The following is a 69,064-nucleotide window of genomic DNA, read 5'->3' on the forward strand; positions in this document are numbered from 1 at the left end:
TTTTTATTTAATATGAAAAAGGTCTCCTTAAATTTATTTTTATTTGTGGACGCTAATAGGAAATGTGTTAAGAATTGTGTACTAAATCTTCGGAAATTTTGCATTTTTTAATTCTTAAGGCTATATTTTTATGCAATTATTTTATATCTTTTACGAAATATTGTCAAATGCTATAATTTTCTATAAAATAAATCAATATTTTTAAAAATGGTATCAAAGTTCTTTATAAATATATTGGAATGAGTTTTAGAAAATACATTTCATTAAAACCGGTTAACGGTCTTACAAAAACCACTCATGGTGAAGGGTATAAAAAGTACTTATTTCCCAAAAACTAGGGAAATTTTTAAATTCAAATGCATATTACTTTGGAGTCAGTCACAATTTTCAACAATGATTTCTTTCTTTGACATATTCATTTGTGTTAGTCCAATATGGGAAAATTTAGAAAATTGGGAAATTGTTGGACCTGTTATCAAAAAACTGGAGTAGGATGGGTAAAAATTTTAAAATGCGAAGTTATAAGAGTGGTAGCCACTTACGCTTAAAGTCGGAAATGTCCTGGGATGCCTTTCCAATACTTTTCCACAGACCGAAGTTCTGGACAGTTGGGTGGATTTGCCTCCCGTGGTACAAAATTGACATTATTGTTTGAATACCGCTCAAGGGCCTTTTTTCAATGGTGCCGAATTGGCACCATGCCACTATTTTATGAAAGGTAGAATCTTTGTTTGTAGACATTCCGTGTTTATAGTGCCTGATGACACAAATGATTGACTTCTTTTGCCACAACTGCAAATGGATTGCCGCAGAAGAAACTTCTTGGGGAATTTTGTTTGTTTTTTTTTGTCCGGTTATCTAGTTCATCAGCCACATAAAAATCTTGACTTGGATGTTGTGAAAAGTCTGCCAATTTGACTTTAAAAAATTCGACATAAATTTTTTCGCTCTTTCTTTTGCTTTTAATTTCATTAACGCATTGCGATCTGGAACTTTCTGAACTTTATACGACTTCAACTCAGCATTAGCTTTGGCTCTGCGCATAAAAAAATCAGAGCTTTTAACTTTACGAGTTGCTTTTCTGATAGAAGTGTTCGGTGCTTTTCAGAAGAGCTTTTCGACTTCTTTTAGCTTACTAATATCTGCTAAACCTTTTTTTTCTTCCTGATCCAGGTTTTATTTTAATGTTCAAGTCGTCCTTATACTGCTTAATGGCTTTGGAAACAGTGTGACGATGAACTCTCAGATCTTTAGCTATTTTTTTGAAAGTCCATTGGATTTTTTTGAAAAGTTTTAATTATTTTTTCACGTATTTTTTTTTCGCTGACCATTTTGGCACTGAAATAACATAGAAAATTAATGACATAACATGACATAACATAACATGTTTAAAAAAAATAATAATTTGTTGGGCCAAGGATAAGTTTTGGGTGGAATAGTGTGTATAAGTTTTTTCTGACTCAATCTTTAGAACCACGGTTAATGTAAAATCCACGAAGCTGGCAAAACATTTCGAGAGGATTGAAGGATGAATAACTTTCAAAACTCCAATTTAAATTTATTACAAATTTCGTTTAACAAACTCTAAAAATATTAAGATTAATCTTTTGGATCTGATTAAGAGCTAGTTTCTGGGATAAATATAATCTACATTCTTCATTTAAACCTAAATTAAACTAAAAATTGCGTTTCTCACTTATTGTTTATTTACTATATAATCTCGGTTTAACTGAGCATCATTGGTGAGTTAAACCTAAGTATAAAATGCCAAAGCACAAACAGATGAAAAATAAAATAAACAATTCAGCACAGCAGCTCTTTGTTTTGATTTGCTTTATTAGCATCAATATAATTTTTAATATACATTTTATATACTTTAATGTTACTTTTTCTTTTACAAAGTTAAAATTTACAAAAAAAAGTTATGTACGCGGTTGCTTTGTATGAAAAATTTTGAAGAATGCACATGTGACTTGACTGAAAAATATGACAATGCTTACAAAATTAATCCATTAGTGAGAAACACAATCATTGGTTAAATCCCGGCAAAATATGTTTCAGGTTTAATATAACAGCGTGTTAAGCTGAGTTTAACTGACAATTATTTTAGCTCAATTCTCAATTTCGTTAAAATCGGACAACTGAATCGAAGATCAGGCATGGAATGGGTTAAGTAGGAAAAAATGCATATATGTATGTATTTAAGTACCCCATTCCTTCAATGGAAAATCAGTTTGTATCCAGAACCATGGATTTACTGAATAACCAATCAACAAACGCAACAAGTACGTCTGGGTAATTTCTTTAGAATTGCACACGTTTAGACAAACTTAACGTATATGCCCTCGAGTATTGGTGGAGGGTATTAGAAAATAAATTAATGAAAACGATTTAACAGTTGTATACGTCGTATTATAAAATTAAAGATAGCAGCGCCACCAGTTAAAGGTATGAATTGTAAGTATGTACTTCAAAAACCTAAAGCACCACCAACACCAGAAACACTTGTTAATCAGTTTTTTTATACAATCAACCTGTATTCACACACACACACTCATAGCCAGACAGGTATACAGAATATAGAATAAAAACACAAGGTAAAAACCAAAAATAATTTAGTTAAATTTTAGAATTTGGCCTAAACAGAAACAAGTAACTACAACTAACTATCTTATAAACGTATGATTTACAGAACTTTTTGAAAATCGGTTTAGAAATTTTCGAAAACAAAAAAATATGTCGAAATCCAAAAATATAGAGTCCAATAAATCACTGGACTGCTGTAGTGATAACTTAGAAAGACGTGAGTGTTTTTAAAAAAAATAACAAAAATATATGTATATAAAATTGAAAAAAGGTTTTGAAAAAAAAGATGTGCTATAAATTCCAATCAACGAGTATATGATATATAAATGTGTCTGTGTTATATTATTTTCGGTTTCATTCAAGATCGATTCATTGAGAGAGGTCTAATTTTGTTGTTGCAGCTGATGTTATTGTAAATTAAAATAGAAATAACGAGTTATCAAATACAAGATTCTATCTATATATTTGTACAATATACATAAATATATAAATGAAATATATTTATTATTACAAAATTTAAGCTGCTAACAATGCAAAATATGTAATAAAAAAAGTATGATTAATAATACATTATCACAATTTGTGTAGATGAACAAAAAAAAAATTATAAAAGAATAAAAACTGTTGGGGCATCTATAAAATATTTTAAATACTCTACAAAGACAAAACAAAAAAATGTGAAATATCGTATTTTATTTTAATTTAACGGTTATTTGTTCCACTCTCGAGCTCTATTAATCGAAAAGTTTCCAGAAATAATTTTTAATTAAAATGACTTGAAAATTTTAAACCAAATCCTTACAAATTTACTGCTTCATTTCTTGCTTCCAAAACTCGGAGAGCTTACTGTGTAACTAAGGTTAAAAATTGAGAGTAACCTCCCAGATTATTGAAAAAAACAAATTGAGAACATAATTGTTTTATTATTCTTATTTTAAACCTTAACCCTCTAACCCGCAAGAGTTCCTCAAGGCACGCATTACAAAACACCAATTATCTGAAAGATTTGTTAACATTTCCTTCGAAGTCAAAATGCATTCTGACTTTTAGTTTTTGTTCTGTCAATTTTAGCACGTGAAATTTTGTGTGTGATTTTTTTTTTAAATCAAAGTTTTACTAACTTTTAGTCGCCCAATCTATTCGAAATATTTTTTTTTAAAAGGTAAGATATTCTTCTCTCAATCTATGAATTTAAACAATTAACAAAAAGTGTGTTGAGAATGCAAAAACTAAGGGGTGCCTCAGGGCACTGATGCGGGTTGACGCTAAATTTATCGGCGTATTATATTGTATATAGAGTATCCAAAACCGAAAACCGGTCAATCGGTTTTTTCATCTTTGTAAACTCCACTGGTTTCGGTTTATTTTAAGTTTTCGGTTTTTTCATAATCCGGTTTTTGTAAGACGGTTAATGGGTTTTAATGAAATATATTTTCTAAAGCTCATTCAAACATATTTATGAAAAACTTTGATATCATTTTTAAAAAAATTGATTTATTTTATAGAAAATTAATAATTGCATAAAAATAGAGCCTTAAGAATTCAAAAATGCAAAATTTCAGTAGAAATTTCAGCGTCCAAAAATAAAGTCAAAAGTAGTTTTGACTTACCTGCCTTTCACTTAAGAGCATTTTGCATATAAGTGCACAAAACTTGTGTTTTGTATATTTATTTATCAAACTCCATACAAATTCGTTAATTTATGTGCATTGTTCATACCTGCACATTTAAGATAAGTGCATAATACTTTTGGAAGCTTTAACTGGTTTTCATGAAAATTTCATTTAGCTGCTTAATATAAAATTAAATCAAAACAAAATAAGAAAAATACGATTTTGAATAAAAAATTGTGTTGTAAACTTCTTAATAATTTTAAAAGTAGCTAAAATACCAAATTTGTCGTTATTTTTAAAGGGAAACATCACAAAACTTCATGTAAATTATTTGCCGTTAACTGCTTTTTTGAGCAGTAAACTGAAATGCACTTACCAGCATCAATGAGCAGGTAAGCTAACTGATGTTAACTGCACTTTTAACTTACCTGCACAAAATATCGTGCAAAGTTGGTTGTGCAGGTAAGTCAAAATGACTGTATACCTTTTTTTATATTAAATAAAAATTTATTATAAACCGTTAACCATTTTTTTGAAGACAAAACCCGAAACAGGTTCACCGATTTTTTTAAAAGTCAATAATAAAAACCGGTTTTTTCAAAAACACACTTTTTCGGATAAACCGGTTTCTTAAATTTTTCGGTTTTTTGGACACACTAATTGTATAGTTTTTTAATTTTTTGTTATATAAAACAAAAATGATTGGAATGGCAGATAGAGACCGCAGGCGGATTAAATTATCCGCCTTGACTCATGATCAGTTGGTACTCCACAAGAAGATCCACAGCCAGGAATTTCAAAAGTTGGCGAAAAAAGCAAAACATCCAGTTAATGACGTCCGTTATGACAATATCGATCACTTTCCAATCTGGTTAGGCAAAAAAGATGGTGCAAACTATGCAAAAAGTCGCAAACACAGTGTGTTTGCTCAAAATTTGATCTTCATTTATGCTTCTCAAATGCCAAAAATTGTTTTTATGAGTATCATCGTAGAAAATAATACATATTTTCTTACTCTTTGTATATTTTTCATTAGTTTTTCAATAAAATCGTATCATAATTAATGTTTCATCTTATTGTTTTTTACACCTAAACCGGCAACAATGCCCTGAGACACTCTTCACCTTTTTGCACCTGGTTCCTAAACTTAATTTGAAAATTAGTTTCTGATGACTGTATTGAGTTTATTGGGACATAATTACCCTAAAAAAAGTTATTCGACAACTGTTATTTTTTGCGGGTTAGAGGGTTAAACAAATTATTTTAGTTTTAAATTGGCTTCAAAGATTTATTAACAACCACTCAAATACCAATACATATTGATCATTTATTTCAAGACAAAAAACTGGTAATTATGCAGATTTATGCATTATATCGTGCTTTATATTGTGCAAACAAATATTCCTAAAGACTTAGAATGATTCGCTGTTCGATAAATATCGCGGTCAATATATATTGAACGTGTAGCAGGTCCCTAAGTATTGGTTTTGATTAACACGACATGAACGGACATGGTTACTTACATACAGACAGCCGGTACATAAGTTTCATCATCGATCACACAACAGGTGTATTTTCTTTATAAAATTTTACCTCAATTTTTTCGCTCGTTCTTTTGCTTTTGAATTCTTTACCGCATTGCGATCTGGTACTTTCTGAACTTTATACGACTTCAACCAGGTATGAGCTTTGGGTCTGCGTACAAAATAATTAGATCATTTAAATTTACGAGCTGCTTTTCTGATAGAAGTGTTCTGAACATATTAGATATACATATTATATATATATCAACTAGTAGATTCAAGATAGTAGAAAATTTGGCATCATTTTTAATTTTTGATATACCCGAGGTGCCCCACTTTTGGGCATTGTGACTCGCACCCCCCCCCCCCCTTGGTGTTATAAGCCCAAATTCAAAACTTAAACTTATCAACACCTCCTCTATAGCCAAGGGAAATTTTATTAAAATCGGGCAATTCGTTTAGAAGTTACAGATTTATTTCCACTTTTTTTCGGATCCCCCAGTGTGCATTGGCTTTGGCTCTGCGCACAAAAGAATCAGATCATTTAACTTTACTAGCTGCTTATCTGATAGAAGTGTTCGGTGGTTTTCGAAAGAGTTGTTAGACTTTTTTGCCTTACCAATATCAGTTAGACCTTTTTTTCTTCCTTATTCAGATTTCCGTTCAATGTGCAAGTTTTCCTTATACTGTTTAATAGCTTTTGAAACAGTGTGACGACAAACCTTCAGATCTTTTGCTATTTTTTTTAAAGTCTATATTGAATTTTTTTTTGAAAAGTTTTAATTATTTTTTCATGTACTTTTTTCGGTTTTTCATCGTTTTAAAGTTAAACAAAAAAAACATTTATAAAATGTGGTTCTATTTCATAACTTTGGCAAAACCATCCAAATATTGTTATCGCCAAAATACCGTTACAGACCTCGGCCATGAATCCAAAGTTTACCCATTTCGGTTTTAATTAAATTTAAAATACCGTTATCTTCTAAATGTTGTGAATACTTAGTTTGTCAAACTTAATTTACATAAAGTCAATGTTAAAAACACACCAAAATGCGGAACTAATACAAAGTAACGAGCACGAAAAAAATATTGTAATGCATGTATCTTCTAAGCTAATTATCCAATTATTCGAAAATTAAAGACAACGATCTAAACTTAAAAAAAATCAAACTTTGTATTATAATACAGAGTGTGCTTTTAATTTCGGATCTAGTTTAAACGTTGTAGTATTTAAATTCACAACGCCATAAAATTTCACATTTTGTTATCAAAACAATGGAAAATTACACTCTGATTTTTTTACACTTTTAAAAAACAAAAACAAGAGAAAAAAGTTGTGTTTTTTTGTGGAATATTGTTCAAGTTTATGTTCTGTAAAAGTGTAAAAAAATCAGAGTGTAATTTTCCATTTTTTTTAAAAAATTAATAACCTTAATGAGTTTATGAATAACAAGAAGAAAATTGGCAGTGTGTGGAATTCGAATTGGAATAAATTCCTAAAACTCTAATTAAAATAAAAAATCTATACAAATAAAATGTTTTCAATATTGCCCGCTTAAACAAGTAAATAAAAAATCCAAAAACAACATTATTAGATTAAACATAATTTTATCTACAATCTTCATATCAAAAGTATTTTAAATATTTTTTAGGATGTAAATTAAATATATTATTCAGTCAAACGTAACTTAAACTTAGAATTTTTGAATTAGAGTCATAAAATCTAAATATCTGCTATATAATAGGTTCTTTTAATACTGTCAAACCAAGAAACATGTTATATTTTAACAATAATAAGAAGAAATATAAATTAAATGTATTATTTAATTCTTATTATAAATGAAATCAGAAAATAGAAAACAAATTAAATAGTATTTATTGTTATGATATTGAGAAAACAATGAAAACTTTGGTTTAATTTTTACAAAAATTGTCTGGCCTGAGTATATTGTTGGATAATCCTTGATTTTATTATTGTTTCACAGTGACCTTGTATTGAACCAATTATATACTAAATCGTTGAAATATTTTGTCATTCTCATGTAACCGCATCTGAAAAAACTTCCTTCGCGGAATTATTTTGAGTCCGTATTTTGCAATCTAAAATTTCCCAAGCGCTTTCTATGGGATCGAGATCTGGAGAGTGGTTACAGTCCAATGAGGTACACATATTTACAATGTGTTTGGGGCCAATGCCGTACTGGAATCTTCAAACTAGGAGCATATTTTCCTCAGCCTATGGATACAAAATGTCGTTTAAAATGATTCTGTATCCGATTTCGGTCATAATATCTTTTATGCCTTGAAAAATAATCGCACACCATAATATTGGCACCGCCAAAATTGACTGTTTTATTATTGTACTTGTGCACTCTTTCCTTTCTGACGACTTACATATGTTTTCCCATCACTGTGTCTTAAATTGTATTTCAATTCATTCAAAATTAGAACAGCATTCCACTTCTGTCTTTATCAGTTCAAATTTTCTTTGGCAAATTGTACAGGTTTTTTTTAGAAATAAGAGGGCGATAGCAACCAAGACCAACCTCATTAGCCTTGCGGCTAAGAGTTCGAGAATTAATTTCCAATTTCAGATTATAGTAAGCTCCCGGGGATTAATTTTAGGAAATTACTTAAATTCTCTTGCTATTAAATTTTCCTGTCTTCGAGTAGTTTTACGAGCTCTTCCTCGCAAATGTTGAGTCTCACGGAATTTGTTTATACATTTTGAAACTGCTGATTTATTAATTGAATGTTTATATATCATGGGAATTGTTTATTATGTAGTTTTTTTTTTCATTTTCGAAAATCTTATTGTAGGATAAAGAAGTATGATACTTTTGTTACATATTCTTTTTGTTTTAGTTTTCTTTCTTGTAGGAATTTAAAAGTTTCCATTGTTTTTTCAATGCTAACAAATATAACCACATTCTATAAATGTATTTTTGTTAAACTTAAGAGCATAAAATCACTGAAATTATCTAAATTTTAATAGAAAACCTACCTATTAAATTTGAATTTACATTAAAAATATGCAGAAATTTAAAAGTTTTCATTGTTTGCCAAGAAGTATAACCACATTTTATAAATGTATTTTTTAAACTTTAGTACTTAAAAAGCATAAAACAAAACCTGATAAACTTGAATTTATCTTAGAAATATGAATTCATATTTATATAAGTTTGTCATTCCGTTTGTAATTTCCACAATATAATTTTCCGACCCTATAAAGTATATATATTCTGGATCCTTATAGATAGCGGAGTGGATTAAGCCATGTCAGCCTGTCTGTCTGTTGAAATCAAGTTTCTGAAGATCCCAGATATCTTTGGGATCCAAATCTTCAATAATACTGTCAGACATGCTTTCGAGAAGTTTCCTATTTAAAATCAGCAAAATCGGTCCACAAATGGCTGAGATATGAACCTCGATTTTTGTCCTATATCTGGATTACTAAGTCATTAATATAGACAATATGGATTTAATGATATATATTTCAAAGACCTTTGCAACGACGTATATAAGAACATAGTAAGTTGCACCTACAATGGGTCAAAATCGGCAAAAAAAAATATTTTTTTTTAAATTTAAAAAAAAAATGTTAAAAAAAAATTTTTCCAAAAAAACTGGAAAAAAATAAATTTTTTTTACCTAAAAATATTTAAAATTTGTATTTTGAAGTATAATTTGGAGAAGGGTATATAAGATTCGGCATATAGCTCTCTTACTTATTGAAAACTGAAATTACAAAATATAGTTTCCATTGCATTTCTACAATAGTAATTTTCGACTCTATAAAATTTATTTATTCTGGATTCTTATTGATAAATGATAATGCGATGTCCGTGTTGAAAAACGACTAATACTCAAGTCAGCTTGTGTTGAATTAATCATTCAAATCGTTCGTATCGCATTCAATGGCAAATGGCCGAGATATATGTAAGCAAAAATCAGTATTTAAAAATTTTTCGGTTTCAGTATTTTGTTCGTATCGCTTCTAATAAAAAATATATTTCTGAGTGTAAATTGGCTTTAAATATCCAAATACATATCATACATATTTCAAGGGACATTTGGATAGACATTAATATTAGACACTTGGATTTCACATAAAATTGGGATCACAAAAAAGCCGATGATTGATATACATCAGAGCTTTAAATACTTGGATACGGGCGAGTGCAAGTTATACAGAACACTAATAAAACCCAGCATATTTCAAAGTTAGAAGGAATTCAATCCAGACGAGGACAGTATAGTCCTGGGAACCTTATAAAAAGTACCTAGTAGATATCTTTAAATCAGAGGAGGACAGTATATTCCTGAAAAAATACCTAGTAGATATCTTTACCTCAGAGGTAAATTGCTCTTAATTTAAAATTAATATTTACAGGTTTAAATTACTAAATAGTTTTAGAGCATAAGCAACTTTGCATTGACAGATAACTATTCGCTGAAATTACGCTCGTTATTATGCTACCCAGTGTAGGGTGTATGAAATACATTAACATGCAGTCTGCTTGCAAGAACCTTGAATACTTTACAAATAAAACTTGTGCAAATAATCGACAACAATTTCAGAACGCCTCAAAGTTTTCAGATGAACTCACCGTTTTAGAATAGATGTGGTGATTAAATATAAACGTACATAGAAACAAATAAGTAATAAATAAAAAGTAGTTTAATTGTTACTAAAACAATATAGTTTAATTATAAAAAAGATCACTCGTACAAATGGTTAATTATATTGCATATTTAATCACCGAAAGAACGCCACTTTTATATAGAAATCACTCGTATAAAGTGGTGGTGTCGGAGTCACAAGACAAACAGGATTCTCAATTATATTGTAAACAATTTAAGGATATTATTCTATAATTCATGGTAATATAAAATAATTAAATACATAAATATTTATTTTAAATCATTACAGCAAATACATTTGGAGTACGTCATGTGCAAGCCATATTATTATTCTTTGGCATGTGTATTGGTTATTTTCTGCGCGTTAATATATCAGCCGCCATAGTGCCCATGTCACAGGCCTCATCTGGAGATACCTACCACGATTGGGACTCAGGGACAAAAAGTTTAATACTCAGCAGTTTCTTTTGGGGATATGTTGCCGCTCAAATGCCCGCCAGTATGTTGGCGAAACGTTTTGGTGGCAAAATAGTGTTGGGCGTCGCTACAGCCATAGCCTCACTTATCACCATTTTCCATCCATTGGCTGCTAATAATGCTGACTGGGAATTGATTTGTGCTCTAAGAGTCCTGGTGGGTTTTACACAGGGTGTTGTATATCCCTGCATACATACACTGCTGGCCAAATGGGCACCATTTCCGGAAAGAGGTTTCCTAGCCACTTCTGTTTACTCGGGCGCTCAGTTTGGTACTGCTCTTTTGTTGGCGGTTAGTGGTAGCATTTTTGATTCGAGCATGGGCTGGCCTGGTATATTCTATATCACTGGAGGTATTGGCTTATTGTGGTCCGCAATATTTTTGATTTTTGGTGCTGATACGCCAAGAGACTCGAAAATTATTTCCAAAGAGGAACGTGAATACATAGAGGCTCTGACTGGTAGTGATCAAGAAAGTGGGGTAAGTTGAAAAATGGTTGCAGTTATGCATAAATATGTATTTAAAAATATTAAACAAAGTAATAATGAGGATTTAAGCCTTCGAATAAAACAAAATATTTATGTTTATTTACTTTCAGAAAATGGCAGTACCTTGGAAATCTATTTTCACTTCTTTGCCTTTCTATGGCTTGATTGCTGCCCACTGTGGTTTCACCTGGGGCTTCTACACTCTGCTAACCGAAATGCCCACCTACATGAGTAGCGTTCTACATCTGGACGTTAAATCCAATGCCCTGCTCTCCGCCCTGCCCTACTTCGTAATGTGGCTGTTGTGCTTGACTGTCAGTCCCATATCCGATATGCTTATCAATCGTAAAATCATTTCGGTGACAGTCTCAAGAAAACTTTTCAATTCGATTGGCCAATGGGTGCCAATGGCTTGTCTAATTGCTTTGGGTTATATGACAGAAGATGAGAAAACATTAGCCATTGTTCTGCTAACCATTGGTGTGGGTTTCAATGCCGGCTCTTTCTGTGGTTATTTAGTCAATCACATGGATTTATCACCCAATTTCGCTGGACCCATGATGGGCATTACCAATTGCATATCGAATTTGTGTTCGATCTGTGCCCCATTAGTGGTAGGTGCTATTGTTAGCAACGAAGAGGATCCTGATGAATGGCGCATTGTGTTCTTTATAACGGCTGGTGTTTATTTGGTTTGCAATTTACTATTTGTGGTGTTTGGCAAGGGTACTGTACAACCATGGAACGATCAAGTTGTATCGAATTCGACCACAACATTGCCCAACAATGCGGCCCAAGCGGCTATAACTGCTGGACCTTTGTACAATCGCAGCGAAAAGAAAAATTAATGCCAATGCTAAATGTCAACTGCAATACTAATGGTCTTGTGAATGATATAGTGATATAATCGATAAGTATATAGAATTTAACGAGATTTGTTTTCAATCTATAAAAACACTTTTCCAGCCTCTCTGTAATACGAATCAAGAAACATATTACATGCATTTCCAATCATGTGCACACTATTTTTTTACTCCACTTGAAAATATATTATTTTCTATGGTGTTTTTTTTTAATTTACTTAGCTAAATATCAATATAAATACTATTCTTGTTAGGTAATATTTTAAGTTTTGTATATTATTAATATTAAGTACTGATAGTCTGTAAGTGCGAAAACAAAGTAAACAATTAAAAAATAATCTGTATAAACATTTTTTTTATTTATCATACACATATTTAAACGTTTCGTAATTTCTGTTATTTCACACCGGAATCGTGTGAATCTTATCTGTTTGATTTGATCATTTATTTGGATTATACCATTCAACATGAGTGATAGATAAGTATGCATTATTTTGTACATATCAGAATTTCTGTAAAATTCTTAGAGTGAGGGTATATAAAGAGTGAGTCAGCCAAAACTTATCCTTGGTCCAACAAATTATTACTTTTTTAATCACGTTAGCTTTTAAAAATATGTCAGATATTAGTTGTGTTTGCGTACTTCATAATTTGTAATAATTTGTACTAATTATCACTGGAAGTTACGGAATTCCGTTCGTTTACTTTAAAAATTTGTAACGAGACAGTAAGAGAGTGTTAAAAGTGACAGTTCGTAGATAGAGAACAAAGTATGTTTACAAAATATTGTTGCAAATGTATACAAAACAAAAAAGTTTAAAATTAACACAATTTACAAGTCCTGCAAAAAATAACACAAAACAAACGTTTTAAATTGATTTATAATAAAATACAACCTATTTTTACAAATTGTTGTTAGCGTACTTTTTGGATATTTTTTTAGATTGAGAGTAAATTTATTTTTACGCTCTAAATTAAAGTTACTGGAAAGTACACGAACACACTTATTATCTTTTCTAAATCTTTAATTTATAACTGTTATTTCGTTCAAAATGATCACCGAAAAAAAATACGTGATCAAATAATTAAAACTTTTCAAAAAAATCCAATATGGATTTTAAAAAAAATAGCAAAAGATGTAAAGGTTCATTGTAACACTGTTTCAAAAGCCATTAAACAGTATAAGATAGACTTGAACTGAATCAGGAAGCAAAAAAGGTCTAACAGTTATTGGTAAGCCAAAAGAAGTCGAATAACTCTTTCAAAGAGCACCGAACACTTCTATCAGAAAAACAGCTTGTAAAGAACACTTCTTTTGTGCGCAGAGTCAAAGCTAATGCTGGGCTGAAGTCGTATAAAGTTCAGAAAGTTCCAAATCGCAATGCGGTATAGAACTTAGAAGCCAAAAACGAAAATTTTATACAAAAAATACACCTGTTGTGTGATTTTTATGTGGCTGATGGACGAGGTAATTAATGTCCAAGAACAATACCGGACTAAAAAACAAATTAAAATCCCCAAGAAGTTTCTTGTGTGGCAAGCCATTTACAGTTATGTAACATCAGGTACGATACAAAAACGGCTTTTACCTTTCTTAAAACAGCACAGAGTACCTTATATATCAGGCCCGATTTGTCATCATGTCCGTGGTAAATTTTATACCAAGGAAGGCAAATCCAATTGGTCCATAGACCATTGTACTCATATAATTCCGAAAATCACTTAAATCCGCATAAATCTCTTATAAACTTGGTAATCAAGATAAAATTCAAGTGAACCAACTTTTGAAATCGATGTCTTCCTTCTTCGGGATGAAATTTCCACCAATGTTAGTTATATTTGATACTAATTCAGATACAATTTTTCAACAAGATCGGTAGAGAACTCTCCGAGTTAGTTATATAGGTTTGTCATTCCGTTTGTAATTTCTACATTTTTAATTTCCGACCCTATAAAGTATATATATTCTGGATCCTTATAGATAGCGTAGTCGATTAAGCCATGTCCGTCTGTCTGCTGAAATCAATTTTCTGAAGACCCCAGATATCTTCGGGATCCAAATCTTCAATAATTCTGTCAGACATGCTTTCGAGAAGTTTGCTATTTAAAATCAGCAAAATCGGTACACAAATGGCAGAGATATGAGAAAAAAACCAGGTCAAACTCGATTTTTTACCTATTTTTGACCTATATCTGGATTACTAAGCCATTAATATAGACAACATGGATATCTAATGATAGATATTTCAAAGACCTTTGCAACGACGTATATAAGACCAAAGTTGGACCTACAATGGGTCAAAATCGGAAGAAAAAAATTTTAACCCGAATTTTTTTTTTTCACCAAAAAAAATAATTCAAAAAAACATTTTTTAACAAAAAATTAAAAAAAACTACTTTGGAAAAAAAATAAATTTTGTTTACCTAAAAATATTTAAAATTTGTAAAAGATTCGGCACAGCCGAATATAGCTCTTTTACTTGTTTCTCATAATATTGCTTGAAGACTCGAAACAATTTCCCGCTTGACTTCATTACTGATTGCGCAACGGTGTTCGGCTTCTGTAGCTTCATTTCCAGTGAAATACATTTGAAAGAACTTCGCATCATCATTGGAAAGCGGGAGTAATGATCCAATTCTGTGGTACATTTGACCTTGAACTTTAAAGGTGAACATGAAGCGGACGTTGTTTAAGATATTAGTTGCCCCGAAGGACGTCATTTGAAAGCATGGGTTGTATTTTCAGTTATATTGAAGGAAATGGCAAAACAACTTTACCTTTCGAACAGCACATTCCCGGGGATTCCATAGAGAACGCGGCAATGAAAGCAAAGTTGGATAATTGCGCCAATCAGTACGTCCTTGTGATTCCTGTAGTCATCTCCTTATTGTAATGAAGTGCCGCCAACTTTAAATCGATTATTTCTCTTCATCAAGCCATTAGGGAGCGATTGGCGTCTTTTGATATTCTGTTGGGGTGTCTCTGCAGCTCTCAATGACGATGCGGTCTCTTTCCGTTTCTGCTACTCTAGACGTAGATGCCGTTTCGCGATTTTCCTCTATACGTGATTCGCTGTTTCCGCTTCTCTAGATGTCCTTTCCCGAAGACGTGATTGGCGGTAGTTTTTCTTCAATTGAAGTTTGAAATTGAATTTGTTTGTAACAACAATTTAAATTCAATTATTTTTTTTAGACATTTCTTTTTTATATTTTTTCATTTTCATTTGTTTGACGTTATAGGGAATGTATAATAGAGAATACACTTTCTAATAATTGTACCTTGCTAGTTCTGTCATGGTTTTTCTGTGGAAATGAAAATTTAAAATTGTCACCTTCGGAAAAGGTTCTATGGAATCATTATGAACCCAGTAGCCCTTCTATGGAACGATTCTGGGACCAGTTCTCTAGTCAATAATTTTTACTTCAAATTGTCACCCTCGGAATTAGTTTAAGCTTCTTAACAGTGGTTAAATTTATTAATTAGTTCTTCCATCATTGTTTTTTATTCGAAATAAGGACATTTTTGTTTCATTCATTATATTACAACTAGTTTTAAATATAAACTAGTTTAAAATAACTATTTCCTATTAAACACTATATATAAATAATTTAATTAATTAAATACTTAAACAATTAAATTTTTTTTTTTTATTTTGACCTTTTAATTAAATATTCGGAAAAGTTTCCATTGTATTGTCAATTGTCACTACATATCGCAACTGGTGTACGATATTATGTGGTCGTATTTGCCCGGCTATACTTTCTTCCCAGTTTTAAATATAGATTGATTTTTTAAATGTTAAGATAACAGCATTTTCTTTCATAATAAATAATTTTAAATAAATGTACCATCTTAATAAATAATATTTAAATGTATTTAACTTCTTTCGTGTCTAGACATGCCTGCAGAATTTTTAAGAAATTATTTTGTTCAAATTATTACTAGAATTTGCTGGATTGTCTTCATTAACTTTTAAAAACATATTACTCGAGAGATAGAGTAAAAGCAACAGTTCGATGATAAAGAACTTGCTATATTATTATGTCCCGAAAAAAAAAACAATAAAATATTACATATGTATATAGATATGTACCAACAACTCTTTAAACTAAACTGAGTCCAATTGGAAAAATGTAAAGTTCAAGTAAGACAAAAGTTACCATTTAAGATTAAAAATTTAAAATTTCTAGATAAATTTAATTTATAAAAAAATTATTTGTAAGTATACTACGATAAGAAGGGTATACAAGATTCGGCACAGTCTGTTATTTGATTTTTCTTAATGGAATTGTGTGAAGCATTTCTTATCAAAGACTGTATTTCACTGAAGCCTATAATGAAAGTAAAAATTTTCCAATGCTACTAATTTTAATACCGAGACGAAAGACATAATCGAAATTGTAAATGATATGAAAGAACAAACATACATATGTATGTACGAGCATTCTTGAAGTGACCAACTCTTTATCGTCAGTGTGCATTTTCTTTCTGCTTTAATTAAATATAGTACATAGATTACAATATAAATTAATAAATAGACTTTATCATCATCAAGATTGTGTGCACCATTTAATAAGCATTATGACGAAAGTTATGTATTATCTTTAGACAAAAAATATGTGAGTTATCTCAACTTTTTGGCACTACACTCCAGGGTGTGGAAAAAATTAGAAAGTAATAACATCGATCGTATCAGGTTACTGGACAAAAAATGTCCAGTAAAAAATATCATGTTCTCTATCTATGAATTGTCACTTTTAATACTCTCTTGCTCCCTCGTTACAAGTTTTTAAAAGTAAATGAACGCAATCCCGTAACTTCCAGTGATAATTTGTACAAATTATTACAAATTATCAAGTACGCGAACACTACTAGTATCTCAGAGAATTCTTATTGTCAGAGCTATATTGTGGAATTTTATGGGGACCATTTTTGTGGAAGATCTTAACCCTCTAACTCCTCTCTTTCAAAAAGGACATTTAAGGATTAAAATATTCCACAAAAATGTTTGCCGAAAAATTTCAGTATGGGACACCAAAGATATCAAAGTTGTAAATAAAGCTCTTTACGCTTAATTAGCAAAATTACACGCCACCTTGGGTCTCAAATTTAAAAAAAAAATCGCCAAGAATCCATTTATGATCCGAATGAGCTGAAATTTAAAATATCAATTGTCCTTGAAGATCTACAAAAAACATACATTTAGGTTTATTTATTTTGCTCGATTTTTTTGTTGTTTAGATATTTTTTTAAATATCAGATGTAATTGTGATAAAATTGCGAATAAAATAACAACAATTAGCTTACAGTTATCTCGTCCCTATAAAAAGTTACACGCATCCAAAATTGGAACATATAAAAATGTATGTCTAGGGTTCTAGCAGCTTCAATGTTAATGTTAGCAGCTTTAACATTTAAAGTTTCCATAGTTACAAACAATGTTAATTACTGCGTGTTATCAACATTGTTGATAAGTAGAAACTTCTACTGATGGAAATGTTTATAAACATGATGAATGTTGATTCAAGTGGAATTTTGTAACAACATGTAGCTTATAAAAGTTAACAACTTGTTGCAACGTTAAATTGCAAGACGAATTTATATAAGTTGGTGTCGCACAGTGCTTTGTTCTCATATAAGCAATGGACACAATTAGAGGGAGTTGTCGTGGACAAATAGAAATTACTTAACTATTAGATTTTGGTATGGTGAAGAAAAAATATAGTTTTTTAAGAAATCGGTACAAGGTCACGTATAGCTTCCATATAACCTTTGAATACATTTTGAATAAAACATACAGTTGTGCTCTGAATATTGTTACAAATTTCATTATCAATTTTAATTTAATGACATTTACCATGTTTATAAGCATTTCCATCAGTAGAAACGTTTACTTATCAACAATGTTGATAACATGCAGTTATTAGCATTGTTTATAAGTATGACAATATTAACATTGGAGCAGCGAGGTTATATGCATGTAGCCTGAGACAGTCCATAAGACTGCATTTATTCAGGATATACAGGAAGATAGCTGGGTGAAGAAGGCCTCTTCTGGTTCAAGACCCATGTGATCTAAGTGGCAATTTTAGAAACTCTTAGTTGTATTTTTTGGCCCAAAACTATAAAAAATCTAAATATTTCCCAATTTCCAACATCGTCGTTTATTATCGAATTAGGGTCGTAATAATTTCAAATGAAATCATTATAAATCAAACATTTTATTCCAATATTAATTTTTCTCAAATGAATATTGGTTTTGCTAGGATCCTCAATTATGGCAATTAAGAGATTTACATATTGCCAAAAGTACTAAATAAAGTCCCATTATTGTTGTCTGAGTTTTAAAATCCTTTTGAAATTACATCTATCTTAAAGTAATGAAATATTTTGAAGACTTACAGGATGAATACAAATATATGTTTATTGAAATTGTTACAATTTACCATACTTCCAGCCATTTATTCGCTTTGTATACGATAAATCACGCATAACAAATAGATATTTTACATTGAGAAACCAAAACCATTAATGTTATAAAAAAATTTCTTAAAATATAAGTTCTGGTATATCATTGCCAAATAATAGTTTCCATGAAATGGGCACAGTCAATTTAATGCCTCCCTTATCAGTCTTAAAACCTAAAAATCCATCACAAAGTTCACTCAGTTCCCTGATGATTAATGTAGCATCGGTTGAATTGTCACCTTCCAGCAAGTAGCGGAATAGCAGCATAACGGGAATTTTCTTCTCATCCAAAACACGCAACAACTGCATCGCATTACCACCACCAAATATCGTTTCTCCCTGAAATTCTTTCCATTTCACCAAATTTAATTGTTCCTGATGGGTTTCCTTGAAATTTTCGCTTGCCTTGTACTCATAGGGGCAAGCCTCAATTGTGCGTTTCTCAAAACCAAAGCTACCGCTAAGTATCACAACTCTGCCTGCCTTTTCCACAATTTTGGCCAACTCATTGTGAAAGTCAGTAATGTGTCGAGAGATGAAGGGTGAACGGAATTGAAAAACTAACAACTTATCGTCGCTGCTTTCATAAAGTTCACAAGCTGCTACTTTCTCTTGTGGTTCATGTTGATATGCTGATGGACCGTATACAGGAATCAAAGCTGGATGATGTATAGAACCGACCCGCTTAAGATTTTTCGAAGATATTAACAAATCACAGGCCAATTGAGCGGCGTTTCCCACGCAAATGCTGGGAATAATAACTGTGTATCCATCGAAGTCATTGGTAGTTTTATTTTCTTTTAACTGCAGCATCGAAAGTCGTTATATTTAATTATTTTTTGTTATTAAAGTTGAATCTTCAGCAAGAATGACAATGTTTTTTTTATAAACAAAAAGTGGTGCCAGATGTATTGTATAACAGCTGTGTTAAGTAAGTAATCAAATAGATGGCAGAAACTTGCTATAATTAATTCTTTATTAATGAACTAATGGATAATGCAGTGCATATTTACTCATTTTAATAGATATAGCAGTTTCACGACAAAACTGTTAGAATAGCGATGGTAACAATATTCCGCTTTTACATTTTAATAGTAGTGGTTTATTATTTTTATTAAATAAACCGGATTCTTTTAAATTGCAAATAAAAGCGGCAAGTAGTTTAAAAATTTAAACAACTCTATATTTCGGATTGTAATGCCGATTCCGCTTGTCAGAGAAAATGCAAATTAAATGAAGAGGTTTATTATTTGTATTCTTCAGACACTCTTTTTGTGATTTTGTTTATGATTTTTTTTAGCTATAGAACTCTATAATTGTCTCAATAAGTCCCCTTTTACAATACAGAAATTGAAAGGCAGATATTTTTCTCATTCTCTTTTGAACTTACCTAAACCTGTGTAATACACACTCTACCTCTTGAAAGGGGACTAACAAACAGTTTTGGGAAATTGACATTACCACTACTGACCACGCGCAATTGTAATTTAAGCTTTATTTTTTTCTTACGGGAAACTTACTCGGGAAATTTCTTAAACAATCACTAAACATGATATTCTTTTCCGCTTCAGTTTTCTTATTTTGACGATTTTTATCTTTTGCAACTGTTAGCTGAAAAGGGCAACACAGGCTACGCTGTTCATATTGAGTTTTCGTTATGAGAAATGGGGGGTCTTCAAACCAAACAATTCCATAAGAAATATACGGTGTGTAAACCGTTTAACTAGACTCACGGTGAGCCAAAGTTACTCTACTACTACTTTTATACAACTGTTAGTTGAAAAAATTGACGGATTTTTTTTATTAAATTATCATCACTGATTTCTGTGAACTGACGTGGCCTTGTTGGAAAAAAAATCAATTGTAAATTAACAGCGAACGGGTTTGCCGGTTCCGAATTTTCTGGTGTAGTTAATTTTGTGATAGTTTGTTTTAAAACGTTTTTTTCTTATAGAAAGATAGAAAGAAACCAATAAATAATAGTATTTACATTAAATATTTTAATTTTCACAAATTAAAATCAAAATGCATAGAGCCGTTTTAGTTCTTTGTTTGGCCATTGGTCTAGTAAGTGCAGCCGAACAAGATGTTCTTGAATTGACTGATGACAACTTCTCCTCAACTTTGGCACAACAAGAAACAACATTGGTCATGTTTTATGCACCTTGGTAAGTAGCAAAGGATTTTATTTAACTTAAAACAAAAGCAATTAACCGGTAACATCTTTTTTGTGTGCAATAAAAAATAAAATGTTACACGTCATCCCCCCAGATCTCAAGCAAGTACACATTTTTCCATAGAAATTTCACAGCGGTAGCCATGATGGGGCTTTTTTTTTGCACATTCTTTTACTTTATTGTTTGTTCTCTTTGTACATTCACATTTCGTGATTAACGAATAACAACAACAAAAAAAGCAAAGTGTTACTTTTTTCTGATGAACTGTTGTTGTTTTTGCTGTTGTTAATGTGTGTAAAAAAAGTATTGTAGAGAAAAGCTTTATTTACTAGATGGAGTTGTTTTTGTTGTTTGGCTTATCATAATCGTTCACTGTGTGCTAGATAATGTTAAATTGTAAAATAAATTACAAATAGTAATAATAGGGGTTCCTATTTTACAGCTGTCAGGTTTAATTTTTTTTTTGTTATTGGTACAATTTTTAATTAAAAAAAATAGTGGTTTAAATATGTTTTTGTTTTTATGAGTTATTGAGGAAAAAAGTTGTTAAATATAATTGGTTTTTGACATAAATATTTTAAAACCTTTCCGTCATTGGTCTACTAATACAAAATGTTAAGCAAGATAGAATATTGTCATAACCAAAGTATACGCCATAACCCAGAAAAGACTTGTTGAAAATAATATCAGGGTACTACATTAAACAAAATATTAGTTAGGTACGAATCTTATTTTATGTGAAAAACGGACAAATTCTATTTTCATATCTGCGGCATTTGACCGCATATAGAGTCATAGGTATTTAATTAAAAACTATCTCGTCTTGATAATTTAAAAATTCTTACCTCCATTTTCTTAATCTCTGGTTATTTTTTATCGTGACGATAAACTGACAGTTCTCATACAAAAAAAATGTTAATAGGAGGTTTTTATCGTTACGAAAAACGATACCAGATATTGAGAAAATGGGGGTCAGAATCTGAAACACTATTAATATTAAAACAAAAATTGCAGCCATTTACGGTCGTATATGTAAGCCTCATATTGTCTATATACAGACCATAGTATCCGAGATGTACCTAGATATCTAAAAATATATCAAAATTTCAAGATATTTATGTTTTTGCGTATATCACGGCAAATTTTGTTCACCATGAAAACTTTTGCATAAATTTACTATTGGAAAGTTTTATATTTACACAATTGTACAATTTCTTCACTTTTCAGTTCACACTTCAGTTTTATCAGTTTCTACTCCTCCTAAAATTAGATCTTCATTTCAATTTTCTTAAACGCAGAACATTGATAAGAAAATTTTTATCTTGCTCAAATTTTACAATATGCCTTTTATTGCTCTTCACTCTGCAACATCCCGCTTATCATGTTATATGTTTCAGATCATTAGAAAGAGAAAAAATTTTATGTTGGATTTGATTTTGTATGTACAACATGTACAATATTTTTATTGAAAATCAACATAATGCCACACCCTTATCTAAATTTTAACCACAGCTTGGTTAGCCCACGCAATAATAGATGTCAATATACATATATGAAGTACACTTGAGTTTAATTTCCGCTTTAACATCATTATTTAATGTATGGTAATGTTGGAAGAATTCCTTATCAAATTGTTATTTTTATCAGTTCCTCACACCGCCATATTTGTTCAAAAAGTTTTATAAATATTTTTAAAGTAGGTAAATAAAAATTAATTTTTGTTTTCTCTTATTTGTTGTATTTTTATTGTTGAAAAACAATTTTTTTGGTAAAAAGAAATTTTTTTATCTCGTCGAAGAAAATAGTTGATGAGAAAAGAGGCCATCGTGTTGAAAGGCCTTATAAATACAGCAACTCCATCATGACAACTCATACAGAATTCAATTGCATGACAGTGTATCTGTTGCCACATTCTGCAGTCGATCACACAGAATGTTTATCAGTGTTGCAAATGACAGTTATACTTACGCCCTTGACCACCTTGCTTTAGAGCACTCATGAAATCTCTCCTGGACCATCGTTTGCACTATGAAAACGGGTATCAGGTAGTTCAGAATGACTAGGTTTGTTACCACAATTGGATCTTTGGCACGGAACGACATGAGTCTTATTCGGTCAAAGATTGATTTCGTATGAGATGTCTTAGTTCAAAATATAAGATCATTTCTATAAATTTTCGTATAGCAGTCCGATAATTTTTAAAAACCAAATAAGAGCTATCTATATTCGTCTTTTTAGCGAAGAAAATTGTTTGGGTTAAAAAAAAATTTTGAAAAAAATATTGAAAATTTTCTGTTGTAAAATATGATTAAAAAATATTTTTTCCTATTTTGACCCATTGTCGGTCCGAATTTCTATTGCGTTATATACGTCGTTGGAAAGTTCTTTAATATGTTTATAGTCGTGGTTTTTAGCTAATATATCTGCCATTTGTGGGCTGATTTTCCCGAATTTAAATAGCAACCGAACCAGGAATTTAGGGATGTTTTAATCATGTGTGTAAGTTATTTGGTGTCTTCGGTTGATTTCAACATACAAACGGACATGGCTATCTATAACATATTATGTATGAAACTGTATTAGATTCAGTTTACTCTCCTATATTGTAAACAAGTTACAACTAGTGTTCTTTAAAATAACATTTATTAATTTATTTGTATTTTTATAATTACAGGTGTGGTCACTGCAAAAGATTGAAGCCAGAATATGCCAAAGCCGCTGAAATTGTAAAAGATGATGATCCCCCAATTGCTTTGGCCAAGGTAATAACAACAAAACACATTAAATCTAAATCGAATAATCAAAAAATTACTTTTCTGCTTTCAGGTCGATTGTACTGAGGGTGGCAAGGAATCTTGTAATAAATTCTCAGTCAGCGGTTATCCTACATTGAAAATTTTCAAGGGCAGTGAAGTATCACAAGATTATAGCGGTCCCCGTGAAGCTAATGGTATTGCCAAATTTATGCGCGCTCAAGTTGGTCCAGCCTCAAAGGAAATTCGCTCGGTTGAAGAATACGAAAAGTTCTTAAATACCAAAGAAACCACATTGTTTGGATACTTCAAGGATGCTGATTCTAAATTGGCCAAGACTTTCTTGAAGTTTGCCGATAAAAATCGTGAAAAATATCGTTTTGGTCATACCAGCGACAGTGCTGTATTGGAAAAAGCTGGTGAAAGGTATGTGTTACAAAACCTTATAATTTCAATAATAGTTTTTATTAAATATTAAATATTTTATTATTACCAGCGATCAAATTGTTCTCATTCGTGCTCCTCATTTGGCCAACAAATTCGAAGAATCTACCATTAAGTTTGAAGGTACTTCCGATGCCGATTTGACCACATTCATCAAAGAGAATTTGTAAGTTTTAACAAAAGAAGAAGCTCCTTGCGATTACATTTCACATTGTTTTATTAATAATTATTATGTTTCGCTGAAATTTTAGCCATGGTTTGGTTGGTCATCGTACCCAAGATACCGTACGTGATTTCCAAAATCCTTTGATCACTGCTTACTTCTCGGTCGATTATACTAAGAACCCCAAGGGTACCAACTACTGGCGCAACCGTGTACTTAAAGTGGCCAAGGAATTTGTTGGTAAAATCAACTTTGCCATTTCATCCAAGGACGACTTCCAACACGAATTAAATGAATACGGTTACGATTTTGTCGGTGATAAGCCAGTCATTTTGGCCCGCGATGCCAAGAACATGAAATATGCCTTGAAAGAAGAATTCTCTGTGGATAACTTGCGCGAATTTGTTGAAAAATTGTTGGAAGGTGAATTGGAGCCCTACATTAAGTCTGAACCCATTCCCGAAAGCAATGATGCTCCTGTCAAAGTAGCTGTAGCCAAGAACTTTGACGATGTTGTCATGAATAACGACAAAGACACATTAGTTGAGTTCTATGCTCCCTGGTGTGGTCACTGCAAGAAATTGACTCCCATCTTCGATGAATTAGCAGAGAAATTGCAAGACGAAGATGTATCTATTGTCAAGATGGACGCCACCGCCAATGATGTTCCTCCAGAATTCAATGTACGTGGCTTCCCCACATTGTTCTGGTTGCCCAAGGACGCTAAGGACAAACCTGTTGCCTACAATGAAGGTCGCGAAGTAGATGATTTCATTAAGTACATTGCCAAACAAGCCACTAACGAACTCAAAGGCTACGACCGTAGCGGCAAGCCCAAGAAAACTGAACTGTAAGAGAATTTACATCGCATAGTGTAAGAAGTAGAAGCAGCAACAGCATCAGTAACATCTGCATAAAAAATGTTTGTTTGGGATGGAAAAGATCTAGAAAGGAACTTCGCACACATTTCCAAACATAAATCACGAGTTCAACAACTCAAAAAATATCGTATAAATATTTATTTGTTTTTAATTTCCATTCAAGATTTATTCCTTTCGCAAATCTGCATATTTTTATCTATAGCATTTAGTATAAAAACAACAACAACAAAAAGAATCTTTTTTATCATAAATTAAATTTAATAAAAAAAAAGTGAAAAATTGTAATATCATGTAGCATCTTTTTTCTAAATTAAGAAAGGAAAACTTATATGTTTCATATAGTCACCGTCACCTGAAATGCAAAAGGGCGTAACAACCAAAAAATTCAAAATTTAGTTTTTAATGGATATTGGTACAGCGTATCCAAAGCACAAGTCTTCACAAATTTTTAGCTTTCTATTTTTAAAAATACAGACTTTATTAAAGAAAAAATCATATTTGTAACCCAAACACATTTCATTTTATTCAGCCCAATTATGAATAAAAAATTCCGTGGGAGTTTTTTCCCATTGAATTTGAATAGGAAAAATGAGAAAAGGGAAAAAACTCCGGGGGAATTTTTATTCATAATTGGGCTGATTATGTTTTTTGTGACTCCTCTAAAATTTTAGTGTTGATAGGCCCTTATGCATTTTAGATGACGATATGTAGATGAGTAGAGTTCAAAGAAACCTCTGCTGACAATAAGTTGATAATATGGCAATCAAAAGAGAATCGAAGAGTCAAAGTTATATTTAAATGAAGCGCAAACACTAAGGAAGCATAAAATTTAGGTTGTTTTTACAGGAAGCTTACCCGTTTTTAATAGGTTTTGCATAATCTTTGTTTTTCCTCCATAAAGCTTTCGGTATTCGGCCGAATTTTGACTGTATATAATTGGATAGGTATTTCGGTAGATATGCATATTGTCAATTGCACTTTTCGAATTTTCCAAGGTCTAAAATGTTTCTCCGTCAGATGTTGAAAATTTTAGCAAAATCTGTTTAGGTTGTACATTTTATTTGAAGTTTCGAGTTTTGGATCAAAGTAGCAATATTTCCAAAGGCCAGAACAATAGAATTAAATTCTCCAACTTAAGACAGTTTTTTCTAATTGATGTTTATACTGATAAAGTTGTAAATTTAACGGTATCTAAGACTGCTTGCAACATTTATCATATTTATTAACATTTCCATTTTTCCCCAAAAAATGAAAAAAACAAATACATAAATTTTGTTTACCTAAAAATATTTTAAATTTTTATTTTGAAGTATAATTTGGTGAAGGGTATATAAGATTTGGCACAGCCGAATATAGCTCTCTTACTTGTTTTTTTTTAAATATTTAGTTCTTGGTGAAATCGGGTTAAAAAATATTTTTTCCGATTTTGACCCATTGTAGGTCCAACTTACTATGGTCTTAAATCCGTCGTTGCAGAGGTCTTTGAAATATCTATCATTAGATAACCATATTGTCTATATTAATGACTTAGTAATCCAGAATTTATGTATGAATTGACACAGTCGAATGAAACGTACTTGTATTATATAAAACTTTTATTTTGCATATAAATTTTTGGAAATATTAGAAAAATTATATACATATTTGTCAGACCGCCACTGTATAATCTCAATTATTTATTTCACCACTAATTTAGAATTATAAATAAAAAAAAATTTTTGCTGTCATCTTTACGTAGTAAATGTCAAATTTGTTTTTTTTTTTCAAACAGCTGATTACTAAAACGTGCTGGCTGCTGGCTGACTTAAATTGTGCATTATTTGTGTAATTCATTCAATACATGAAACAGAATTAATCATCTATTTATTTTTACAAAAATCCAATGTTTTAAACTCGAAATATGTTGTTGTTCTGCCCTCAATGCAGTAACATATTAATGGTAGAACAAGGTACCACTGGTCAACGTTTTTCCTGCAACACTTGTCCCTACATATTTAACGTAAACAGAAAATCATCAACAAAAACTTTTCCACGTTTGAAGGTAATATTTTTGTATGATGCTGAGGAAAACCTAATATTAATATTATTTTATTTAAAATTCAGGAAGTAGATCATGTTATGGGCGGAGCTGCTGCCTGGGAGAATGTAGATTCAACTGACGCCGAGTGTCCCTCTTGTTCACATAAGACGGCCTACTTCATGCAAATGCAAACACGTTCAGCTGATGAACCTATGACAACTTTCTATAAATGTGCTAATCAATTGTGCGGTCATAACTGGCGCGATTAAATTATACTTTAGATTTTATTGACGAAAACTATCAGCTCTTGATGTCCAAGTTGCCGAAAATTGTAAAACAATTTATAAAAATTCCCTTAAGTTATAAATCTGCCTCCACAATGCAGTCTCTGCCTGAGGAGCTACTGAATAATAATAATAAATCCATATGCAAAGTGGAAGATCCCCAGAGTGTGGAAATAGCTAGAAATTGTTTAAGATCCGGTCGAGTTATAGCCTTACCCACAGATACAGTATACGGTTTAGCATGTGATGCCAATAATGAAAAAGCTATACAAAAGTTGTACAACATCAAGGGACGAGACTTTCATAAGCCTGTGGCTATTTGTGTTAAGGATTTAGGAGATTTAAGGAAATATGGTGAGGCGGAACATTTAAATGATTCTTTGCTGGGTCAGCTACTGCCTGGTCCTATTACAATAGTAATTGAGCGTTCTAAACACTTAAGTAATCCTTTCCTAAATCCAACTACCAGTAAAATTGGCATACGCATTCCTGATTTTAATTTTATACAACAGCTATGTTCCAGTTTTAATGAACAACCATTGGCTTTAACCAGTGCTAATCGATCTTCTGAACGCAGCAGTTTAAATATTAAAGAATTTGAGGTTTTATGGCCATTGCTGGGAGCCATATTCGATGCCGGTCAAGTTGGTATTACTGAAGAGAGGCGTTCAGCTTCCACTGTTGTGGATCTGGCTACGCCTGGTTTGTTTAAAATTGTTCGCGAAGGCGTTGCTTTAAAACATACTTTAGAAGTATTACACGCTCATGGCCTTAAGTCATTAGAGTCTACGGGGGTATAGTTGTTAAGCATATGGTAGCGAGTAGAAAAAGTTATTTTTAATATAATAAACTTATGATTTTTAAAAACTTTGTGTAAATAGAAATAAATTATCCTGTATTCCACATCATAAATTAAAACAAGAGTCTGTCAACCAAAATCGTTTATTATACTTACGGTAATACATTCTCACCACATAGGTTTTTGACAACTGAGTTAGGTTTTTGGCAGGAGAGTTTCCCATCTATGTGTATCTATCTATCTATGGGTAACGTAGAGGCAAGACCTAATTGTTAAAAACCTATAGGTGTAGCATTTAGAAATATAACTTTTTAAGAAATTAAAAATGTCAATAAAATTGCAAACAAATGTTATACCACAGGTGTGGGCTTGTTTGCTGAACATTTTGCAATCAAAAACTCACGACTACCCTTTTTTGACATATAACTCGATTACTATGTCGTGTACATTGAACAATATGGTTTTCAAATAAAAGTAATTTCAAAGACCTTTTCTAACCAAAAATTTTTTCCAAAAATTTTTTTATCAATCATTGTTTTAAAGTATGCTTTGATGAAGGGTATATAAGATTCGGTACAACCGAATGATTTTAGAAAACATGTTTAAGTTCTTTTGCAAATAACCAATAGCATAGTGTATTAACACTTTTCTATTTTATCCTTTTTGTTGTAAATTGTAGGAATGTGTCGTCTACCTTATTTAAAACAATTCAAATTGATCTATTAAAATTTATTTTTGAACTATATTTTATAAACTAATTAGAAAGTGCCAATTATTTAAACAAAACTTATCAATTTTCAAATCCAAAACTTGGTAAGTTTTCGAAAACTTTGATTTTTGTTAGTACGTATACGATGTCCATCAAACTATTTACAAAATAGACACTTTTTATTAAAGTGAACATTAAATGAAAAATAAAACACAAACATGCTGGCTCATCGGTATCCTGCTCCATTTTTCCACTATATTAGTTAGGCAAGTTTTCTTAATGATAATTCGTAGATTTGGCGGTATGTATGGGTATTCTTTTCCCGGGCAATTCTGTTGGTAAAGAGCGCCATCTTTCAGGAGGCCAAACAATAAAAGCGGCTCTGGCCGTCATAAGACCTAAAGCTACAGGTCCAAATGTATTTGAGTCTAAAGAGTGACCTGTATGATCTCCCTCTACCCAACAATGACCTTCGGGTATTCTGACAATTTCCTGTTTGTAACCCAATGTGGATACTACATCGCCTTGCAGGCCCACAACACGTTTAATGATTTTCTGTGAGGGATCTTTGGGCGATATTAATGAAACAATATCACCACGCTGTACATTATTACTGCGCACCGCCCAACGCGATAGGAACACATAATCAGTCTGAGTAGCATCTGGATTTAATGCCGGTTGCATTGATATGCCTATGTATATAAATAAATTTATAATTAATAAAATAAATACATTTTGATATATTATTTATCTTACCATCTACCCTGGCTACATATCCCACACAGTCTAAAAATGTTACACCTATAGGTATGCCAAACAGCACTGATTTAAGAAATCTACGATAAAACATTGTTCCTGAGATTTATAGACCGACCGTTCAGCTTTTCTTTGTTTACTCGAACGCTCACACTCCCGTTGCTACTTACAATATCAGGCTACATGAATTTGCCTGTAGCAAAATATATTTTTGATTAGATTTTGCTTAATTTTATTAAAAACTTCACTTATGTTTTATAATTTTCCTTGAAATCAAAATTATCTAAGAATATGAAAAAAACATTTTTTGTTTTGTCCCAAAGTATAAATTTTGTTAAAAACATCTGTGAAGATTAAACAACAATTTGGCATTTATTTATTTTTAAATAACGACTTAACCTTTAAACTGGTAAATTTATTGGTTTGTATTTTTTAAAATTCTGTATGTGATTCTCCGAATATAAAAATCGAAAAAGTAAAAATATTCAAAGACCATCAGCCCAATTATGAATAAAAATCCCCGAGAGTTTTTTCACTTTTCTTATTTTTAACATTGAATTTGAATAGGAAAAATGGGAAAAGGGAAAAAAACTTTCGGGGAATTTTTATTCATAATTGGGCTCCATATGTATACGAGGTATATCAATTTGACTGTTACGAGTCGAATAAGCTATATACTAGAGAAAGAGGGCGCCCACTTTTCGTTGTTCTGTAAAATTGAAGCACAAGTCTCAGCATTACATAATCACTTAAGTTTATAATTAAAAACTCAAGCGCAAGATCGGTAACAATATAAGGTTAAAACATAGCGAACAATTCTCTCAGGATGATTCAAATTGCAAGATAATGTCCTAGAATAAACTTCAAAACAATAGATAAGTTTTGACATAAGTAAAGAATGTAGCCATTTTTGGTCAATAACAAATTTATATTACAAGTAATCCGGGGTTTTTTTCATATTTTTGAGACAAGTTTAAAGTTTTACAATTTTTTTCGGGCCTTTGTTTGTAATCATAACTAAAAATACACCATTTTGCTTGTGTTGCCCATTATGGGGTTAAAAATGGCATGCCGATTGTTGAGATCTGGTAGCGCTCTAAAACAAAAACAAAAATAATAATCAACGGTATTTAAAACAATAGAACGCGTGAAGGATTTATTGCAAAAGGAAATTGGACGAGGATCACTTTGTTAGTTATTTTCACAAAATAAACCTCATAAAATTTTGTTTAAAACGTATTCCTTAATAAATAAATCAAACTAAATATGGTTAAAATACCTTTGGTTCCGCAATGGAATCTTAACAATGGTTGTGTTTGTACACCGGATGGTGGTTTCCTGTATGCAGGTTCTCGCAGCATTAATTTTATTAGTTCTGTGGAGACTGACAATGAAACACCCATAATACAATGCTTTCACACTCGCCAAGGCATACTCAGTTTAGATATTGATCCGCACTGGGGTCAATTGGACAGTGTTAGTGGGGATGTTGGTTCCAATGAGGATTTGGATAAAAATGCTGTTGCAGTTGGCAAAGAAAAAGAGCCGGCAAAGTTATTTGCGGCCTTGTTACAAGACAATTCCGTACAAATATGGGATTTCAATAAAGGTTGTGCTATACAGGGACATAAAGCCCACTTGGCTTATATGCGTTATATGGAGGGCAATGGTCCTTCACCCCAGCACGCCGGAGAAGTGCTCATTAGTTACATGTGTAATAGAAATGTTTTGTCAGTAGATAATCAAGATATTGTAGTGTATTGTGTGGCCTCAAATTCATTTTATCGTCGACCCATGTTTATATCCTCAAGAAATCATCAGATGACTTCGCTGAAATGTTCTCCCTATAATGAAAATCATTTTGCAATTGGTACAAAACGTGGTCTGGTCTTATTGTGTGATTTACAGAAAATGTCCACATTATATACCCTTAGAGGTCATGACACTTTCATAACATCATTGGCTTGGACTCGTGTGGATTTATCGGCGGAAATTATTGATGAAAAGCCGCAGGAGTCGGCAAAACCTAAAGCCGTACAAAAGCAACAATCTAAAGGAGGAAAATTAAGTAGATCAGGTGCCACAATAGACACGGACGAAATATTCGATATCTATGATTATGACTATTTGGAAAACGAATTTGGTGCTTCTACGCATGATGTGAAAGTGAAAAATGAATTTATTTCGGATTTTGTGGGCATAGAAAAACCCCAAGAGTCCTCTACAACAGCGAAATTTGATTTTGCCGAGGCTTGTCAGAGCCTCAAAGAAGAAATCAATGCCTTAAGAGATGAACCACCGCAAACATCACCCGAGCACACAATTAGTTTGGAAGAGTGTAAACAGGCGACCAATAGTCGAGACGATTTATCGTCGTGTGGCAGTGATGGTGATGACGAGGCTGATGATAAAGACAAACAATTATCAAGCGATAAAGAATCATCAGATGGTAGTTTGGTGCGTTTAGTATGTCGTACACCTTCCTCAGAAGAGAGTGTAGATGTGGACGGTATGTATATTAACAAGCAACAGAGCATAATTTGCCAAGCAGACGTACACAACAGCCAGTCTCAAGACAATGAACAACCTAAAACTAGTGAAGCCTTGGAAATACATTCAAACGATGACGATATACAAATAATCAGTGAACCAACTATCGAAAAGGAAAAAGAGGAGGAATTGAAATGTCCTAAAGCTAATGAAGTCGGTGACATTTTATTGGCATCCACCAGTGCTGATGGAGGATTTAATATTTGGAATGCTACAACTGGAGCCACTTGTGATTCTCATAAAGTTCGATCATCTCATGGAGGCAAAAGTACTTACACCCTGTAGTATATAACTATATTTTAGAATATCATTAAGTATTTTTGTTTTATATTTTTAGATAATCATATTCAAGCCTCTTGGATTTCATCTACCTCAATAATAATCAACAATAAAGCCGGTGAATTGCAGATGTGGTGTATGCAACCACTAACGAATAATCAGCTGTCTCAAAAGTGTGGCTTTAGGCCGTACAAGTTTAAGGAAACAAAACGTCGCTGGTCTCAACGTTCTGTGATCTCATTTGCCTGTTCTCTCAAACAACAATTAGTTTGGTGTATATCGTCTTATCGTGAAGTTGCTCTGGAAGACATCAAGCTAAATAAAACAAAATTAAAATATAGTTGTGTTTCCACAAACATTGGTGCCATGCAAGAGTGTCCCGATGATATGAATAAGTAAGTAAAGCTACATATTAATGTTTTGGTTTGAATTTCATCTATAACATTTAATTTTAGAATTGCATTAGGTTTTTCGGATCGTCGAATTGGCATAATAGACATCTCCAAAATGACACCAACTTCAGTGCATATTGACAATTTTGTACAACGCATTGAATCGAATGTTATGTCTTTGGTATGGAGTCCAGATTGCAAGAAGTTAGCCTATGGTACAATGGAGGGAAGAGTAAGTATTTTTATATTTTGCCATTCCGTTTGTATTTTCTACATTTTTCATTTGCGTCACATAAAGTGTATATATTCTGAATCGTTATATACATATAGCGAAGGCTATATAGTCCGTCTGTTGAAATCAACTTTCTGAATACCCAAGTGAAAACCGGCCCACAAATGGCTAAGATATAAGTAAATAACGACATCCTTAATTTGTTATCTTTTTTTTTTCATCTATACATTGTTACGAAATTGTACTTGAATTCTTTGTTATTGAATTCAATAATTTAAGGGCTGATTTAAAAGTAGCATAATGCTTTCAAATAACAGTGCTGTAATGGCAGACTGTAACATATCTGTGGGCATTGTTAAATAAAAGCTTTCAGTTGATTTGATCGTAAGTTGGCAACGCTGTATTCGAATATTCAGTTAAAGAACATTGTACAAAGTACACCACAGATGCCGTATGATCTAGAATATTCGAACTTTGACAGTTAAAGAGCTTTCTAGATAGTAATGCAGTGTTATAAATAGTGGCAGAGGTTGCAGTCGTGAGTGAGTTTATCAGAGACGCTTTTCGAATAAACATCATCTAAGTGCCTTAAAGTGTGTTGTGTTTTTCAAGTAAATTCGTGTAAATTATAAATTGTGTCTGTAATTCTGAGAATTTATAAACCTGTATAAAAAACATTGAGTGGCTATTATATCTGTGGTTGTTGTACATTTTAAATAAATAAAGAGTTGTTACAATTTTTAAACTACTAAACGGCTTTTATTTGCAATCAAAAGTATCCGGTTTATTTAAAGGAAATAAACCAGCGTTTTGAAAAGGTTAAAACGTAACAACATTTTTTTATCGTCGTATACACATCTGCTCAAAATAATAGATACACCTAATTGGAGAAAATTTAAATGGCGGTAACATTGAAAATTTCCTCGCAAGCGTTAAGAATACATCATATTATTAAAATTTCTATCTGGCAATGTCATGTCAGTCAAAAATCTGGCAACTATTTGCTTTCATGTTGATTTTTAAAAACGAATTTATTTGAATTACAAAAAATTATTTGCTCATAAAAATAGATACACATCAGTAATTTGTAATTTGTTTATATACAATTTTTTTTTTGTGCAATTTTTTGTTCCTATTTACGTGAAACAGTAAGTATAATTTAAATTTTAGCAACAATTTTATAAAAAATAGGACTCTTTTGAAGAAAATGGGACGAAATCATCATTGTACCGAAGATGAGAAAAAAATTGTTCAAACGATGAGAAATCAAGGAAAATCATTACGGGAAAGAGCATAGGAAGATCTTTACATTTTGTCCAAAATGCTTTATCTAAAAAACAAAAAAGAGAAACTCGCGGTAGACCAAAGAAAACCAGTCCAGAAACAGATAGGCGGATCGTCCTTATGGTTAAAAAAGACCCTTTCATATCATCGAAAGCTATTTCTGCGGAGCTATGTAACGAAATCAGTCCACAAACAGTTCGTCGTCGTCTTTTACAAGCTAAATTGCCGGGAAGAATTGCCAGAAAAGTGCCACTAATGCGCCAAAAAAATATCAAGACAAGATTAGAATTTGCTAAAGAGCACTTACAATGGTCCGGGTGTGAAGGCGAAAAAAAATGGAGAAATATTTTATGGAGCGACGAAACAAAAATAAATTTGCTTGGAAACGACTGCCAAAGAAATGTACGCCGACCAAAAGGAAAAGAATTCCACGTTAAATTTACAAAAAAGACGGTAAAACATGGCGGGGGAAACATAATGGTTTGGGGTTGCTTTTCATGGAATGGTGTTGGTCCGATATTCCGAATAGAAGATACCATGAATGCTAGTGGGTATAGAGACATATTGGAAAACGTAATGCTTCCATATGCATCGGAAAATATGCCATTAATATGGACATTCCAGCAGGACAACGACCCAAAACATAGTTCAAGATTAGTTAAAAACTGGTTCTTAAACCCAATAGAAAACTTGTGGAGTGAATTAAAGATAAGGCTTTCGAAGGAAGTTTTCAAAAATAAAGACGATTTATGGGAGAAAACGCAAAAAATATGGTACGAGATTCCATTGGAGAAGTGTCAGAACTTGATATCCAGTATGCCCAGAAGAGTGGAGAAAGTTTTACAAAACAAAGGTGGATATACTGGATACTAGCTTTACTTTAATAATAAACTAATTTTTTTAAGATAAAATTTATTAGCTTTTGTTTAATAAGAATTTTTAAAAATGTATCTATTATTATGAGCACCAAATTTTTCGAAATTTAAGAAATTTAATTTACTTTATAATATTTATTATTAATTATGAAATATTTTGTTTTTGTTTTTTACTCTCCTTTTAACTATAAATAAAAATCGACTGAATTTTTTTTATAATTTTACAATATACCATTATTTTTTTTCGTTTTTAAAAAATAAATTTTGGTGTATCTATTATTTTGAGCAGATGTGTATATCGCCATAGTAATTCAGACCAAACATGGGTCCAAATCGGAAAATATATTTGCATCCCGAATTTTTTTTTTAATTTTTTTCTTTCACCATTTTTTTCTTTTTTTAAACATCTTAAATGATACTTTGGTAAAGGTTTCTTCATAAGATTCGACTCAGCCGAATATGTAGATCTCTTACTTGTTTACTTTCTCTATGAATCATAACATTTCATTAATTCAGCTAATTAATTTATATCTTTTATTTATTACAGATTGGTATCATTAATATAGAAGCATCTAATAAACAACCATTTACTTATAATTCAATTTGCGGCAAACCAATATATTCCATAAGCTGGCAGGATAAATTCTTGTATGTGGTCTGTAACGAACGTATAGCTGTTTATGAAGATGATCCAAATAAAAAGGGTAAGTTTAAAAGTATACTGTAATTTACGATCCTTTATTGGATTTTATATCAGTTTGATTTTGAGCATTTCTTATGCCATAACACAATTTTGATTGCGACGAATGCGTTTGTCTTCTTCTAATATTGGCTAAATTTATGGTTTCGCGATGAAAATCCCAAACATTCCAGCTTACGTTATTGGGATTCTTTGGCAAGAGGTCATTAGATAAAATGTTTTCGGTTTGTGTTTCTAATGTTTTGGTTTTAGTCTTCGTTTGGTGAATTAAATCAAAATCTTGTTGCATAACTTCGTCATCAAGCTGGAACAGTAAAATTAAATCGCTACATGTTAAAATTGTGTTGCGAAAAACTTGTATAAAATCCTTGAAGTAATGTTCGGCAAATTTGGCATATTCCATGTTGGCAAAACCGAAAGAGAAATCAAGATTTTCACATAGTTTCTTTTCCACTTGTGAGGGAGCCAAAAATCCACCAGTCAAAGCCATTGTTACAGCACAATAATCCTTAACAAATGGTTTCTACAAAAAAGTATTTTCTATTATCTTTAGAATTACATAAGCAGAATATAGTTCTTACTATATTTAACATATTGAGTTTACTTTCACGTTCGACATTTAACTTCAAGAGTTCGTGAAATGTGTGATTTAAAGGATGTTGTAGATGTTTGCTTGAATCGCCTAGTTCCTCTAACAGCAGATTGAATTTGTTTTCCAGTTTTTCCTCCAATACGTCATCTAACTGATCTTTGATTTTATTTATTTCAACTAAATGATTCAAATACAACACCAATGATGTCCATATTTCGGAGAGATAGACAAAATGTGGCTGTTTTATATAAAAATTAAAAGTATATTTAAATAAAAGGAAAAAAATTAGACATCTCACTAAAAGAAAGCAGACTATTTATAATTTTATATTATATTTATAACAAGAAAACAACACCGTTACCTCTAAAATACCATTACAGTTATTCTATAAATACAGGTCTGTCACAGAATTTGTATGAAATTGAAAGTAATCGTGTTTTCCAATTCGAAACGCTATGGTTTTACTTAATTAGTTTAACTTCATTAGCATTCACTAATTAGTCCTGCACACAAAAACGTCACATGCCTTAAGGCATCATGTTAAAAAAACTAGTTTAAGCTAATGGTTGGAATATTTATTTGTCGCTCCTAAAAGTATGTATAAAAAATATTTCCTTAATCCATTTCGCTCCGCTGTTCGATTTTTCGAACAGTAAAAATGTTTCCAAAAAATGTTTATAAGTGAAAAAGGTGGAATTTTGGTATGAATGTTAAGTCTAGGGTATTCAATTAATCGGGTTTCTGGTTTAATCGGTTTAAAATTATTCGATTAACCGAATAATGTCTATTTTAAATTTAAATTGAAAATACAAACACGAATTTTGTGTACAAAAACATAAAAACAAACAAAACATAATTCAACCAAAAAATAATAGCAAATATGGTATTTGAGATCCTTATTATACACATTTGAGTTTTTTTAGGATTATAGTGAGAGCTTCTGAAATAATCTTTTAAAAAAAGAATATAATTTAATTTTTTTTCTTTTTAAACGATTTTTTTCTTTAGATTTAATAAACTTATAATAAATTTATTTTACCATAACTCGCCCGTTTAATGCAAAATTTACATTAATAATAAATTATTTAGTTAAATTTTTTTTTTTCAAAATTGTTATTGGTCACAAAAGGGTTAAAAAGTGCAAAAATTTATTTCAACATCTCACTTATTAGTATTCAATTAATTTTCAACGTAAAAAAGAAAGTATATGGTTTTGGCCAAAAAAAACTATACTATACTATACAGACCTATATGTAATGGATGGAATATTTATTGTCGCTCTTAAAAGTATGTATAAAAAATATTTCCTTAATCCATTTCGCGCCGCTGTTCGATTTATCGAACAATAAAAATGTTTCAAAAAAATGTTTATAAGTGAAAAATATGGAATTTTGGTATGAATGTTAAGTCTAGGGTTTTCAATTAATCGGGTTTCTGGTTTAATCGGTTAACCGAGCAAATAATCGGGGTTTAGATTTATTCGGTTAATAATCGGTTATATACGCATTTGAGTTTTTTTTAGGATTATAGTGAGATCTTCTGAAATAATTAATCGGTTAACCGATTAATGGTGAAATAGCCTTAAACGAAGATCCAAATCCGTTGAACGAGGTTGCCGGTTTTGTTGAAAAGGAAAGAAACTACCGATGATAATGATATCGACAATAAGGAATATCGACCACCAAACCTTCCAAAAATGTAGGGAAAACACGTTATAATCAGAAATCCAGAGGGAAAACATCGTCGTTGTCAATTGGAGTGTTTTGCGATTGATGCAATGTTCATCTGCACATAAAATGTTTCAAGAAAAACTTAAATAAAAACATTTTTTGCAACTTCTATTTCGGCGATTTCTTTTTCTTTCACGATTTATCTCAAATAATAAATTTAAATAAATATAATTTTTCACAAAATTTAATAACTTTTGTACCATTTGATTGGAAAATAATAATATAAATCAATAAAACAACAAATAAATTCAAATGTTCTACTTGCATACAAAGCAGACTGGCGCTTATAGGGGGGTCAGACGGCATGTATTGCTTGTGTATTGGGACATGTATTCGATACATATGGAATTCCATGTGTATGGCAAAATTCATACGATTCATAATTTCCACGTTCAAACGTACATATGTAATTGCATGTGACATAACCTCTATTAGTTTATATGTTTGTTGTTTTTAACAATATATTTATTTAAAACATTTTAAAATCACAATACATATACATATTTAATGCAATGAAATTTATTTTGTTATGATTTTTCTTTACTATTTTTTGTTTTGTTTTTTTATTTTGCACTCACACAGTGTTGTATTTCAAAATACAACACTGTTATACACACGAAAATGGAACATGCTCTAATTGCAAAAAATGTCACGAGTAATACACATGTATTTTACATACACAAAGTTTCATATGGATCACACGGTATGTACATGTTTACATATGGAAAAATGTCCCAATACATGGCACAAAACACAAGCAATACATGCCGTCTGACCCCCCTTTTATGCAGTATTCGAAATTTCGAACAGGCTTTTCTGGGAAAACAAAAATCGGACATTTTAAATAAATGAAAATTAAATCTCGGAGCGATTTAATTTTTTAATATTTCACTTTCATACGAATTTGATGTCTGTGACACACCTGATTAATGTAGTGTAATTCAATCTTTGCAATATAACTATTTTTAAAGCCTCAAAGTACTAAAATTTAAATTTCATTATTTTTATTAGAAAATTATTTTATACACAACATTTACTGCAGAAAAAAACTGTTATACATAAAATTGTTTATAGAAAAAACTGTTATACGCAAGATTTTTTTGTAAAAACTATATACACAAAATTTCCTATAGAAAATACAGTTATACTCAAAACTGTCTATAGAACACAAAAAACTATTATAAATGATGTTTTCCATAGAAAAAACTGTTATACATTATACTAAAAATACTGTAGCCCGTTTCTGTATTTCTCGAATAGAAAAACTTTCCGCATGAAACGATTGAATTGCAATAAAAACAGTAAAATGAAACAAAATATGTTTTTTCTCGCACAAGTGTTTCTGTATCTTGAGTTTGCGAGAATTATCGGTCACTTAAATAATTTTCCAGCAATTATTGGAAGGATGTGAGAAAAAGTGTTTCTGTAACAATATTTTGCGAAAAGTTTTTCACAAGAACTGTCAAAACAAGTCACATTTGAGGGGCTTAGAGCACAAGGGATTCAAGTGACTAGTGTTTAATAATGAGAAAAAAGAGGTTAAAGTTAATTTACAATAAAAAATGTTAGATGCTACCTGGAATATTAATTTTTAATTAATAGAGATCCTGAGATATATTTTAATCTAACACGATAAAAAATAGCATCTTTTATATATAGAAATACCCAAAAATTACCTTTGAAGTAAGGAAAGTCGCACTTATACTCCTTGTGCTTTAATTTTTTTTTTAAATTTCTAAATTACCTTATAAGAAAACCAAATAGACTAAATATTATTAAATAACATTTTATTAAGAAACGCTTTTATGGTTCTCTGTTACATTTTTAAGTCGTCATAATCAGGTTCCATGACATCATCAGGCTCATCTTCATCCTCACTTTGACTTTCGATTCTTTCCGGAATATCTTCCATTCTATCGTGAGGAAGTGTTTTAAACCATTCATGGTAAATTGGTGGCATATAGCAAAGAATATCCTGTAGGTTCTTGAATTTCTGGAACTTTATGGGTTTGACGCTGTTTTTTGGAGGAAGTTGTGATAGTAACTGCACGGCTCGGCCAACATTTCCAGCTTTCATGTTAATATACTCGATTCCATTATTTTATGTTACTTTTTTTTTGGCAAATAATCCACAAAGTGCACTAAGGTATTTGAACAGGTGCTTTGATAACAAGTGATGAAATTACTCGCTAGATTTTAGCTGATCACTTATCTGAATTTACTCATTCAGGCCATGTGAAAAATGAATTTTAATATTTGCTTAGAGCACAAGGGGGTTAAGTGCACATGTACCCCTTGTGCTCCAAGCGAAACAGGTATTTTAATCACAAGTGCTAGCTTTGGTCGCCATATCTCGCTAACGGATGAGAATCCGAAATTCAACTCTTGTGCTATGAACTTCTCTGAACTTCATCTACTAACTCCATATGTTAACTCAATTTTAGAAAAAAAGGCACTTGAACCCCTTGTGCTCTAAGCCCCTCATTTGAAATTGGTGTGAGAAAAACTAAATTTTAAAAAATAAAGATATTTTTAACTTCGTATGTATAAATATGGAACCCAAATCAGCCGAAAATGTAAGTAGCACAGAGTTTGGATAAAATAATTATATATACACATGTAAGTACACAAAAATGTGTTTCAAAATTATTTTTTTAAATTCAGCAGTTATAAGCGCCACGCTATACTTTTTGTTTTATATTTAAATGATGACAATCAATAAAACACAATTGTTATATTTTGGCATTTTAATTTTTTTTAGCCTTTCACTGTTTTGGTTTTATTATAATTTTTCTTTCGTTGACGTTTGTCTTGCATTTGGCACTTTATTACTGGAAATATTCCAGTAAGAACAGAATCTGTGTTGTTTGTTTTCGCATTCAAATACAGAAACACTTTTTTCTCGCACATCGAGAAACGATGGAATTTCTTGTTTCACACTTCATGAGATAAGTTTTCCGATGCGAGAAATACAGAAACGAGCTACTGTTCACAAAATGTTTTATAAAAATTACAGTTATACACAAAAATTATATAACAAATCATTTTAAGTCTACCTACAGTTGCGAACATGATAATAGCAGCACCACAAAATGTTTAAATATTTTAAATGTTTTCACGCAGGGCGTCGAAAATATTGTCTAAAGCCTGAACTTCCAAATAAAATAATTTAGACCTGTTAGTACCATTTGTTTTGCATTTAGAAGTCTTCTCTTCACAGTCATATCGCTAACTTCTAAATTTAATTATGTGTTTATTTCCTCTCTGTTTAAAAAAATTGATCACTTTTGACGATCTAACGATATTTATACCCTACACCACCATAGTGGGGAGGGTATTTGTTAGGGTATTCATTCGACTAATGATCGTTCGATTAATCGAATAATTTCTTACGAATAATTATTCGAACAAGTTAAAAATGGCCATTTTCGAATAACGAATAATTCGAACAATTTTATGTAGAATAATCGAATAAAACGAATAAATGTTCATATATATTTAAATTTATTAAATTGCTTAAAATTTGATATAATGACTCACAAAAATTGTATTGTTTCTGAAATTCGACAAATAACTAAAGACAAAGGGACTGTAGATGAGTGTTCCGATAGCTCCTTCTATAAATAATACTGCAAGAAGTTACAATTCTAGAAACAAATATTTCAAAATTTTTAACTTAGGACTTGAACCAATGAAAATAAAAGGTACGGAATAAAATATTTGTTATTTAGCTGGCGAAATATTAGAAGAATCGCAATTAATAATCAAAATATTAACTTAGATTAAAGTGGAGTTGAATGTGATTTTGAAACGGTCACCGATAGTGATATGGAGGATGACATTTATAACGATTACATTGAAATAGATGAAGTCCATGATCGTTAAATATATGTATATAAGTGATGTTATTAACCACGTACGTAATTGTTGCAAAATATTTAATAAATCTAATGTTAAACAAAATATTGCAAACTAACATTTTGTTGCAAGAAAAGCATGGAGTTCGTCTTCTACATAATTTTGTACAGCGTTGATCATCTTTGTCTAACATGAAAATAAACTTTTTTTGTATTTGTAAATGCGTCAACTGACTTCAAATTAGCCACGTTCACTGACAATGATATCAAAATTTGGACAGATTTCCTTTATTGTGCAATCCCCCAAGACCACTTTATTAAGCAAAAATTCGGCAACGTTGATAGAACTTGAGGGTATAATACAATTTGTTATAAATAATTTAGAAATAGTGAATAATTAATTTACTAAAGAATTAGTTATTCAATTTAAACCCCAAATTAATGAACGACATACAAAATTCTTAATGCGTTTATATTGTAAAAAGCATAGCTCCAAAACGGAAACTGAAGGGTCAATTGTTTTGTAGATTGTTCGGGAGTTAATCCAATCAGAATATTTCTGTTGAAAATTTAATAATGGACTTTGTTTTCAAATGTTTTTTAACATTATCAATACTTGAATTTTTAACTTTAACGTTATTTTTTGTTTTTCTTTAACAACAAAATATTAAAAAACGAACATCAAAACTTCATTCTTTACTTTTTTAAAAAAATTTAAATTATTCGAATAATTCGATTAATTTTAAACGTGTGATCGAATTATTCGAACAAGTTAAAATCTCTTATTCGAATTATTCGTTTTATTCGAACAAGAGAAAAATCGAATAATTCGAATACCCTAGTATTTGTGCAGATGTTTGTAACGCCCAAAAATATTAGTCTAACACCCACCTTAAAGTATACCGATCGACTTAGAATCACTTTCTGGGTCGATTAAACGATGTCCGTCCGTCCGTCTGGTCGGCTGGCTGGCTGTCCATGTAAACCTTGTGCGCAGAGTACAGGCCGGAATTTTGAAGATATTTGGATGAAATTTGGTACATATTATTTTTTCGGCTCAAGGACCAAGCCTATTGAAACTGGCTGAAATCGGTCCACTATTTCACCTAGCCCCCATACAAATGTCCTCCCGAAATTGGACTTTATCGGTCATAAATGTTTAATTTATATATGTATCTCCACAAATTCCGCTCCAAATAAGTTTTATATACACAAAATTCATGTGACCAAATTTTGTTACGATCGGTCCATAATTAGTCATAGCTCCCATATAGACCCGCTTCCGAAAATCACTTTAACGTGCTTAAAAATGTTGGTACACACACAAAATTCAACATACTTAACTTTAATATAGACATAAATCACATGACTTAATTTCATGGTGATCGGTCCATAATTGGTCATAGCCCCCATATAAGGCCCACTTCCGAAAATCACTCAAAAATATAAATTATTGAAATTTTAAAAGAAAAATGTTTTTGCTCTTTTACTTAGTGTGGGGTATTATATGGTCGGGCTTTACCGACCATACTTCCTTCGATTTCTTGTTCGATTTCTTAATGTGTAATTTTCCATTTATAGCACCTGCTTTCTATTTTTAATATATTCAATATAGATTTGAATATCTGGATAAAATTTCCAGCTTTTCTTAACTTTAAAATAAATTTTTGTTAAGCAATGGTGCAAAATTTGAGCGACCCACTATAAAAAGAATTAATCATAATCAAATTTTAATTTTATACAAGGTTTTTAAAGCTGAATTTCCAAACAAAATTTATTTTATAAACTTGTACTAAATTTAAAAATCGATTACGAATAAGGTCTATAATATTTATATAATCCTTATGGACCCAGGAATTATTCGTTACAATAAAATGGACTATTTAAATTCGTACTTACAAAAATTAACTCCGATTCGATGGCAGAACGATATTTTAAGATATCATTGATTTTTTCCACCACACAATCAAATTTTTTTTCAGCCATTTCTATTAAATAGAGAGTTTTTTCAAAAGCTGCCTTTGCCTTTTCCAAATTTTTGCTGTATACCTCAAATAAGACAACAAATTTATTGACTTCACGCACTTGAGTCAGAGGCCTTAAACAAGAGATATTTTTCAGTTGGACATTTATTTTAATTAGTTCTTGTACGACTTTAGTTCCTCTCTGTTTAAAAAAGAGAGCACGTTCAATGCCTTCTTCTAAGGATTCTTTGGTATTACATTTAGCCATGTTTAAATCAGCAAATACTTAAATAAAAATACATAATTAAATTGAATTAGGTTGGAAATGAAACACATAAAAACCATAAACATACTATTGCGCATATTTCCCTTGTCACCTTGGGGTCCTTGGTTATTAAATATTAAAATACCAGCTACAGTGGCTCCTAATTTTTGTAGGTATTCCAAACGGTGATATCTTTTCCTTAGGACATATTTTTGTATATCTCCTTTGCCCAATACACTATTTAAACTTTGGCGACATTGTTTCAAAATCTGTGAAAAAATAAAAATAAATCAGCCTTATCATGTAAGGCGTAGTCGTTTTACGACAACGACAGTTTCGTACTAGATTAAAGAAATTATTCAACCTGTTTCATTAATCTAGTACGAAACTGTCGTTGTCGTAAAACGACTACGCCTTACATGATAAGGCTGAATATAATACAATTTTAAGTTTTACTAATTTCCTTGCTACTTACTACACTGTTTTTAGGACAACCGATATGATAATTCGTTATAATGAACACTTGCATTTTGACAAACATTTCCTCTAATTGCTTGTCAGTACTAGTCTCTGGATATTGTAAAATACTATTTATTAGTTGTTTTAACTTGTCATTAAAATTCAATTCGTATTTTTCTTTAACAAAATCCAAACATAATTCTTGAGTATTCCTACAAAAATGCGATATTTTCATGTTACACATGGTAGCATCCAATGGATTTTTATATTTTGCCAAAGCTCGCTCTAAAAAATTCTCTACTTCGCATATACTTAGACTATGGGAGTGCTCGTTCAATTGGAAGCCATCTTGACTGTCACGTATTAGTAAATGTAGATAATAATTGGCAAAACAGGGATTTACAGGTAGAAAGTTCTGCAAACATTCCTCAATGAAAAAGGGAACTAATTCATCAATTGTTATTAAAAGTCCGTTTTCATTTGTTGTACTTGGTTGTCTTTTCTTTAAAACATTTTTCATATATTGCTCCAAGTTGTATGCTCTGGGATTATGTTTTCCATTTTTCCATTGTATATATTGAGAATCATTTATTATAAGCTGCTGTAAGTATTGGCCAAAATTTTGCTTAAAATTTGAAAATCCATTTTTAGAGTATTCCTCCAAGGTATGGGGTATAAAATCGTTGATAATTATAAATGGATGCATGATGACAAAAGCTTCTTGTTAAGCTTAATTTTTTAAAACAATAGAACAAATATTTTTAATTTCATGTTTGCTTTTGAGACATTTATTGATTAAATAAATTGTTGAATAAAAAGTGTTGCAACACTTGTTACCATAGAAAATGAATTGTATATTACAATTTCCCATGTATAAATGTGCAGAAGAAAATATGAACGTTGTTTGGTTAGATTGACAGGCAGTCGCAAGGTAGAAACTGGAAAGAGAGCAGCTCACTTTGGCCCAAGCATTAGGTTCCTTTGTGTAACCTGAAAATAGAATTGGGCCAGATAGAGATGAAAAGAGAAGGGGAAAATCAGATAGAATAAGAAGTAGGATAAATGAAGAGGAGGGTAGTCGGAAGGGCCAGTAGAATTGAGGAGATTCCCGTGTCTGGCTTGAGGCTTTGATACATTATAGCTTCATGTCCATTGTCTGAGAAAGACTATGGTCTCATCATCCTCTTCATTTTGACAACTTCTACATAAGTCATTAAATGACAGTCCAAGTCTCATCGCATGATTGTCTAAAGTGCAATGTCCGGTTATCACCACCACTACACTCATAAAAAAATGTAGTAATCCATACTTAAATCAATCCGGAGCGGTGTCAATAGTAGGGTAAGTACGGATTTTCTTAAACCGAGTACAAATTACTTGATTCAAGTACGGATTTATCATGCCCAAAAATCTAAATTTTAGCTCTCCCTAAGTATGGCCGAGATTGAATTAATCTTAAAATGAGGTTGTTTCAAAAATTCTTAACTTGATTTAAGCACGAATTCATACTTGATATAATCCAAAAATCGGATTTAAGAATGTTCGAATTGAATTAATCCCAAAATGAGCTTGTTTCAAGAATTCTCAACTAGATTTAAGCACGAATTCGTACTTGATGTAAGCCAAACTAAGATTGATTTAAGAAAAACACATTTTTTATTTTTAATAAATTTTATTTTGTTTTGTTTTAAAAATTTAATATTTAATAACTAGCTGAACCCGGTCCGCGTTGCTGGCCCTTAGAAAACATGTTTTATATTGCATCTCGATCTCGATTTTAATATACAGTGTCGGATAAAGTCGGTGATCCAACCTTCAATGTTAACACATGTAGTGGCTTTTCCGCTGGTTCCAATGAATTCAATAATTTAGTATGGAAATTTCTTATTCATGCACCTAATACGCAAGAGCAAAAAAAATTGTTTATCACATACCGAATATCAAAAATCTAACTTTACACTGTTACACAAGAGGCTTTTCTGAAGATTCCGTGAAAATTTCATCAAAATCGGTCCAGCCATTTTTGAGTCCATATGGAACATACATACACACATCCATTTTTATGAAATGTAAAATTTTGATTTCTACACGCCTCTCCGCCCACTGACCGAATATTAAAAATCTGATTATACAGTGTTAGCCGCTGGGCAATTCTGAAGATTCCGGGAAAATTTCATCAAATTCGGTCCAGCCGTTTTTTATATACATATATACCGCATTAGCGGTATAATGAAAAAATTTGATTTTACCACACCCCTCCGTCTGACCTTATAGTGTTACCCGCTAGGCTATTGTGATGATTCTCTGAAAATTTCATTGAAATCGGGAACATGTATATTCGATGAAAAATGTTTGTATGAGAAAATTAAAAAATCTTATTTACGAATGGACCTAATTTAGTATTTTAGGTGTCTAAAACCATATTCAGAAAATTTCCTTTACAATAATACCAGTTTATAGCTAATCGGTTGGATGGTCTCAGAGTCTATAACGGACATAGGTAGAAACATTTTATGTATTTTATATACATATATAGATAGTTGCAATATGAGATAAAAAAAGAAATATACAATTTAACTATAGTAATACCTTACTTAAAACTCGTTTGCCACGGAAGTCATCCTTTTCAATTAGCCAGTTGTCAACTTTGGATTGGACAGAAATTGTGTCGTCATCGATGCCAAACTATAGAATAAGATTAAGATTTGTTAAATTATATTTGCAAACATCAGTATTATTAAATGCTTACCTGAATTTTTCAACTTAAAAGCTTCTTCCTAAATTCGATTCGAAGACCAAGAGGAGGTATTGCTTCCTTAATGTTTCACCTTTCATATATTGCAAGCTGTTGTATGTTGCCTGAGAAGCCTCACTCATATTTTTTTTCACACAACACAAAAAAACACAAAAGACCGAGAACAATACGGAACGCACAAAACAGACTGATGCAAATTGCTTGTTTATTCATGTAACTATCCGACAGCGCAAGTAGAAAATTACTTTGAGAACAGCTCAAAGAGTAAATTTTATACCGCTCTTTTTCTATTATGGATCAATATAAGAATTTTTTTCTTATTTCAAGTTATCTTACTCTTAATTTGAAGTTTAAGAATTAACTACTTCATTTAACTTCTCACTTGTACTTAAAACAAGATTTTCTTACTTAATTCAAGAATTTAGTTTTTGTTTTAAGAAAATTTCCGCTTGATTTTTTTAATCAATCCCGTTTATACTTGTTCTAAGTATGAATCGTACTTAAATTTTTAAGTACAATTCTGATAAATTTGAGTAAAATAAACTTAAATTTAGAAGTGTTTTTTTTCTTTCTGTGTAAATTGCTTAATTGTGAGCGTGTCAGGCCAAGAAGATATGTTGTCCGCCCTCGGTTTAGTCGGAGCCAAATCATTCAAGTAATCGTACAGGAGGATTCACCTCCCAATCTTGTCTGAGCGAGCTCATAGTAAAAATTACTAATATTCTGCTTGCAATTAGATAACTAAATTCCACATAGGAAGTCTAGGTCTCAGTCAGGCATTATGGCGTTGTTTTTCGCCAGATCGTCATCAACACAGTTGCCCAAAGAATCTCCGAGTCCACGAACCCACATGAGTACGACTATTGAATGTCACGCCATCCTATTTAAGGATGCCCGACATTCCTGGACTATATTCGATGTTGTATACACATCTGTCAGAGATTTTATTGCACCTTTACTATCGGTATATATACGAATATCCCTGCCTTATATCTTGTTATAACTGAGCCAGTTAGACGCTCTTTTAATAGCCTACATTCATTTGGAATTCGGAAAAAAACCGATCTCCCTTCCTAGAACCGTCCGTATAGACTGAGAGACTCGTTGTAACGTGTGAAGGCCCCTCCAATGATTCCATGTTGTTTGGAATTGAGAAACCGAAGTTTCTCGATAGGAAGGGCCTAAAAGAGCAATAATCAATATTATGTGGAAGATTCCGTATACTTCCGATTATACTGGTGTGACCGTACATGTTTCCATGCATCGATCACATTTAGCCTGGTGTAGTGCTTTCCACGATACAGACACTTCATAGAATAATATCGTCTTGGTGACCGTATCAAGTAGCCAATTAACATATTGTGGTCTAATACACCTATACGTACCTATGACCTTCCTGCAGACATACATTGCCGTCAAGGCTTTGGATTTCCTTGCTAGGGTATTGGGTTTCAAGGATAGTTTACTATTAAGAATAACACCCAAGTATTTTGCGCTATCCGATAGTGTTAGTTCAATACCATTTAATTGGTGTAGAGAGAGTCTTGTACTTTCTTGTGAATAACACAAGTTCAGTCCACTGTTAGTACTCCACCGACTTAGTATACTGAGTCAAAACTGTACTTTCTAAAAAACACTTTCGGTATTAGCTAAAAAGTGGATAACCGGGACTTCCGAACTCTGACAGTTGATAGGGGACATTTATATTATGACTGAAAGCCGTGTTTTTTTTTTGTACTGGCAAATTGTGACGGCGAACAAAAAGGCACGATTTCTGTTTTTCATGGCTTTTTTTTGATGATGAAGATAACGATTATGATGCCAAAAAAAGACAAACATGATTGACCAAAAAAGGGAATGCGAATGCTGCTTTAGATTGGTGAATGTGCATTTGGATATCCTTTCCCATGGTCTGGGTGATATTAGATATCCCCTGGATAGAAATCAGGAAGCGCGTCTTCGTCCTCCACTTCACCCAGATGCCTGAATAGATCTCCCACCATACCGAAGTTTCATTATGTCTCCTTTCCATTATCGGTGTTATTGACATCGTCTGAGCATATCCATACCTGCGGAGATTCCAGTTTATCACTTGAAGTTCTGATTTTTTATCGGGACCACGAACACCTTCCTATTCGCAACTACGAGAACCTTTGCCTCTTGCCAGTTATTTGTCGGTACGCCATAATTTTCACACAGAATGTACGTCAGGATCTCCTCAGTGTTACGTAGTTCTGCCGGAATAATCGCAATGGATCTCGGTCTATGTGGAATTTGGCTTAGCGTTAGGTAGTGCACGGTAGCAGTTTGATCATCCTCATTCTGATCTTCATCGATCCTCATTCTGATTCTCCTCGATCTGAAACGAAATTTTTAGGCTTAAAACTTTCCATAAATTATCTTTCCAGGACATTGAGAAATATTTGTATCCAACTTCATGTATAAATCGCTAATAAATAAAAATTGTCTCTAAAATATGTATGTATGGGTGAATTCCAAAATGTATGTATGCAATGCAGTCATATCTTTATCAAGACAAAGCATGCCTGTTTTTACTTTTTCATACATTTTGCGATATGAAACATTATCAAAGTTTGCACGGTTGCGTTAAGAATCGCTCGACTTTTTAAGGTTGCATTGCATACATACATTTTGGAATTCACCCTATGTGTTTCTGGATTTGATTATACATAGCTCACAAGAATTTTATTTTGTAAATCTAATTATTTTTCCAATTTAATTCCAGATCCTTATGTTATTCCTGAAATTGATAGTGTTGCATGTATTTCACTACGCAGCAAATATCTTTTTGTTGGCACTCAAAATGGCCAGTTGAAGATGTTTATTCGCACAGGTAGCACATATTTTCAATATGAACACAAAATTTCTATGGAATTGGCACCTCGCTATATTAGCGACATATCTTGGAGTCCCATAGCAACAAATAAATTAGCTGTTGTGGCTAATGCCAACAACATACACATTTTGGAATTTAACCATGAAACAGCTGACTTACAAATAAAACGTAAAATTGAAATAAATGCACCGAAGGCGGCCAATGGCTGCGCTAAATGGAGTAATCGTAATGAAAACTATTTTCTAACATGTGGCTTTGATGGTGCAGTGCGCGTTTGGGATATATCGAATGAAACAAATCCGGAACTGTTTGTTAAAATCTATCATTGTCCAATGTCATGTGGCCTCTTCATGCCAACCGATGAGGAGATTATTCTATGCTCTGGCAAAAGTGCTGCATTGGAATTTATCGATATGCGGGTGGAAAGAACCGAAAGCACTTCGGGCAAATCGAAACGTGCAAGCGCTCGAACATTGGATACCGTGCAGTGGGCCACAAAAGCTCTAACACGTAACGAGGCCAAATCACAGTCAGTGGATAAAAAACTCAACCGTCGTCTGGCCAAAACGCCGGAAAATAATGTAGCAGAGGTGGTCGAAAATAATGTTGCGGCGGATGGTAAAGTAGAGAATGGTGTGACGACCAGTGAAGAGGTATCAACCATGTTGGAGAAGCTGCATTTACAAAAGACAGAAGGATCGATTAATAATACATCTGTTTATATGAAGGTATGTTTCAGGGAATATAGTTGAATTGGATTGGGTTTCATAAAAAACAAGCGTTTTTGCGAATTTTTCAACTGAATACTACCTAAAACTTCTCTTTTAAAAATCAAATACATCAATCTATTAATGGCATTTTATTTTTCTGTAAAAATTATGCCGTTTTTTGTCCATTTTGCCTTTTTAAGGGTTGTACAATATTAATTTGTGGCTCAATTTTTGGGTAGTTGATTTAATGATGTCTATTTGTCCGTGTTTCTGTTGAAATTAACTTTCAGAATCTTTCATGTAAATTACGTGCATATCTGGTAAGGGCTTTATTTAAAATCGGTCCATTTTAACTGAAATGGCAATACTTCTCCTGTTAACTCCTGTCAAAATTTGAACATGCTGCGGCATTTCGTTTGTGTTTGACAGTCATTAATATCAGACTATCGCGTGACTTGGGGAGAAAATGGAAAAGGTGAATTTCCTGTGCTAATTAAAGCTTTACGCAAAATAGGTTTTTGAGTTTTTTCGCCGTTTCGTAATCAAACTTCAGTAAAAACAATGGATTTATCTGGGTGAATATCAAGTGGAGAAACGTTGGACAAAGTGTGTTGATAAATAAAAATGTTTATCCAAAAACTTTTTGAATGAAACAAAATGTCATGGACTTTTGAATATTCGGCACAGCCGAATATAGTAAACTAACTTGTCATTCTTTCTCCTTATACTTTAGAATCCTCTAACTTTATTGTATCTTACGACAAAAGAAATTAATAAAGATGCCTTGGATTTAATGTTTTCCATATTGAGCACTCCGAAACCGTGTGGAAATAAGTCGCTGAGTGCCAAATTATTTGGTACAAAATCTGAAGCGAAAGAAGTACTGGCAGATGAATGTAAGTTATAAAAATATATAATATAATTTGGGACGTGCGTTTAATCGAATAATAGAAATGTTTAATTAATCGAATTATTGATTAATCAGTATGTTAGATTAATCGCATAACCCTAATAATTATAATTTGTAAAAAAAATTTAAATTGACGAAATCGCCTAACTAAAATCATCAGGTTCTCAGTAATGTATAGAAAGTAAGGTTGGCTAACGTTATTCTAAAATACCCTTTCAGCTCTACAGCCGGTACCGCTATTCGCTACCGTTACCGATATAATAGTAAATACCGTTACCGCTATTCTAAATTATGAAATTACGTCTCGTCTCTATGTTACCCTATGGAACTTTGGAACCAAATGAGATAATCAAAAAATTTAAAAGGAATATGATAGATAATTGATCAGCATATGAAATGAATGTTTGAATGTGCTTCTACGCCTTTCAGGTGCCTACTTATGGGTTAACAAAGTTGAAATTTGTGGAAAAATCAATTTTATAGGAAGTAAAATAAAATATTTTTTAAAATTTTTATGTTTCTTTTTAAAGGCTTTTATGATTTAAAATTATTCCAGAAAAGTTAAAAATTTTTTTTTTTGTAAAAAAATTTTTTTGGTTGGATTTTCACGGTTAATCAATTTTGGAACAATGTCTTTTTTCAAAATTTTACCTCTAGCAAAAAATTGGGCAAGAACCGGCAGCTGGAATTTTGTGCATTAGGTAAAGGAATAATCAAAGAACTTATTTTAAAATATGGCAAATATAGAAATTGATAGTTTTTTTTTATTTTCCATCAAAGTTGAGAAATATTGGAAAAATTTCTAGTTGGTAAATATTGTTTGGAACCATGACTTTTTTCTAAATTTTACCTCTAGCGAAAAATGGGGCAAGGACGGCAGCTGGAAATTTTTCATTAGGTAAAGGAATAATCAAAGAACTTATTTTGAAAATATGGCAAATTAGAAATTGATAGTTTTTTGTTTATTTTCCATCAAAGTTGAGAAACATTGAAAAAATGGATAGTTGGTAAATATCGATTTACCAGGACAAATACAAAGCAAACAGTACAATTTTTGTTTATAATAAATAGATCTATTAATAGAATCAAAAATAATGACGATCCGCTACATAGTTTTTGACATATTGTATCTGAAAGCGGACCAAATTACCTAAAAATGGTCTGTTTTTTTTTAAACTGAAAATCAGTCAACTTTGAAGTGCTATATCCATCGAGAATAGACATAGAACGGAAACTCTCCTGTCAAAGACCTAACTCAGTTGTCAGAAACCTAAGTGGTGAGAATGTATTAGTAGAAAAAACTATGTGAAAACAAAAACAACACTCTTATGTGTGATTATTTTGAGTAATTTATTTGTTTGAGGTTTTTTCTAGTTTCCGCTCTATGTTTCTCTATGGCTATATCTTCTGAACCTAAAATCTGATTGTATTATGAGTAGCATATTTGAAATCGTTGGACAATTTGCTGTAAAATAGGTTTATTCTTTTTTTTCGGGGCACATGGAATTTTTGATTTTTGCAAGCTCAATTGTTCTACGGGCGCCACTGTGCGACGTATGGTTTGAAGGAAGCCGAATCAAGCCCTAAATGTAAGAAAAAACCAAAGGTTAAACATGGTTCAATGATTGTATGGGACAGTATGTCCGCCGTTGGAGTTGGTAATATTGTTGTTGTAATGGATCGTCAAATGTTAATAAAAATGAAAACACTAAACTTACAGTTTTGATTTTTCTTTTATTTGATTGAATTTATTATTACAATTTACAAAAAAAAAATATTTTTATAGTTCTAATCACTAGTGGTGAAATTTTGAACCTTTTTCGGAAACCCTCCATTATGGTTTTTATAGTGCTTTCTGTCACTTTGTTGGAACAGGTTGACCATCTCCGTTTAAAATCTACCACACTTTTGGACACCTTTTTTATGCTCTTCAATTCTCTTTTAACAAGAGCCCAATATCTCTCTACTGGCCTTAGCTCCAGGCAGTTTAGAGGATTTGCCTCTCCTTGTACAAATACCACATTATTGTTCTTTTACCACTCAAGACCTATCTTACCATAGTGACAGGATGCCAAATCAAGCCAAAAATAAGTGGACACATTAAGTAGTCTTATGAATGGAAGCATCCTTTTCTGCTAACATTCCTTGAGCCATTTGTAACAAATGTTTGGCTTCTTTTGCCGCAACTGCATATTGCTTGCCATACCATGAACTTCTTGGAAAAATGTTGTCCTTTTGGGTCCTAAACTTTTCTGCAACATTACCATGAGCACCAGCAACAGACAAATATTGACCCCGAAGCTGCGAAGCATACGTACGTTTCGTCATCCGTATATCAGCAGGTATATTTTTTGTATAAAATTTCAATTTCAATTTCCGTGCTCTGTCTTTGGCCTCTAAATTTTTAGCAGAGTTCCTGTCAGGAACGTTTTGACGTTGAATGTTTTTAAACCAGCATTGGCTTTAACTTTTCATAACAAATAGTCCGACTACTGAGCTAACCGGACTGCTTTCCTACCGGAAGTGGTGGGAGTTCTTTTGAAAATGCTTTCTATTTATTTGCTTTAGAAACATAATGTGGACCATTTTTTCTACCTGAACCAGGTTTTCTATCAACGGACAAGTTCTCCCTCCAACAGTCCAAGTCCATTGGATTGGACGTGGACTGTTGTGTCCATGGATTGGATTTCGGACAATATTTTATAATTGGGGATGTAGTGCTAGGGTTGCGAACTACACCAACTCGCTAAGAAGCTGAGGGACCAGTCGGGTTGACTGGTGAGACCCGAGCACCTTTTCAGGTGTCCAGATATCAGGCCGGCCATAACTAAAATAAGTTTGAGTAAAATTGTCGGCATATTCATATATCCTAGGCTTCATTCTGTGTTCTAAATAGTAAAAGATAAATTTATACACAACATAGACACACAGCAATATTTACTAAATGACTTACAACAGACTTAGGATTTTAACAATTATCTTACGTCTCTATGTATTACTCTCCGGCGTTAGCTATATGTTTTCAACAATTGTTATCTTGTATTGCAGTAAAAAATCATCAACATAGTGAAATTAAAGGAATCTCTAGCTTGTTTATGCCTCAATTGAATGGCAATCTTAAAGATGAAATACTCCGATGTGTACAGACTAAACAACTGTGTGAATGGCATGTTTCCTTGGCGCCCAGTATTTCCTATAGGTTTGTATACTTTATCCACAATATCATTTGAAAATGGCCAATAATTGTTAAAATATCTTTAAAGTTTTTGGCAAAAATGTTGTCAAGCCTATGCAGAACAACTAATTGAACAGGGTTATGCCTTACAAGCTGCTGCGTATATGCTGGCTATACACCAACAGCAAGATGCCATAGAAATGTTAATGGAACAGAAACTGTTCAAGGAGGCCTTACTTATTGCACGTATTTATTTACAAAGCGAAGATCCTCTTAACAACACAATAAGCGAACAATGGATAACACATTTATATGCTAATGGAAATCTAACGGGTGCAGCATTATTGTAAGTTATTGATCGAATGCCCACAATATTTCATTTACATTTTGCTTTAATAATTTTCTCTTTCATTTGTCTCAACAGGTGTTTGTTGACGAAACAAAATAATCGTGCATATGAATGTTTAGCTAAAATACGTAATACCGCTCCCGAAATTGAGCGCGTTATTCGTCTCTTGAAATCATCGGACATTCAAGTATAAAAATGCATTTTTTTTTAAACAATAAAAATAGTTTTAGTGTTTTGAACAAATTATAACCAGTATTCCATACAAAAAAAAAACAAGTTGAATTGAATTGTTAACAAATTTTTCATTAAATCATTATATTCATAATTATATTTTCTTTTTATGTTAACTTTTTATTGATATTTTTAATTTCTATCGTTTTCTACAAAATGAATTATAATGGATCAAATAAAGTTTAATTTAATTTTTCAAAATTTCGATTTTCATTTGGTAAAATTTAACGACACATTAAAAAGGTAATGAGATGATGTGTTTTGCGGTAATATTGCATAAACTAATGAAATAATAATAAGACCAATACGATAAGTGGTGCTACTGTGATACAACATGGGTACATTCTACATTTTTCATTTGAGACCCCACAAATTATATACATATATTCTGGATCGTTATAGATATCGAAGTCGATATAGCCATGTCCGTCTACATGTTGAAATCAACTTACCGTAGCCCGCAAATAACTTACAAATATTATTGATACATCAATATATCGGGAATTCTTCCGGCTCGGTTGCTATTTAAAATCGAGAAAATCGGTCCACAAATGGCTAAAACATAAGGAAAAAACCGGGGCAACCTCGATTTTTGGCCTATTTTTGAACTATACCTGGTTTACTAATACGTCGTTGCAAAGTCCATTGCAACGATGTATATAAGGATATTGTAATTTAGACCTACAATGGGTAAAAATCGGGAGAAACAAATTTTACCAAAAAAAATTAAAAAATCCACGATGTATATAAGGCTATAGTAATTTTCCAAACAAAAATTTTATATTTTGTTTACCAAAAATATTAAAAACTAGCTGACCCGACAGACGTTGTCCTGTCCAAATTAAAAAAAATGCTTGTGTTCGATTTGTGAATTTGAGAGAAGCAGTTTAAAATGGGTAAAAATAGTTAAAAAGAAAAAAAAAACGTATTGTTGAATGATAATTTTTATTTATATAGGTTTGGATTATGTTTGATGTACAACGAATCTTATAGTCATAGAATAAAATACACATAGAAGCGTTACTGAGAGACAAAGACCCTAAGTCTGTTGTCAAAAAACCTAAGTCTTGCAACAACAGAATATGTAACATCGAGCCCTTTTTCTTGATTAAACGCTTATTGGACAAGTTATTAGCAAATTTAGATATTTTGAGTTTTTATATAAAAAAATCGATTTTTTCAGAAATATGAGTGATCACAGATCGAGCTCTTTTTCTTGATTAAACGCTTATTGGTCAAGTTATTAGCAAATTTAGATATTTTGAGTTTTTATATAAAAACAAGTAAGAGTACTATATTCGGCCGTGCCGAATCTTAAATACCCTTCACCTAAATATGATGGTATAACAACTGAAATAATATAACAATTGTTAGAAAGACTAGTTTACGCAGAAGATATTTTATTTCAAATGTGCAAAAAATTGTATTTAATTCAGCAATTTACAATTTAAATTCCTATTAGAACGTATGAAATTTAACAATTTATATACATAATAATTAGTTAATACGTTTGGATCAACCTTTTTGCCCTGTTAACCTCAAGTGAATAAACAGAGTATAAAAAAGGGTATACAAATATATTTGGTCAAATTTCAAAATATTTGGTTGTAGGACATTTATGGGAACTATGACCTATTATGATTTGAATGTCATAAAATATTTTAACGTGATTTTTATGGACTTATATGGGTGCTGTGGCTAATTATGTACCGATATTCATAAAATTCAGTATTATGATTTTTGAATAAAAATTACTGATCTGTACTATTTTGGTTCAATATATGGAAGCTTTGACCTATTATGGTTCTACCATCATACAATTTGGTACATCGATTTTTGTATATATTGAATAAATTTGTTTCGAATTTCAACCTGATAACTATATTTGTAACAAATTTATGAGGATTTTAGTGATTTTCGGGAGTGGACCTTATATGGGAGCTATGGTTAAATATGGACCGATATTCAAAAAATTCAGAAGTATGATTACTGGATACAAGTATGATTACTGGATCTGTGCGTTATTTCATTTTGATATCGATATGTTTTAAATATTTTTGAAGGTAAGGGAGCTATGACCATGGTCATAATTGCAATTATCGGCCAATCTGCATACAATTTAGTACAGTGATTTCTATGTATATGAGTATTATTTTTGTCGAATTTTAGCATGATAAAGATATTTATAAGAGATTTATGAGTACTTTACTGATTTTCGGAAGTGGACCTTATATAGGAGCTATGGTCAAATATGGACCGATATTCACAAAATACTGTAGTATGATTTATAAAATTTTGTTTTGATATTGATATTTTTTAGATATTTATGTAGGTTAATGTGTTTTTTTGGAAGTGGTCCTTATATGGGAGCTATAACCAATTATCGGCCGATCTTCATAGAATTAGGTACAGCGATTTTGGTATATATCGGGACTATTTATGACGAATTTCAACTTAATAGCGATATTTATAAGACATTTATTCTTATTTAAGTAATTTTCGGAAATGAACTTTATATGGGGGCTACGGTCAAATATGGGCCGATCCACAAAAAATTTAAGGTTGTATTTTTTTTAAGCACGAAACTTATTTTTCCTGAATTTTGTGTGGATACTGCAATTTTGTAGGCATTTACAGACCATATAACCATATATCGGGAAGAAATTTGTATGGGGGCTAGGAGAAATCATGGTTAGTTAGTTAGAGTTAGTCCCTTTAACATAAAAATAACATGTGTACAATTTTATGGTATTATCTGCAATACATTTGCACAAATAACGAAAACTATGTTAAAATTACCAAGTTTTTTTTTAGGTTGGCTCACATTTTGGTTCATAACTTTGGTTCCACTGAACCGATTTTGCTGATTTTCAATACCAAACTGCTTAGGAGAACAATACAAATTTTTTTTGCAAGTCTACCAATTTTGTTTGCCTATTTTGGACGTGAGCGTGTTTTACACAGACAGACGGACATGGCTCAATCGACTTAGAATTTCATAAGGATCAATAATAATCAACTTTGTTGGGTCTCAGATGAATGTTTCTCAATGTTACACACGGAATGATAAACTTATATATACCCTCATTTACCACTTATGGTGGTGGAGGGTATAAAAATAGATTTTTTGTCAGAAATACGAGTGATCACAGATCGATCTCCTTTTCATGATTAAACGCTTATTGGCCAAGTTATTAGCGAATTTAGATATTTTGAGTTTTTATATAAAAAATCGATTTTTGGCCAAAATATGAGTGATCATAGATCGAGCTCTTTTTCTTGATTAAACGCTTATTGGGCAAGTTATAAGTGAATTTAGATATTTTGAGTTTTTATATAAAAAAATCGATTTTTGGCCAGAAATATGAGTGATCACAGATCGAGATTATGATACCAAAAAAGGAGAACTAAACCAAACTATGGAGTACTTTTTCGTTCCTGTGGAAAATTGTTACTTTTTCTTTTAATGCTATTTTTTAGTATATTAAATTATACTAGGATCGCCTGGTGGTCAAAATTCAACCACTAATAACAAAATTATACAGTTACTTTGAGTATACGCAAAAATATTTTTCACGTTTGTGTACAAATACACGTGTATTTAGATGTGCATAAACATGTTGTTGTTGTTGTTTTTCAAGCAAATTTAAAACGCTTTTTAACACTTCTATGGAAAGAATTTTTAAAAAAAAATATATTGTGCACATCTAGAGAAAAAAATCTTTTAAACCATATAGGTTTCATCAATATTGGTGGACAATAACATACTTAAAAGTGTACCACAAAAAAACGTGTGGCCTATTTATATATAAGATTACTTATTGTATATACATAATAGTTGGCTGATATGCTTTTGAGTAAAGCAAGAATCAAGGATAGATGGCTTAGTGATACATGATAGTTTCGAATGAGCTAAAATCCACATTACAAAGAACCAATAAACATGAATCTAGAGACATGTTATCCTGCATAAGTATTAATTCAGAAAAGGAGACTTAATAGTACTATTGCTTTCTTCTAATTGGGGTGGCGAAGCGTGCTAGGTCAGCTAGTACTCCACACTTTTAAACAATTTTTAAATTCATCAAATTTTTTATTAAAAAGAATGAATAATTTTACATCGATTTGTTTTTAGAGAAATTGGGTGAATCATTGGATTTGTTTTTCATTTCTAAATTTTGAATTTTTCTACTGAAAAATAATTGTCGGTTTCGGTATCGGTTTTAGGCCTTGAAAAACCGCGATTTCGGTAAAAACCGAACATAAGATTGCATTGATGTGTTCACAAGAGTTGTTCAGCTTTACCGTAGCTACAACTTTGTCAAATATTGTAGTGAAAAATTAGAAATCCCTGTAAGTTATTCTAAAAAAAATGAACAAAATTTGTCTTCCTATATTTTTTTTCCAAAAAAGTACACAAAAAAAGCTACTTTTTGGCAAAAAATGTACAAAAATTTGTTTGGTGAACTCTTAACTATATTATTGCCATATATAGTTAAGCGGTATCACCAAGTCTGAATTACCTATTGGCCATAAACTGATGACACCTTTTTTTTAAGGGCCCATTGATTTTCACAATTTTTGGAGGCCCATAAAAAAAATTATTTACCAAAATCGCCAAACTGAGTATAGGATTTTACTACCCTTTGGTAGTAGAGTCGAATCTATACTGTCATGACCGTGTTTTTTACTGACCGTGTGTTTTTAAAAAAGTCTTCATTTGTTGCATAGTGTAATAAATAAAATCAGTTTTCAATTATTTTTACTTCAGACAGGTGAATGTTTTGTAGAATTTGAAAAATAAGGAAAATTGTGACTTATACGTAGCAATTTATCAAAAAAAAAGTTTTTCCCAACATACCCCCATTAACACAAACACAATTATTTTTAATTTTGGGATACTTAGCTGGAGTAGCAATCTATCGTTTAAGATAAAAAATTGATCAGTACACTGACAAAAATAAATTGCTGAATGAATTATGTGAAAATGGAAAAAATCACAGTGTTTCTGTATCTTGAATTTGCAAGAATTATCTGTTTTTTAAATAATTTTCCAGCAATTATTGGAAGGATGTGAGAAAAAGTGTTTCTGTAACAATATTTTGCGAAAAGTTTCTCACAAGAACTGTCAAAACAAGTCACATTTGAAATTGGTGTGAGAAAAACTAAATTTTAAAAAATATAGATATTTTTAAATTCGTATGTATAAATATGGAACCCAAATCAGCCGAAAATGTAAGTAGCACAGAGTTTGAATAAAATAATTATATATACACATGTAAGTACACAAAAATGTATTTCAAAATTATTTTTTTAAATTCAGCAGTTATAAGCGCCACACTATACTTTTTGTTTTATATTCAAATGATCAATAAAACACAATTGTTATATTTTAGCATTTTAAATTTTTTAGCCTTTCACTGTTTTTGTATTTTATAATTTCTTTCTTTCGTTGACGTTTGTCTTGCATTTGACACTTAATTACTGGAAATATTCCAATAAGAACAGAATCTGTATTGTCTGTTTTTGCATTCAAATACAGAAACACTTTTTTCTCGCACATCGAGAAACGATGGAATTTTTTGTTTCACACTTCATGTGAGAAGTTTTCCGATGAGAGAAATACAGAAACGAGCTACAGATCTCTGTTCCTACCAACCTAATGTACCCCCGTAATGTCAGAAAATTAAAGCTCGCTAGAAATCACTAAACTTTTGCTAGCCTTAGAGAAAAACATTGGTCTTCTCGAGACAAAAACATTGATATATCATACATTAAGCTCCGACTGAAAATGACAAAGATATAACGAAAAATTGAAAAAGGCGACACCTACATTCGGCAAAAAAATTTAAAAACTTTTTTTTTTCGTAACAACCTTGCAGAAATACTTTATATTAGGGGGCGAACGGGATATTTTTTTTGATGTACGGTCTAATGTAACTATGTAAATATATGGGGGATTTCATGTGAAGTGAACAAATTGTTAAAACCAATGTCTTCCAATCGGTATGAAATTTGCTGCAAGGTTATTCCAATTGAATAATAGTAGAGTATCAAAACCGAAAACCGGTCAACCGGTTTTTTCATCTTTGTAAACTCCACCGGTTTCGGTTTTTTAACTTTTCGGTTTTTTGACAAACCGGTTTTTGTAAGATGGTTAACCGGTTTTAATGAAATATATTTTCTGAAGCTCGTTCAAACATATTTATGAAAAACTTTGATACCATTTTTAAAAATATTGATTTATTTTATAGAAAATTGTAGCATTTGCCAACATTTCGTAAAAGATATAAAATAATTGCATAAAGATTTCAAAAATGGTAAATTTCCATTAAATAAAAATTTAATATAACCCGGTTAACCGGTTTTTTGAAGACAAAAACCGAAACCGTTTTTTTTAAAAGACAATAATCGAAGCCGGTTTTTTAAAAAAAAAACTCTTTTTCGGTTAAACCGGAAACCGGTTTTATGAATTTGCCGATTTTTTGGACACTCTAGATAGTAACTTGTACAAAATTGTTCAACAGGATCGGTCAAGAACTCCCGTTTGATATTAATAAACTTAATTATAAAGAAAACAGATTCGGTGTAGTATTTATTACTTTTAGGTCTAAATTTCTTAGTTTTTGTCAGAATTTCATCACAGATACCTTTTTTGATAGGTTTTGAAATTATCTATTTTCCTGTTTGATCAATTCATGCAAAAAGTGACAGCAAGGTGGTGTCAATGACATTTTTCTTATAAATTTAAGAAAATACATCTTATTCTGATTTTTGTTAGAAGTTGGTACATTCAGAAAAAATGTAGACCTAACACTCCTTTTGAATATTGTCAAGCCTAATTTTTTGGTTTTAAGGGTAATTTTCGGGGTAACATAAAAACAACGGTATCTTTTCAAAAAATTCAGAAATAAATAAAATCGTAGAACAAACATTATTTCTGATACCCCAGTGATTCATTTTCAATAATAAAAAAGTTCTTTTTCGTAAAAAGTCGATTTTGAATATTGCTACATACATATACGATCATTTTGTGGAATAGATTTTTAATTTTTTAAAGTGTATTTTGAACTTAAATATTTCTGGTTAAATATGCATTAACATACAAATTGTACATAAATTTAACCTGTATTCCCATTGACACATCTTTGAACATAAGATTTTGGAGCAAATACCTAATATTTGTGTACATGGGATAACATTGCAGTGCTAGTGGCCAGTGGCGAAAAGAAAGTTTCTATTGAAAAATTGTCACTGTTGTGGTGGTAGCTTAGTATTTTAGTTTTATTTTAAATGTTATTGAAATTTTGACACTAACACACACACACATCTTATTAACAAAGATAAATGAAAAAAAACTACAATTTAAATTGTTTAAATAGAACCGTTATACAAATATAAAATATTTTATAACAACAGCTAAAATCAACAGCAAAACTAACAAAAATATAATCAAAAAATCTAAAACTAAACTTAAGAAAAAATCGAGAAAAAAATAAACAAAAGAAATGATTTAATATTTAAATACATACATATTTATTTTACTCTTTATTTAGCTTTTGAATTAAATTGTTTTTTTTTCTCCTTCTTCTTCTTGATATTGTTAGTGTTAAAAAGCTTTTACTCTTGTGTTTCAAACACACACAACCACACAGTTACACTAACAAAGCCAGAGTGTGTGAAACCAAGAGTTGAGAATCAAAGTTGAGAATTGTTGAGTTTCAGTTGGAAAGAAAGCGGAGAAGTGTGAATATCGTTGTCGTAGATTGGTTTTAACGCGCGCATTCGTTTCTTCAGTCTTTTGTTTTCACTTTAAATTTACGAGTCCAACGGCGTAAAATCTTGTTAAAATAAATAACTAAGCGTTTATTTTTATCCACAGTTCTGTCACTAAAGTGAGAAATGAGTAAAACAAATAATATGAAAATAAAAAATCTAATATAATCTAACTTTTGATACGTTGAGGAAACCGTTAAGAAATATTTATTAAAGTGTGTGTGTATTGTATTAAACTAAAATCTACATAAAAACAAAAGGAAACTAAATAAAATTCAAATGAAATTCCATCGAAATAATAATAATAAAACAATACATTTTGTTTCTTGTCTGATCTGGGTTTAATTTAAACTTAAGAGAATTAAACAAAATATGAGTGTTATACAAAAAAAAATAAAAAAAGCGTTATTTTGTTTGTCGTTGTTTTACAAATGATCATCAACGTAAAGTAAAGTTTCATTTCAATATTAACTGTGTGACATGCATGCAACTCAGCTGTATTTTTACTTAAATAAATACGAAAAAATACACACAAAATACCACAATAATAAATCTTTTGAAAAAAAAGAAAAATTAAAATAAATTTCGCTTTTTAATTAAACCCGTTACAAAACACCAGCAGATACAACCCAGAAAAAAAAACTAAAATAAACAATCGAAAGTAGTTTAAAACAAAAAACCAGAAAACTATACTTTTTTTTAATAATATTTAATTGCATATTAAAAGAAAGAAGTCTTAAAGCCCAACACTAACAACTAAATAAAACAAGTTCTAAAATTATATGTTTATTAACTGTATTATTTTATATCTACACTCTTACTTTTGAACCACTGCTAAAAAAAACTGTTAGAGTTGCAGTTGTTATAAATATGTATGAATTATTTGACTTTGTTCCGCATATAAAGGGTGTTTTTTATAGATGCGGAGAACTTTAAATGAAAATCAAATAGAGAAAAAGTTTTTTTATTAATTATTAACTTGGAGTAACATGGAGGTCCTAATTTCACCCACTCTTCGCAGTAAATCTGGCTGTATTTCGGTTATAACACGTTGAACATTCGCTTCCAAGCTTCGATCGTTTCAAGTTTATCTGCATAGATCTAGGACTTTATATATCCCCAGAGAAAATAATCTAATGGCGTTAACGGTTTCTTCAAAGTTGCTTCATCACTGCACGAAATTGTCAATTTTTCGATCAATAGCGCAGATTCCTTCGTCCCAAATGATCGTGAGACTTCAATTCCTGTACAAGTTCAATCTTGTAAGCACGCCAACCAAGTTCCTTACGCAAATTGTTCCATAAAGTGGATGAAAACAAGTTTAATTGTTGGTCACGATAATGAATTGACACATTTGGATCATCATCAACACTGAATGCGTCTTTCGGGATGCGTATTATCGTTAAGAGTAAACGTATTGCGAAAACGATCAATAGTTTCTCAAATTAATTACACTGATGAACTATTATCACTACCATAAAATGCAGATAAAGTTGATGAGTTTATCGTATTGAACCATGATTTTCAAAATAAATTTGAACAGTTTGCAAACGTTGCTCTGGCTTGAGTCTATTCATGATCGCTTGTTCTGTGCGCCCTGTACGGCGTCTTTCGGGATGCGTATTATCGTTAAGAGTAAACGTATTGCGACAATGATCAATAGTTTCTTAAATTAATCGCTCTAATGTACCATTATAAGAACCATAAAATGCACGTAAAGCCCGATGATTTTCAAACTTAATTTGAACAGTTTGCAAACATTGATCTGGCATGACTCTATTCATGATAAATTGCCAAACCAAACTAACCTCAAAACTACCAAGAACTGTCAAATCAGCTGTCACAAAAAACTGTGCTGTCATCCGCCTCTAAAAAAATTACCCTTTACTTTTCAAAGTCTTAAAGTCGCCAAACATTAATTCAAACATAATTAAAACTCATTTCTTTCCCGGGAGGAAATTAAAAAATCGTTTCATTCCCGGGAATTTTTTAACATTAAATTTAACCAAAAACCAGAAAATTTGTTTTCGAATAAATTGGCTTATAATATTACCAGGGTTTTAAAATAAGTATAAAATAACTATATTTGGTTGTTAATCCAGCCTTTATAAGGGTTTCTAATTTAATAGTGGCATTTCATCGGTATTGTCAAAGGCGTAGTTTTAATCAGTATGACATCAATAAATTCTTTGTTTAATTAAAAAACTTAAGAATTTCGACCATTTAAATCTATAAAACATTCATAGTTACAGAAAATTTTCAAATCTAATTGTAGAAAAACAAATTTGAACCACTATTCTTGTTATTATTTTCTCTAAATATGAATAATAATCATTGAATATAAAAGTTGTAATGTTAGGCATCTTAATAATTCCTTTAATAGCATAAACTTTAAATTTGATTCATTCTTAATAACCAAATTTTTCTGCTGTGACTTGAGTTGAGTGAAAAACATTCGGTTATATCAACAGTAATACTTCTTTACCAACTGACTATCTGTAGCTAGAACCGAAAAAATCTATGGATGTAATAGAATAATTCAATTAGCATCAAATTTGGCCATCGAAATGTATCTGAATATTGTAACTTTTAGAAAAAACTTATGAAGGAATTCCCGAAAATTATCGACAAACATTTCCCGAAAATTAACAAAAAAATATTCCCGGGAATTTTTCCCGAGTAGGAACCCCAGACCTTACACTTAAAATCGGATCCTGGAATACCTTTCCTGTGTTCTTTAATTCTTTTTTTACAAGAGTCCAATACCTTTCCTTAGTCCGAAATTCTGGAGAGTTGGGTGGATTTGCCTCCCGTGGTATAAAATTTACATTATTGTTTGGCCTTTTTTCCATAGTTTTTGTAGACACTTCGTAATATACTTGTACTTATTTTTGTATTTAACGTGCCTGATGTCACAATTGATCTTTTGCTACAACTGCAAATGGCTTGCCATACAAGCAACTTATTGGGAAATTTTTTTTGTTTTTTTTTGTTCGGTATTGTTCTTGAACATTAGTCACATAAAAATCTGGACTGATAGAAGTTTTCGGTGCTCTTCGTAAGATTTGTTCGACTTCTTTTGCCTTTTTTTTTTACTCTGTTTGAGTAAAAAATTCTGAAAAGGCAAAACTCCGATCCACGAAAATTCTCCATATTTGAATAGCCCGATATGTTTCTTAAATACTTGCTAAGTGTTTTTACTATCACAGGGTAAATAACATCACAGTGGGCACTTTTCAGTTTCACTGAATCCAAAAATCAGTTTTTGGAACACATTTTCCCGCTTTAGGAATTTTAATATTTGAAAATAAAGAATGTCAAAAATTCTTAATCCATTGATTTAAAGACATTTGAGTCTATATTGGTTCCAAATTTTGTTATGATTTTATATTTTTATTCGTGCAAAATCACCATATTATAATTTTATTATTATATTATATGAAGTCCCAAAATTTTATAAAATTATTTAGTTTAACTAAATTATCAATCCTCAAGTCATAATGTTTTCAACAATATCAAATACTTATAAAAAGGCCTTAATTTACTCCTCAGAAGTTCCACAAACCTTGCCCCTTTGAAAAATTTGTACGTTTTTTTTATATAAAGCGTACAAAATGTTACGAACATATCAAATGTAAATTTTGAATTCAAACACATACGACTTAACAGAAATTTTGGTGTAACTGATTTTGCACGCATTTTAGAATTTTTTACTCAAACTGATTTTTTTTAAATTCATATAAAAATTCTTATAGTCTCGAAGAATTTTTTTTTTTTCAAAAGAAAAAATATATGGGCTTTTTTGGGAAATAACGTAAAAAATACGGCCCTTTTTACAAGTTCCAAATTTGGATGCGTATAACTTTTTATAGGGAGGAGATAACTGTTTGCAAGTTTCTTTTATTTTATTTAGAATTTTATCGCAAATATAGCTGATATTTTAGAAATAAATTTCGACCATCCGTAGGCCAACCATAAAAAGATCGAATTAAAAAAAAATAAATCAATAAACCTGAATATCTCTTCAACTAATAGAGATAACCTACACTTGTAATTGTATTTTTTTATATTTAAATGCATTTTTGGCTATTTTTTAAAAAATTTGAGACCCGAGGTGACCATCTATGAGGGGCTACGCACTGGCGCCCATTAACGTAAGGAAGCTGAACAAACGTTTCGTAACAATGTCAGCAATAGTTCCCAAGATACCGAATTATTTCCAAAAATAAAAGTTTCTAAACCACTGTGGGATGGTCCGATCGGAATAAAATTTAACTTGGGCGTAGACAAGTTATTAAATTTGTATAAATTTTCTTAATATTTTATTCAACAAAATAATTCAGACTAGTCACATTTAAATATGAAAAAGTGCAATATTTTTGAAGGACAGAGTTTTAAAGTGGCATATTTCCAAAAATTAACTTATCTGAACAAAAAAAAATTAGTTCGGAATAAATGTGGATCAAAGTGTTCCTAAATAAATCAATAAATATGTATGTAATAAAATCTTTATTTATCAATAAAAAAACTCAATGATATTTTCAACGTATTTTAAATTTGTCATTCTAAATAACAATGTGTAAAAAAATTGTCAAAAGGTCAAAGGTAATCCCTAAAAATAGGATCAAAATTCCAAAACTGGTATTTTTTACAATTTTGCCCATAGCGTCCACATTTCCATTGGGGCTTGCAAAATACTTTGGGGATAAATAGTGAACACATCAAGGTTTCCAAAGCTGCTTTCTGTTTTCTGATCCCAGGTTTGGGATTTTCAAACATGTGCCAAAAAATTTTAATTATGATAAAAATTAGGACTAATTTCGAAGGGTGTAGGGGCGACATATTAGAAAAATAGGACACGTTTTTTATACCATAATATTCCCCGTAAAGATACCTTATAGAAAAATATAAAATTGTTATATGTTCTTAAAGAAAGTTTTTTTTAATAAAAAAACAGTTAAGACACCTTTTCGCCAAAAAAACAGCTACTAATTTTTAATTTGGAAATCGTTTATTTGTTATCCATAATAGGTATTGATCTGGAATCTTTTGTATATAATTGGTAATTTAGTTGTCTAACTAAGAAATTTGAGTCCATTCGGTCCAATAGGTATGGACCGAATTTTGAAACGCCTATAACTCGAAAATTATAATATATAAATAGCACACGCAAGCATGGTCAACTTTGACACTTTGCATTTCACCTTCTTTTCTAACAGAGTGATCACAAATTTAATTTTCGTAAAGCCCATGTCATATATAATTTTGCAATTCGACCAGGAACTAAAAAGATCTAGATTTATTATCACTTTTTTTCGATTGACCCCACTGCGTGTTGGTGCATTAAAGGGTTAAACTTTATTTTGCTTTTGTATTCTAGAAATTCTCATACGGTTTTTTTGATGACGATATAACGTCAACAACAACACAATGATGTTGACGGTGGTGATGGCGGTGATGACTAAATGTTAAA

The 69,064-nt window shown here is 31.3% G+C and overlaps 8 protein-coding genes across 9 annotated transcripts; 5 read left to right on the forward strand and 3 right to left on the reverse strand.

The window, feature by feature from the left end:
• Positions 1-2,674: 2,674 nt before the first annotated feature.
• Positions 2,675-12,452, forward strand: MFS12 (Major Facilitator Superfamily Transporter 12). 2 transcript variants are annotated; one of them, XM_065513101.1, is made up of 3 exons: positions 2,675-2,803; positions 10,656-11,323; positions 11,442-12,452. In XM_065513101.1, the coding sequence occupies exons 1-3, from the start codon at positions 2,737-2,739 to the stop codon at positions 12,177-12,179; spliced, it is 1,473 nt and encodes a 490-aa protein (XP_065369173.1). In that variant the 5' UTR covers positions 2,675-2,736; the 3' UTR covers positions 12,180-12,452. The 2 variants fall into 2 exon arrangements, with proteins under 2 accessions (XP_065369173.1, XP_065369172.1); XM_065513100.1 differs by lacking the exon at positions 2,675-2,803 and adding an exon at positions 10,284-10,571.
• A 6,141-nt stretch (positions 12,453-18,593) lies between these two features.
• Positions 18,594-19,549, reverse strand: LOC135961443 (proteasome assembly chaperone 2). Its single transcript, XM_065512944.1, has one exon. The coding sequence runs from the start codon at positions 19,474-19,476 to the stop codon at positions 18,745-18,747; it is 732 nt and encodes a 243-aa protein (XP_065369016.1). The 5' UTR covers positions 19,477-19,549; the 3' UTR covers positions 18,594-18,744.
• A 966-nt stretch (positions 19,550-20,515) lies between these two features.
• Positions 20,516-25,366, forward strand: ERp60 (disulfide-isomerase A3). Its single transcript, XM_065514467.1, has 5 exons — positions 20,516-20,831; positions 23,515-23,602; positions 23,667-24,019; positions 24,090-24,203; positions 24,289-25,366. Exons 1-5 carry the CDS (start codon positions 20,689-20,691, stop codon positions 25,052-25,054), a joined length of 1,464 nt encoding a protein of 487 aa, XP_065370539.1. The 5' UTR covers positions 20,516-20,688; the 3' UTR covers positions 25,055-25,366.
• Positions 25,367-26,857: 1,491 nt separating this feature from the next.
• Positions 26,858-27,375, forward strand: Polr3K (RNA polymerase III subunit K). The gene is made up of 2 exons (XM_065513107.1): positions 26,858-27,122; positions 27,185-27,375. The coding sequence occupies exons 1-2, from the start codon at positions 26,982-26,984 to the stop codon at positions 27,368-27,370; spliced, it is 327 nt and encodes a 108-aa protein (XP_065369179.1). The 5' UTR covers positions 26,858-26,981; the 3' UTR covers positions 27,371-27,375.
• On the forward strand, positions 27,375-28,323 carry Tcs1 (Threonyl-carbamoyl synthesis 1). Its single transcript, XM_065513105.1, has one exon. The coding sequence runs from the start codon at positions 27,412-27,414 to the stop codon at positions 28,183-28,185; it is 774 nt and encodes a 257-aa protein (XP_065369177.1). The 5' UTR covers positions 27,375-27,411; the 3' UTR covers positions 28,186-28,323.
• Positions 28,324-28,898: 575 nt separating this feature from the next.
• Positions 28,899-29,960, reverse strand: LOC135960135 (mitochondrial inner membrane protease subunit 2). Its single transcript, XM_065511358.1, has 2 exons — positions 29,650-29,960; positions 28,899-29,585 (listed from the first exon to the last, which is right to left on the reverse strand). Exons 1-2 carry the CDS (start codon positions 29,741-29,743, stop codon positions 29,170-29,172), a joined length of 510 nt encoding a protein of 169 aa, XP_065367430.1. The 5' UTR covers positions 29,744-29,960; the 3' UTR covers positions 28,899-29,169.
• An 807-nt stretch (positions 29,961-30,767) lies between these two features.
• rig (rigor mortis) lies at positions 30,768-55,860 on the forward strand. The gene is made up of 9 exons (XM_065511246.1): positions 30,768-32,467; positions 32,537-32,873; positions 32,934-33,102; positions 35,809-35,965; positions 50,330-51,168; positions 51,884-52,046; positions 55,109-55,259; positions 55,324-55,581; positions 55,660-55,860. Exons 1-9 carry the CDS (start codon positions 30,916-30,918, stop codon positions 55,775-55,777), a joined length of 3,744 nt encoding a protein of 1,247 aa, XP_065367318.1. The 5' UTR covers positions 30,768-30,915; the 3' UTR covers positions 55,778-55,860.
• Positions 35,959-45,592, reverse strand: LOC135960054 (cilia- and flagella-associated protein 206). Its single transcript, XM_065511247.1, has 5 exons — positions 44,845-45,592; positions 44,458-44,638; positions 44,040-44,389; positions 36,543-36,791; positions 35,959-36,484 (listed from the first exon to the last, which is right to left on the reverse strand). The coding sequence occupies exons 1-5, from the start codon at positions 45,532-45,534 to the stop codon at positions 35,990-35,992; spliced, it is 1,965 nt and encodes a 654-aa protein (XP_065367319.1). The 5' UTR covers positions 45,535-45,592; the 3' UTR covers positions 35,959-35,989.
• Positions 55,861-69,064: the final 13,204 nt, after the last annotated feature.

The sequence above is a fragment of the Calliphora vicina genome, chromosome 5 (genome assembly GCF_958450345.1).
Source record: "Calliphora vicina chromosome 5, idCalVici1.1, whole genome shotgun sequence".
Taxonomy (NCBI): Eukaryota; Metazoa; Arthropoda; class Insecta; order Diptera; family Calliphoridae; genus Calliphora; species Calliphora vicina.

Bases quoted from the DNA above. Each gene is read 5' to 3' on its own strand.
- MFS12 (XM_065513100.1), top strand. From the start codon at position 10,457: ATGGTTAATTATATTGCATATTTAATCACCGAAAGAACGCCACTTTTA. The intron at 10,572-10,655 runs GTAAACAATTTA...AAATCATTACAG, and splicing joins ACAGGATTCTCAATTATATT to CAAATACATTTGGAGTACGT. The intron at 11,324-11,441 runs GTAAGTTGAAAA...ATTTACTTTCAG, and splicing joins GTAGTGATCAAGAAAGTGGG to AAAATGGCAGTACCTTGGAA.
- LOC135961443 (XM_065512944.1), bottom strand. From the start codon at position 19,476: ATGCTGCAGTTAAAAGAAAATAAAACTACCAATGACTTCGATGGATAC.
- ERp60 (XM_065514467.1), top strand. From the start codon at position 20,689: ATGCATAGAGCCGTTTTAGTTCTTTGTTTGGCCATTGGTCTAGTAAGT. The intron at 20,832-23,514 runs GTAAGTAGCAAA...TTATAATTACAG, and splicing joins GTCATGTTTTATGCACCTTG to GTGTGGTCACTGCAAAAGAT. The intron at 24,020-24,089 runs GTATGTGTTACA...TATTATTACCAG, and splicing joins TTGGAAAAAGCTGGTGAAAG to CGATCAAATTGTTCTCATTC.
- Polr3K (XM_065513107.1), top strand. From the start codon at position 26,982: ATGTTGTTGTTCTGCCCTCAATGCAGTAACATATTAATGGTAGAACAA. The intron at 27,123-27,184 runs GTAATATTTTTG...TTTAAAATTCAG, and splicing joins AAACTTTTCCACGTTTGAAG to GAAGTAGATCATGTTATGGG.
- Tcs1 (XM_065513105.1), top strand. From the start codon at position 27,412: ATGTCCAAGTTGCCGAAAATTGTAAAACAATTTATAAAAATTCCCTTA.
- LOC135960135 (XM_065511358.1), bottom strand. From the start codon at position 29,743: ATGTTTTATCGTAGATTTCTTAAATCAGTGCTGTTTGGCATACCTATA. The intron at 29,586-29,649 runs GTAAGATAAATA...TTATATACATAG, and splicing joins ATATGTAGCCAGGGTAGATG to GCATATCAATGCAACCGGCA.
- rig (XM_065511246.1), top strand. From the start codon at position 30,916: ATGGTTAAAATACCTTTGGTTCCGCAATGGAATCTTAACAATGGTTGT. The intron at 52,047-55,108 runs GTAAGTTATAAA...CTTGTATTGCAG, and splicing joins AGAAGTACTGGCAGATGAAT to TAAAAAATCATCAACATAGT. The intron at 55,582-55,659 runs GTAAGTTATTGA...TTGTCTCAACAG, and splicing joins CTAACGGGTGCAGCATTATT to GTGTTTGTTGACGAAACAAA.
- LOC135960054 (XM_065511247.1), bottom strand. From the start codon at position 45,534: ATGCATCCATTTATAATTATCAACGATTTTATACCCCATACCTTGGAG. The intron at 44,639-44,844 runs GTAAGTAGCAAG...ATTTTTTCACAG, and splicing joins GTTGTCCTAAAAACAGTGTA to ATTTTGAAACAATGTCGCCA. The intron at 36,792-44,039 runs GTAAGTACGAAT...TATATAAAACAG, and splicing joins TCGAATCGGAGTTAATTTTT to CCACATTTTGTCTATCTCTC.